General features: G+C 37.3%; 10 protein-coding genes and 1 long non-coding RNA gene across 13 annotated transcripts; 4 read left to right on the forward strand and 7 right to left on the reverse strand.

The window, feature by feature from the left end:
- The first annotated feature begins 5878 nt into the window (after window positions 1-5878).
- Window positions 5879-7183, forward strand: LOC110858948 (uncharacterized protein F54H12.2-like). The gene has a single exon (XM_022107827.1). The coding sequence runs from the start codon at window positions 5879-5881 to the stop codon at window positions 7181-7183; it is 1305 nt and encodes a 434-aa protein (XP_021963519.1).
- Window positions 7184-9637: 2454 nt separating this feature from the next.
- On the reverse strand, window positions 9638-11808 carry LOC110858949 (prolyl 4-hydroxylase subunit alpha-2). The gene is made up of 9 exons (XM_022107828.1): window positions 11798-11808; window positions 11525-11744; window positions 11247-11444; window positions 10942-11124; window positions 10431-10682; window positions 10191-10355; window positions 10056-10115; window positions 9776-9911; window positions 9638-9651 (listed from the first exon to the last, which is right to left on the reverse strand). Exons 1-9 carry the CDS (start codon window positions 11806-11808, stop codon window positions 9638-9640), a joined length of 1239 nt encoding a protein of 412 aa, XP_021963520.1.
- A 7489-nt stretch (window positions 11809-19297) lies between these two features.
- LOC118438617 lies at window positions 19298-20563 on the reverse strand. Its single transcript, XR_004836948.1, has 4 exons — window positions 20159-20563; window positions 19930-20098; window positions 19596-19850; window positions 19298-19507 (listed from the first exon to the last, which is right to left on the reverse strand). It is a non-coding gene; the product is annotated as an uncharacterized LOC118438617 (long non-coding RNA).
- A 1015-nt stretch (window positions 20564-21578) lies between these two features.
- On the reverse strand, window positions 21579-22533 carry LOC118438579. 2 transcript variants are annotated; one of them, XR_004836925.1, is made up of 4 exons: window positions 22393-22533; window positions 22261-22324; window positions 22063-22160; window positions 21579-21985 (listed from the first exon to the last, which is right to left on the reverse strand). XR_004836925.1 is itself a non-coding variant. In XM_035859076.1 (4 exons), exons 1-4 carry the CDS (start codon window positions 22442-22444, stop codon window positions 21767-21769), a joined length of 456 nt encoding a protein of 151 aa, XP_035714969.1. In that variant the 5' UTR covers window positions 22445-22533; the 3' UTR covers window positions 21579-21766. The 2 variants fall into 2 exon arrangements, 1 of the variants encoding a protein (XP_035714969.1); XM_035859076.1 differs by having other exon boundaries at window positions 22063-22183.
- Window positions 22534-25325: 2792 nt separating this feature from the next.
- Window positions 25326-27537, forward strand: LOC110858950 (phthiocerol/phenolphthiocerol synthesis polyketide synthase type I PpsA-like). The gene is made up of 4 exons (XM_022107830.1): window positions 25326-25519; window positions 25591-25750; window positions 26040-26496; window positions 26573-27537. The coding sequence occupies exons 1-4, from the start codon at window positions 25326-25328 to the stop codon at window positions 27535-27537; spliced, it is 1776 nt and encodes a 591-aa protein (XP_021963522.1).
- Window positions 27538-35898: 8361 nt separating this feature from the next.
- On the reverse strand, window positions 35899-36990 carry LOC118438597. The gene is made up of 2 exons (XM_035859083.1): window positions 36684-36990; window positions 35899-36323 (listed from the first exon to the last, which is right to left on the reverse strand). Exons 1-2 carry the CDS (start codon window positions 36719-36721, stop codon window positions 35948-35950), a joined length of 414 nt encoding a protein of 137 aa, XP_035714976.1. The 5' UTR covers window positions 36722-36990; the 3' UTR covers window positions 35899-35947.
- Window positions 36991-37686: 696 nt separating this feature from the next.
- On the reverse strand, window positions 37687-39850 carry LOC110858951 (putative diacyglycerol O-acyltransferase Rv1760). Its single transcript, XM_022107831.2, has 4 exons — window positions 39525-39850; window positions 38965-39460; window positions 38695-38896; window positions 37687-38629 (listed from the first exon to the last, which is right to left on the reverse strand). Exons 1-4 carry the CDS (start codon window positions 39819-39821, stop codon window positions 38191-38193), a joined length of 1434 nt encoding a protein of 477 aa, XP_021963523.2. The 5' UTR covers window positions 39822-39850; the 3' UTR covers window positions 37687-38190.
- Window positions 39851-41408: 1558 nt separating this feature from the next.
- On the forward strand, window positions 41409-45420 carry LOC110858952 (ABC transporter G family member 23). Of its 2 annotated transcripts, XM_035859180.1 has the most exons (14): window positions 41409-41577; window positions 41659-41688; window positions 41758-41884; window positions 41941-42092; window positions 42152-42259; window positions 42321-42414; window positions 42743-43119; window positions 43180-43402; window positions 43506-43683; window positions 43746-43867; window positions 43943-44010; window positions 44290-44552; window positions 44866-44952; window positions 45007-45420. In XM_035859180.1, the coding sequence occupies exons 1-14, from the start codon at window positions 41477-41479 to the stop codon at window positions 45225-45227; spliced, it is 2151 nt and encodes a 716-aa protein (XP_035715073.1). In that variant the 5' UTR covers window positions 41409-41476; the 3' UTR covers window positions 45228-45420. The 2 variants fall into 2 exon arrangements, with proteins under 2 accessions (XP_035715073.1, XP_035715074.1); XM_035859181.1 differs by lacking the exon at window positions 44866-44952.
- A 33-nt stretch (window positions 45421-45453) lies between these two features.
- On the reverse strand, window positions 45454-49635 carry LOC110858953 (dehydrogenase/reductase SDR family member 7). The gene is made up of 9 exons (XM_022107833.2): window positions 48307-49635; window positions 47693-48081; window positions 47384-47443; window positions 47080-47175; window positions 46894-47003; window positions 46411-46659; window positions 46135-46254; window positions 45879-46051; window positions 45454-45613 (listed from the first exon to the last, which is right to left on the reverse strand). Exons 2-9 carry the CDS (start codon window positions 47808-47810, stop codon window positions 45568-45570), a joined length of 972 nt encoding a protein of 323 aa, XP_021963525.1. The 5' UTR covers window positions 47811-48081; window positions 48307-49635; the 3' UTR covers window positions 45454-45567.
- A 455-nt stretch (window positions 49636-50090) lies between these two features.
- On the forward strand, window positions 50091-51306 carry LOC110859015. Its single transcript, XM_022107889.2, has 3 exons — window positions 50091-50288; window positions 50373-50598; window positions 50986-51306. The coding sequence occupies exons 1-3, from the start codon at window positions 50214-50216 to the stop codon at window positions 51180-51182; spliced, it is 498 nt and encodes a 165-aa protein (XP_021963581.1). The 5' UTR covers window positions 50091-50213; the 3' UTR covers window positions 51183-51306.
- A 15555-nt stretch (window positions 51307-66861) lies between these two features.
- On the reverse strand, window positions 66862-67830 carry LOC110859018. The gene is made up of 2 exons (XM_022107890.2): window positions 67724-67830; window positions 66862-67440 (listed from the first exon to the last, which is right to left on the reverse strand). Exon 2 carries the CDS (start codon window positions 67438-67440, stop codon window positions 66973-66975), a length of 468 nt encoding a protein of 155 aa, XP_021963582.1. The 5' UTR covers window positions 67724-67830; the 3' UTR covers window positions 66862-66972.
- Window positions 67831-69409: the final 1579 nt, after the last annotated feature.

Genomic DNA, 69409 nt, shown 5'->3' on the forward strand with positions numbered 1-69409 from the left:
CTAATGTTATATTTTACCCGCATTTTTATAAACCTACAAAAAATCCGTATTTCTGTATACCACACCCACTTCTCGACTACAAAAATAAAAATCAATGCAACTTGAAGTGATCCGTTCAAATAAAATATTGAACTTAAATGCCTCAACAAAATAAAAGCACCATTTCCATCCGTGGTCCTAAGGTCTTTTCCCTCTCTTTCAATTTGTGCCGACTCAAGTCTGAAATCGTCATATTTTATGCGGTTTGTATGAGTAGAAATCCCACTTTCTAACAAGACACTATGCAAAGCCATGGCTTTTCTGGCCAGGGCGAATTTGAAACTTGCAAACGACATTTTAACATGACCAAACGGAAATTGTTGGCATTTATAAGAATCATGTTGTCCCTTGACTTTCTGTAAATCCATATTTATTTGCAACCTTTCCATGAAAACTGGGACAAAACTTCTAATCCGGCTGTCAAAGTATCCTAGCTTTGAGAGATTTTGCCATTGAATGAACATATGATCAAAGACATATTTCGTATTCCGGATGATTTGGAAGGATAAAGTCTTCCGTCCCGTTATTCCAAATCTTTTCAGTTCCATAAAAAATACGGGATTAGTTTCGTTAAGGGAAATTGGCAGGTTAATATTTGCCGAATAGACGACCACTTTTTGCGAAGAATTTATAAACTGACCGACATTCTCGTAGCGGAATGGTTTCGCAGGTGCGATAATATTTGTAGTAATGCAACCCTCGTACACCCCAGAGATCAGCAGGGTGAGCGCAACGAATGTGACATGACCCCGCGAAAAGTTCCGGATGGGTTCCCGTAGCAAAAGAGAGAAGAGGTAAGAGGACGATGATAACCAAGTTGTAACATAGTTGAAGAACGACAAAGGTTTGTTTTTGCCAGGATTTCCAGTAGAGCTAGAAATCAAAAGGAAAACTAGAAACATCCCGCTCCATACACTTGAATCGAATGGGGTAAACCAGACCCTCAGCGATGTCTGGAAGCGGACGTATGGTCTGCAATACTTGACGAATGCTTGAACCTCATCGTCCCAACGGGTTCTCGAGGAAAACCCGAATCTATCCATGCCCGTAATTACATCGCGATTTCGGCATTAACTGAAACCAGGTACGGAGTAAAGTTAAGAGTTCTAGCTAGAAAAACGACTTCCTCTACGTACCTATGACACAAATTAATAGATGTGTCCTGATATCGGGCACGTATTCCATCCATTCAAGCATGACAGCTGGGAAGGTCCTTCGTACCAGGGAGTTTTATGGTAACGGGAAATCCTCTATGGTTAGTATCCGGAGGAAATAGCGGGGTAGAGTAGAGGTGACCGAAAACAAAATGTTGGTTTAGAATGGGTTCGAATTGTTGGAGTTGTCTCACGTAAGAGTAACGAATTGGGAGGTCTTCTAGTTTTACAAAATCATTAGCGTAAGAATTCATTTGTAGTGGCATGAGGTATACCGAAAACGAGTGTATTAGGCAGTCGTAACACGTTACGCTTGGTATCAGGTTATCTCGAATTACCAAAACAAATATGAAATCTGGTCTAAGAATGAGATGGGCCAGGGAAGGGACGAATCCACCCATTCTTATTTCGTAGTCAAAATATATTGCATTCTCACTCTTCGTAACAATTATACTTTTGGAAAGGAGGGCGATCCCCAGGTTGCTATTGTATCTAGACACTAAAGGCCAGTATGTAAACGAAGATGATTGCACTATCCATAATGCTCTGTTAAAAATTACTAATGAATTTCGGCTAGTAGGATGGGAACCTTTGCTAATTAATTAATCTTCAATTTTTTCGACACTGATACCCTGATTAACCCTGATGTGCAGAATGCACCCATCGATATCTCGTCGTGAGGTTACAACTAGCGCAAATAAAAATTGCCAGATGCAAATTATATATAGTTTGTGGTAAGTTTGGAAGTATTTATGATGCATGGTGATACTTGAGAGATAAAACTTCAGGTATGTACAACGAAGTACGGCTAATTATCGAACAAGATTAAATAAAATATGGATCATATGAAACTGAAACGAAACTGAAACTGAAACTGTGACGAAAGGTTAAAAAATACAATCATCTTCTATAAATCAACGATCTCGTACAAGAAGTCGGGTTAAAACATGTTCTGATATTCTAAAATACTCTGGAAGGATTTTACAACAGTACTTAAAAGTATCGATTAATACCACAATAGCATAGCGTGTCATTAGATGTAGAAATTAATAAATTATTCAAGAAGTAAGAAAAACAATTTGCTGATGGATTTGTATCAGTTCCATCATTATGACCAAAAATTTAAACAAGTGTTATGGCCATATTCAATTTAAAACCAGTCCGGTCAAAATCGGAGATAACCACCTAACACTTACGCATTACAAGTGCATATCAGAATCAATCAGCAATCCTTGAATGTTTGAAAACGGGGTAAAATTCGAAAAATACCAGCATTTTGAAAAATTCTATGGTAGGAAAAAGCCTATGGTGTTTATTCCCCATATACCCACAACATGGGTAGGAAAAATCCTATGGTGTCTTTTCCCCACATACCCGACAACCCGAGTAGGAAATCCTTGCATATTTAAATTCATGTGCCGATACAATTTTGCGGTGGGAAGTTTCAAAATTACCCCAAAATCACAAATTACCCCAAAAAATCTCAAGTTACCCCAAAAATCTCAAATTACCCAAAATCTCAAAGTACCCCAAAAATCTCAAATTACGCCAAAAAGCTCAACATACCCCAAAAATCTCAAATTACCCCCAAAATCTCAATTGTCGCAAATATCTCAAAACCTCATCACTCTACTGTGTACCAAAACATTTATGGTGAAAATTTCAAAAGAAGAAACCAATTCTTGCTGAAATGTGAATTGGCCGATTTGCCAAAACTCGTTATGGAAAAACTTCAAAACCTTGCCAATTATCCAATTTTCAACCGATTTTCGATTTTCTAAATGTTTCGGAAACCTCTGACCGTGGGGCAAATTATACGTTCCCAAATTTTGAAAATTTTGACCCCACCCACTCTAATTCAGGTCACAAGGTCATAAAAACGAGGTAAATATTTATGTACTCCCTGGCGACCCCAAAAAATATTTTGATTACACAACTGCCACTTATTGTCTTGGTTACCCGTTGGCCGTCTAGGTCATTGCAAAAACTTTCAAGACCACACCCCCAGAGGGTGTGGCTTTCTGCGCTTTCGACCAGTTTTTGATAAAGTGGGTCTTGTGACATATCATTTTTGTCAGAAAAGTCAGGGCACTCTATTCGAGATATAAAAGTTTAAAAAACCACTCCCCCAGTGGGTGTGGCTTTCGGCGCTTTTGGCTAGTTTTAGAGAAAGTGGGTCGTGTGACATATCATTTTTCTCAGCTTGGCGAGGAGATTACGACTGAATAAGAAAAATTTTGCGACCACACCCCTCAGTGGGCGTGGTCTCGGCGCATTTCCAATTTAATCGAAACCATGTCATGTGATATGTCATTTTGCTGAGCTCGACGGGGAGATCCAGATTAATGTATTAGAAAATTTAAACCACACCCCCAGTGGGTGTGACCCTCTGCGTCTTTTCGATTTTATCCAAAACATGGGTTGTAACACATCATTTTTCTCAGTTCTACGAAGGGATCATCATTGAATAATTATAATTTGAAACCACACCCCCAGTGGGCGTGGTCATTTTTGACTTTTCGAACTAAATTAAACCATGTCATGTGATATATCATTTTCCAATATCGATGAGAGGATCTCAACCGAATTATTGAAATTTAGGAACCTCATCCCCAGTGGGTGTGGTTAATAGCGAATTTTCGAATTTTCCTAACAAGGGACACTCACGACCTGTCGTTCGTGTCCAGGGTAGCCACTATGTTTTTTAGAATCTGCTAGGACCCTAAATGAAGGATCCATTCTTATTTCCGTGTAAAACTCATATTTGGCGCCGTGGCTTGGCGCCAAACTTAAAAATCTGCGTTTTCGACCAATTTCAAACCCCCATAACTTTTGCATTTTCGGGGGGATTTTCAAAATTTTATGCTTAAAATGATCACAAAGGTATAAATTAAGGGTATGAATATATAATTTGCCCCACGGTCAGAGGTTTCCGAAACATTTAGAAAATCGAAAATCGGTTGAAAATTGGATAATTGGCAGGGTTTTGAAGTTTTTCCATAACGAGTTTTGGCTAATCGGCCAATTCACCTCTCAGCAAAGCTAGGATAGTAAAGGTTTCTTCATTTAAAATTTCAACCATAGTTTGGTTGAGCCTAGGTATTTTTGCCTTGGACATGGTCCTACTCGTGATGTGTTCATACTATATAATCGAAGGTAGAAATTCAAACAACACCATATGCAAACCTCAAGATAATTACGAAAATCAAGAGAGAGCTAAAATAATGAAACAGTATGAAAACAAAACATCGCTATGGTTTCGTCAATTTAAAAACAATCATACGTTGGGCTATAAAACACCATACATAAATTTGGCGAGCTTCACACGAGTTTAGTCAACACAGTTGAAATTACTTCATCATGACTTCGTTTTACGTTCACATTGAGAGCAACTCCTCTTTTTTTCACTTTCAGGATAATACAATATCAAGCTTCAGAAATTGGTTAAGTTCACCAATAATTTTAGAGCCCAACTCGTACGAAGTTGCATTGGTAGAATGTGCTTACCCTTCATCACCTATTCGTTTTGCAAAGGGTGATGAACTGTACAAAGTGAAAAGAACAAGTAATAACGTTACTAATAACGTAAACGACAACTTAACATTTCATAACATGGCTGCTCCACTTGTCAACTTAAATTATAATACGTATGCCGAGAATAAAACTGACGATCTATGGATAACAGTTTGCAACAATAGAAACATTGAAACATTTGACGAATTACTTGAAGCAATGACAACGGAACACTTTGTGTTTAAACAATATAATGGATATACTCTTTTATCCACATGGACATTTGAAGACGACATACGCTATGATTTTGAATTTAATGATGAAATGGCCAACTTGCTCGGTTTTTCTCATAAAATTAAAACCACCTTCAGCTTAAGTGCAGAATATAAATTTAACTTTAAATCAAATAACACGAAATACTATATTTATTGTGACATTGTAGAAAACCAGCATGTGGGTGACACCACAGCCCCAATCCTAAGGTCTTTTGTAAATCCTTATACTGATGTTGATAAAATAATTGCAAAAACATTCAACGACTTACAATATGTCTCAGTGTCAAAACCGTCAATGGACTATATTCATATGTATATAAGGAACGAGTTTGGTAAACCACCACCATTCTCCTTTGGGAGTTTTAGTGCTACACTCCATTTTAGAAGAAAATGATTCTAAAATGTATTCAGAAAACGTATATGATGATTATTACCAAGCATATGAACCTCAGATTGGAGGCTCATTGGCTTACAAGGCGAGTTACTATCGACAAAAGGGTGCTGGTATTGGTGGTGTATTTGGCGTAATAGCTAGACGTTTAATACCATTTGTTAAATCATTGCTGCCTCACGTTGTGCCTCCATTAAAATCAGCAGTTAAAAATATTGCACTTGATGTCATAAATAACAGACAATCATTCAAAGATTCTTTACGCTCGAATGCAATGACTGCCTTAAAAGAGACTGGAACTAATTTACTTAACCAGTCTGGCGGAAGGATTAGACGAAGAAGGATAGTTCGAAAACGTCAGACGACCACTCGCAAATCGAGAAAACGTGAAATAAAACGAAAGCCAAAACGTAAACCTGTCAAACGTTTAAAATCAAAAACGAAGAAGAAAAAGAAGAGGACCAGACGAAAGCTCATTTCCAAACCATCCTTATTTGACTGAGAAAATGGCAAAATCAAAGCAAATCATGAACTTTATTCGGTCAGAGACCGATCTATTCTCTGAACCGGGCTACGACTTGACTCTTTCTAGCTCTCACCGAGTCGATTATCATCCAATAACAAACATTTCAGATCGGTCCACTCCTCTAACGTTTATTATTCAAGGAAATGACTCACAATACATTGACTTTTCTGAAACCCAACTCTATATTCGATGCAAGATTGTGGATAGCAAGGGTGCAGAGAGAGACACTCAAAATACTACTGCCCCTGTTAACAATTTCCTACATTCAATGTTTAGTCAAGTTGCAATTTATTTTAATGATACCCAAATCACCTCACCAACTTCATTATACCCCTACAAGGCATACTTGGAGACTCCTTTGTCTTTCGGCAAAGAATATACCAAGACTCAAGCAATGGCTGCACTTTATCACAAGGAAGCCGATCCAACTACGGCCGATGAAGGGTGGAAGACTCGAGAGAAATTGGCAAACAATAGCAAAGTGTTTGAATTGTGCGGAAAACTGAAGACGGACATATTTAACCAAAACAGATTTTGCATTCCAGGAGTTGACATAAAAATTGAGCTCTACCGAGCACCAGACGACTTTTGTCTACTTAGCAAGACCCCAACAAGCGGAAATGCACAAGATGCAGCACAACTTCACATTATCGAAGCCAAAATCGTTGTTCAAAAACATACTCTACTTCCGTCAATTACGATGGGTCATTTAAGATTGATGGAAAAGGGGCAACCTGCATGTTACCCAATGCGAAGAGGAGATATGAAATCATTTTCCCTGTCAGCCGGAACACTACAATATACAAACGAGAGTCTAATTACGGGACTCTTGCCAGACCGTCTAGTGGTTGGCATTATCTCGAGCAAGGCTGTACACGGGCATTACAATGAAAATCCATTTAACTTTATTCAAGCAGACATATCAAGCATTACTGTAACGGTGAACTCGGAGCAAGTAACATTCCAAACGTTCGAACTTGACTTTGATAATAAGAAAAGTATTGAAGCCTACTTTAGCATCTTTTCGGGATTGGGTCTATCAAATCTTGACACTGGATTAGAGCTAACATTTGACAATTTTAAAACTGGAAAGACGCTCTATGTTTTTGACTTGAGGCATCAACATGATGGATTCGCTATACCCAGACACGGCAGTGTGAAAATAGAAATAAAGCTACGAAATGCGACAACGACTGCATTAACAGTTCTTTGTCATTGTGATTATCAATCAGTCTTGTATGTTGACAAGAATCGTCATATTTACTTTAAGGACTACTCCATGTAGGATGAACACGGATCAGATTTATCGATTTCTAGTGGGACTCTTTTGTAAAAGCAATATCCCTTTGACGTTTGCGCGTGCGATGAGTTGGATGAACTTGTTTTAGAAAATTATCCTATTGCAATTGTAATTAATAACCCACCAACGTCTCACCCAGGCGAACACTGGACTTGTATGTATATTGAAAATAGGACATTGCCAATCAACTTTTTCTGTAGTTATGGAGTAGGAATTGATGAATATGACCGTAATTTTCATGATTTTATCCAACGTCATGAAACTGGTGTAGTGCAAACTTGTATACAATTACAATCTCCAAACAGTAACGTATGCGGACACTATGCAATTTGGTTTCTGTGGAAACGAGTAAATGGTTTTAGTGTAAGAAATGTATATTGTAATTTTTCAAAAGATTATTCTAAAAATGATAGATTTGTGAAAGAATTTATAAGTAACAAGATTCATTTATTAAGTAAAAAATGTTGTAACAAGAAAATACATCAAAATTCAATAAACTTTGTATGAAATTAAAATGGGTTCCACTTTTGCATTTTCCTTGTCAATTGGTTCATCTTGCAATCAGGCTTCTTCTTTTTAATCCAAGCAGCCCTCTTTCCCTGTCTTCTTTTAAGGCCACTTCCCTTCTGCTTGGCAAGAAATTGGTTGACCGAATTTGGAAATAGATCCATTGGCGGTTTCTTGGTCTTTATAAACATCAACAAACTCAACATGGATGGATCAGATTTTAGACTGGATTTTGGTGTGAAGCCATGGTATAGTCCAACAAGAAGAGTGTTCATCTTCGCTAAAGCGTAGCTCACACCATTTACATCGATTTTATCTGAAGTTATTTTTGCACTATTGTCTTTAAGAAACTCCAGAATTTTCCGTCCTCGCACAGTTGTATTCTTTAAAAGGACATCGAGAATACTACTTGCAACTTCGCGGGATGTTTTGCTTTGTGAAACTGATAACGCTGGTTCAGACGTTTCATTCTCCACATTCTTGACAAGTAACGGTTTTTTGTCATCCTGCTTCTTGTTATCAATCAGTTGACGATTTAAATTTTGCAAAAGCAGAATTTTGATTTCGTCAGGGATTGTAGAATTTCCAAAGATGTTGGTTTTCTCGGCTTTAAGTTTCTCCTCAAGATCCAATTCGACATCCTGCTGTGAATTCAATGCCATGATTTTCTTGTACCAACTCTCTGGTACTACCTTCATTTTTCTAGCCATTTTCCAACAAGTCCGCCAACTATTGTAGTTAAGATTGGAACCAGGACAGGAAGAAACCCTCCCTTTTGACGTAATATGGCTTCTGACTACCGAATGTCGTATTACGACTTTTGGTTATATCGAAAAGCCGTATTACGACATTTGGTTATATCGAAAAGCCGTAATACGGCTTCTGACTACCAGAAGCCGTATTGCGACTTTTAGTTATATCGAAAAGCCAAAATAGAGTTTTTCGTGGTTTTACCACATAGGTTGTTTGTACCAAAAATGCTAAAGAAACGAACTAGACGGACAGACGGGCAGACGAACGGACAGACGGACACGACGAGTTCAATTGAACTCGTCGTGTCCGTCTGTCCGTCCGTCCGTCTGTGTGTTCCAACAATATAAGCCTCAATTGATGCAATTTTAATCCTAATACTGCGTTAAGCGCCATTATTGAGTAACATTCGAAGACCTTTTTTAAATAACTTGTTCCACCCAAAAAGGATAAATGGACCTAAAAGGGGTCAACAGCACTGAGAAATCGGCAAATATTTTTGTTATAATTTTGGCCTATTGGAACCAACTCACGAAGGTCAAGTGTCAAAATTCTTCATCAATTTTACCCGTTCCTTCTGCACCGTTTGTGCAAAAAAGTTAAAATTGTGACAGAATTATGTATCAATTTAGTTCGTTTCTTTGGCACCTTAGGTAAAAAAAAGATAGTCGGGAGAAATAGAAACACAATTTTGCACCAATGATGCAAAACTAGACTGGACATGCAAATTTAATTTAATTTAGATTTATTTATATCATCAGTGCAGAAGAATTGGATTAAATAACTAATATAACTCAATAATATTGACTCGCTTGCACCAATAGTGCACAAAAATAGAACTTGTTATAGGAAGTTACGGGCGAGCTATTTCTAACGCATGCTGTGGTTTATTGTAAGCTATATTTGCAATAAATATTTTCATTTATATAATGATGCATTCATTTGATTATTGTTTACATATTTCCTCATCAAATTTAATCTATTTATTTAAATCGTGGTAGCAGTTTGTAAGGTCTTAGATAATTTTTCTAGTAATTTTTCGCCATCTCTTCAATTTGGGGCGTTAGATGAATAAATTTCGTTGCTATTACCTTCCGTCCATAGGCTAAAGGACATCCACCTGTTCAACAAATTATGAAAATATATATCGGGATTGCATCATACAAATAGTTAAATATCTATCTAATCCGATAATTCTAAAAAATGGGACAAAATACTCTCATTTAACAAGTACGTTGTCCTCACTTTTCTCTTCTTAGAAGTAACCGACGTAACCAGTTTACTTTTTTCAGAAGTAATACGACGATATGCCAAACGTACCATGGATACTCTCCATAACCGGAGATCCATCCTGTTTACTGAGATTGTTCCAAATCAAGGCAGCCCCTCGACTCGGCTGCACGGCCACGCCGAGATCAGGAAACACAGTTTTACCCCCCAAGGGAACATCGGTTAACTGCGTGCACAAAATTACCTTGTCTTCACATACGAATCTCTTGCTATCCATATTTCAATTTTAGGGGAAAATGAAGGAAACTTTAACAAAAAATCATAGAGTGGCTATGCGTTTTTCTGTATCAAACCACCCAGTCCAACTCACATATATCATTAAGGTTGCCAGTCTTTCGTACGAACTGGGCGTATCTTTGGTGGAATCTCCCTATAAGAAGTATACAATTATTTACCGATAATTATACATCAAAATTTATAGGACTTAGTAAAATAAAACATTTACCACATCAATATCATAATGCAGATCGAAGTGCGCTCCCAGGTAACAGTACTCAGAAATGTATAAATCTCCACTCATCCATTTCGTCAAAAAGTTATGATCAAGCAATGCTCCAACTTCTTCGTATAAAGGGCGTAGAAAGTCGCTGTACTCATCTGGGAGTTTAATCTACGTTTCATTAATTCAACATTAATTTTTTACTGGTGTCTTTAATTTATGAAGTTAATTAGTAATTGTATTTACCTGTATCGAAGTTCTTTTTGGACTAACGGAGTCAACGTTAGTATCGAAATCCTTGATGTTCGCTTGTTTCATTTCCCCTTTGGTCACATCGAGCAAAGTCGCAATGCGCTTTTCGCCGATCGCACCGTGAATTATACGCGCATTGGCGCGACGGTTTGTCGAAATTTGCTCGATTTTTAGGGGCGAAATGATAAAGTAGGGGTGAGTCTGAGACGTTTCGTACCAGCATTTCAACTTGGACAGTTCTGCAGTCTGTAAAGATAATTGATCTAAAATAATTAGTTTACGAAAATTAGTTGTTAAATTCGTTCGGTCTTCATTACCAGGGAATAGAATATCGTCATACTACTTATAAAAAGAGCAAAGTGCAGAAACTAAACGTGCTAAATGACCGAATTTTACCAATTTTTGTAAATTAACCCAATCCTGCATGTTGCTCAATTTAGTTGGTACGGCGTTATCAAATCTTTAAAAGTCTGAATAAATTCTGCACCTTAGTCCTACCACTGACACATAGGTTGTACATATTCAATTCTGGATATTTGTCAAGGAAACCATCTGCGGCGGATTGTCGGACTCTGTGGATTATTGCTGGCGGGAGCTCCAGCGGTTCCACATGTGTAACAATTTCCGCAAATAATCCGATACGGTCGATGTCTTCCTCGTTTGCTAGTTCCATCCACAACTTGTTGTGCTGTTTTAAATTAAATCTTAGTTAACCCCAAGCTCAATATCAGACCCTGTCAATCTTCTTAGAAATAAAAAAAACTTGATTTGGCACAAAATTAAGTTTAAAATCCTCCCGCGATTTATTACATCATCTATAGAATCGGCAAGAGTTCTCTCTATCTCCGCCTTAAGGTCAGATGACCCAGTTTTCTTAACTGCCAATGAAAGGAATTCAATATTAACGTCGAAGCGTTCCACAAGTCTCGCGGCGTCTGCTAAAATTAAAGTCTCATCCAATGATAGGGGCAAGTTGAAATTATATTCTGCCAGTTTTCCCGCGGCAAACTGGAAAAACGTAGTTAACAACGTACTACTTTTCTAAGATGAACCTTAAAGTGTGCACCTCTTCTGCCGTCATGTTATACGTCATCTGCAATCTCAGCATACCGTCTTCTGCAAACGTTGATGTGGAAACTGTCCGTCCATTGAGGAAACCAACCATCTTCAGAACGGCAAGTAACGTTAGCGGCTGCTAGTGAGTTTCCAATTCGAACCAGCAACTTGAACGAATAGAATGGATTTTCCTTAAATTCCTGAATTTTTTCTGAACCGCCCTCCAGTGTGGTGGGATACTCATCCAAGTACCTTATCAAAAATAATTTTAGCCTTGTCAATACTTAAATTTGATTATAAATTACCAGAAGGACATTTTATTTCCTTTTTCAGTAATTTGTAATTAAACTTGAGAATAATGAATGTGAAAAGTTAGGGTCAGTGCGGGTTAGTGTGGACACTTTTCAGCGAAGTAAGATGGTCTTCCAAATTAAAAATAGTTATATGTTAAAATTAATTATTTTGAAAAAACTGTATAATGGATTAACCATCACACCATATTTTACGAAAAGAAAATTATGAAAAATGTAATTAGAATGAATAGCTATTAATTTTTGAAAATAAAAAACAGGTGTCCACACTAACCCCACCGAATGGGGTTAGTGTGGACACTCTAACCTAATAACATGGAGAATCAACTGTCCACACTAACCCCATTTGAGAAAAAACTTTTTAAATTACTTTTTTTTAATTTATAAAATATGAGATGAAGGCGATTTTTGGATTTCTTCAAACTTATAACTTAGAAGCAGTATGGCTTGTAGTATGAGGTGATATTTTAATTTTTGGAAATATATGATGTTTACACATAAAAATATCCAGTGTCCACAATTGCCTCGTGTCCACACTAACCCCACCCTACCCTATATTTAAATTTAGCCCGACTTTCTAAATAACGCATTACTAACTAAATGAGTAGGTTCCGCTCAAAAATGAAAGTTAATTTATTAACGTCACCAGTTTAATCGCGTAAATATTACCGAACTATTACATCGCGACATGCAGATTTTTGGCAAGTTCCAGAATCACACGAGGCTACCAATCCCTTCAAAACTGGAACCATTTCATCCTCCAGGGCCCCCAACTTGTGTAGAAGTTTGGAATCAAGAGCGTAATTTCCGGGTGTATTTTCCAGACTCTTTGAATTTATTAGGGAGACTCGACACGAGAAAAATATATAAAATAATATTACCAGCAACATGTCAAATTATTCAACAAAAATCAATTGGAAACCAAGTTTGGCACGACCAAAATGGTGAAATATCTAAATTTAAATGCCATTGTGACAGCTGGAAAGTAAGAAATCTTAAGTATCAGACAATACCAATTGTTCCATTGTTTATCAAGGTTTCACTCTCAGTCGACTATTAATTTTTATTCCTGAACATAAAAGTAAACTTGCTTGTTCATAGAGTAAGAAAAATGCATACGATTACCAAAAATCAATAAAAATTTGCTCAACTTAATTCTAGGGCTTCCAATGAGACGACACGGACCCCGTCTGAGACTCAACTCATTTCCTGGCGAGATTAGTTGGAACTTAAAACAAAATGTCCTCTACTCTCAAATCCATTCTCATTTTCAAGTTTAATTGAAATTTTATTGCCTCACATATTCTGGTTGATGCTCAACTTGTGGAATTAGGGTTTACTCATGTGTTACGTATTTTATTTTAAATTTGTACCTTAATCTTTACACATTTCAATTACTCTATCTCATCCCAATTAAAATTTGCCGCCTCAACCTCCAAATTAATCTAAGAATCTCCCCAATAAAATTCTAAAACGAAAAATTTTATATCGACAAAGACTAAAAATGTCTAGAAACATCTCGACATGCCATTTTATTAAGGCCTCGTTTTCAAATGGTCAAACACCATCTTCCGTTTCCTCTCCAGATTACTGTTAGCCTGCCCCATTTCCCGTTCCATTGCCAACCTCTCCCTTTCCAGTGACTCCCTACTGCGCTCTAGCTCGGCACTGACTACTTTTTGCTTCCCCCTTTAGGGAGTCCATCTTACTCTTGTAATCCTTCACGGCGCGCTCCCACTCCTGAATTCTAGAAGTAGTCCGCTGCTGCTGCTCAAAAGTTCGTTTCTTGTCCTCCAACTGCTTATTTGCCTGGTCAACTTGCCTCTTAAATTCAGCAAAGGACCGTTCAAGCTCGGAGTTCCGGCTCTTACACAATTGTTCGTGGCTATTCCGGTGCTGCTCATAACTTCGGATGCGTTGATCGTGGCGGTTTTTGACTTGGGAGTTTTCAAATTCAAAATCCCGCTCGAGTCTGGCCTGTTCGTCATTCCACACTTTTTCGCGATGCTCGCTTTCTCGTCGTCTTTCTTCGGCTTGACGGGATTCGTCGTGCCGTTTTTGTTCCTGTTTCTGCCGCTCCGATTCTACACTTTGGTCAGATAGGGTAACATTTGCGCCATCTTTTTTTACAACGTCAAACTTTAGTCGATGGCCGACTGTTAATTCGCCAAGGGGTCTTTCCAGTGTCATTGGCGGTGTTTCTAAAGTCGCTGATGGTTTAAGGGCTGCTTCGTCACCCTGCGATATTTAGGACACCGATTGACATATTTCTAACTGGAATCCTTCTTCAATGTCCAGGTGTGGTACTCATCTATGCAGCCAGTGTGGAATAAATGTCCACATTTCGCGGTGGACACTTCCAAGTTTTTCTCGAACAAAGTTTTATGACACATTGAGCAAATGAGAGACATTTTGACTGGGCGTTGGCTGGCAGCACATTACTCCAAATATTCCACGCACAAGTTAATACAATTTTATGTTGAGTCACTTATCACAAAGCTGGGTTGAATACATGAAAGGAAACATATCATTTTCCTTATCATTTACTGTTAACCTGTCAGTTTGAAAGTAATTAAACTTTACAAGATAAAAACCACTGCGAACATTTGAGATTCTACAATATATTTATTTTACCTAACAACCCTCAATTACATCGGATACTCAAAGTTGTTATCAATTAAGATTATTTATGAAGAAGGCATTATTCTCCACAAAGTGAACATAAATCTAAATATATAATTTTCTAACTAAGAATTTAAACTATTTTATTTTTAAATTAAGATTAGTTTCATTTTAATACGCTTTACCTCTTATATAGTTTGCCGCAAAAGGGAGCAAAACAGTGTTAGGCCCTGTCATTAATTTTTAATTAGTACTGGTATTAATTTCAAACTGACAAGTCAACAGTAAATTATAAACAGACTAGCAGTTAAGCCCGTCGTAAAGTCGGGCAAAATATAAAGTTTTAAACTATCGCTCGAGATAAATATATCGAGTAAGCCCCATGCTATAATTTTCCGTAACATTCCAGCACTCTGATAGACTGTTGGTGTCTAAAGTTCAGACTCTAAACTCCACCCAGGGAGGTGGTTACATAATATGGTTACCGGTAATATAACGTGATTAATAGTTATATGACGTGGCTACGAGTTATATAACGTAGTTACCAATTATATAGAACCTATTGGTAAATAACTGCAATATTAACCAGTCTTAAAACGGGAGAAATTTCATGCATATTTACATGACTGACCGTCCAACTATATTAATACTTTTATGTTATTAAGTATTTTTCTAAAATTACCAATCAATGTTTCCATGGCTAGTACATATTTTTCTAATGTTACTAATTAAGTTTTCCATGGTTACGAATTAACTTTATCATAGTTACCAATTAATTGGTCTACTGGTTACCAATGAATTTTTCCATGCTTACAAATTAATTTTTTTAGGTTTACCAAGTCACTTTTCTATAGTTACCAAGCAACTTGTCTATGGTAACCAATAATTTTTTTTATGGTCATCGTATAATTTTGCTATGGTTATCAATCAATTTTTCTATGCTAACCAATTAATTTTTCAATGGTTACCAATTAATTAAGGTAACCAAGAATTTGAAATCGGGAGAATAGAAGAGCTGAAGGTACCGCATTGAAGCGTGTTTATAATGATTCCTTATTTTTCGGTATTATCTTGAGACTCGTGTAATTAGTTAGGTTTAGATATTGCTCCATTCACTGATTTTAGTTGTTTTTACAATTTTCTTGGCGTTGAATTCAAGAATATTGAACTGGTAAACCTCAGGTCCTCTCATGAAGTCGATGGCCTTTCTTCTTCTTGACAGAGTATGCTGAAATGGTAGTAGGTTACTTGAGTTCGTTGATCAGATCTGGTAACTTTATGAAGCATTGACTTGAATTTGCGTAGCAGAACTAGAATTTTGGTAGCAGAACTGGAATTTGCGTAGCAGAACTTGAATTTTCGTAGCAGAACTGGAATTTGCGTAGCAGAACTTGAATTTTCGTAGCAGAACTGGAATTTGCGTAGCAGAACTTGAATTTTCGTAGCAGAACTGGAATTTGCGTAGCAGAACTTGAATTTTCGTAGCAGAACTGGAATTTGCGTAGCAGAACTTGAATTTTCGTAGCAGAACTGGAATTTGCGTAGCAGAACTGGAATTTTCGTAGAAGAATTTGACTTGATTTGGTAATCCAGAATATTCGTAGCAGAATTTGACATGATTTTGTAACTCAAAATTTGACTTGAATTTACGGAGCAACACTTAAATTTTCGTAGCAGAGCTTGACTTGATTTGGTAAACTCAAAATATTCGTAACAGAACTTGAGTTTACGTAACAGAATTTGACTTAATTTCGGATTTATAGACTTGATTTCCTTGATTTGTAGTTCTTCATAGACTTGAAACATGAATTTCTATGTCTGGAGCTAACAGCCAGAAATTTAACTTACTTCTTATTTATAGAATGCTTGGTTTTCTTGATCGTTGGACTTGAATTGCTTTGTTAAGTTATGGTCATTTTCGTCGGGAATTTTTTATGCCGTTTTAGTTTTGGTTCTATAATGACGCTGTACATCGTTATTGTTTCCTAGTCTTGGGAATATTGACTCTGAACAAGATTATTTTTATCAGTATCTTCCCATTGTTTGGCATTATTGAACATACGTTTTCGACAATTTGCTATAACATGGCCTTCATACTGGCAATAGTAACAAATTATGTTGTTATAGCCGTCTCTTGAACGTACTGGATACTCCTCATCTCGCTGATCGCTATCGCTATCTTCAGAGTAATTTCTACCTGTTGAAGCAAATTTTTGTTCTTGCATAGTTTTCTTGATCTCGTCGAGGGAATCTTTTATCATTTATAGTTCGAATGATGTTGACGCCGACGTTTCGGCCCAGTTAACGCCAATTTCTTTCTTAATTACCATCTCTTCTTCATATGGTCCTCCTTTGACCTCGTATTCCTGAATTAGGTCAACCAGGTGATCGTAATTGCTGGGCGATCCTCTGCACTCTATGTATCTTCGTAAAGGAATGACGTAAAGGAATGACGAAGGAATGACGAGAATGTAAAATCATGTCAACCGATACCGTTTTTCTTAGGTGAGACAAAGCCGGAAAGATGGGCCCCGTCGCAAAAAGCAGATGCTCAAGTGGGGCCCGGCGAAGCCTAAGAATGCAATCGTTCTGAGGGCTGAAAAGGTCTCAGAAAGTTTCAGCCAAAACGATGCATCACATTGAAAAATGGTAATTGCCCTGGTTTCAATTTGATATTGTCCCCGTTTACCATTGAGAAATCGAGTACCAAGAAATGAGGGCATCAGAGTAAAACAAGGAACTGATTTTAACAATCACCTTTTATTCTTCTTGTGATCATCTTGCTAAAGAACTACCACCTGCAATTCATCAACCCGACAATGCAGTGCATAGATGGACAAATGCACTTTACTATTAAATAAAATTAAAATTAATTACAAATACTGCCTTAGAAACCAGTATTATACAAATTATTTATGCTTTGTACAAATAAACCCAATGTACACGTACATTGGAGTTTTTAATTTTTTAATTATCTTAGCACAACAGATAAATATTTTTACAAAAAACACTCTTAGGTGCGGAAAATAATATCGCAAATAAAAAATGAAAACTAATAATTCTATCAGTATATTTTATGAAGTTACTCATTACAGGATTAATTTGTCGCATTCGCCATAATTATAATGTCATTGTAACACATAATATAAGAAGTGGATGAAATATTGGAACGAATTATCTAGTCTTCCTGGAAGTTAGGCTTGTAGTTTGACCCTACTTTCTCTCTCTCTTCCACCATGATACCGCAGCGATACCGGAAAACTCACTTACCCTCCGATCGCATCCTTGCCTTGCTAGACTACAGGGGGAGATTTCTTCAGGATTTTCAAGTATATCATTATTTTGAGATGCATATAGCCTTACATTAGGGGTATATAAAACCATATATGTATTTATATGCGTATAGATGCACAATTTCCCCACTTTTCCCACAAACCCTAACCAGACATCCCCCTCATTTCAGAAAATTCCCATCTCTTTCTCCCAATCAAACTTTCTCCCCTGCCTCGCTCGCCAGTCATACCTTCCATCCTCGGAGAAATACTTTAAAATAAAATAATCAATTCCCCACCTGATATTTCCCCCTTCCTCGAGAATGTGGCGCTTTCTCTTAATTTCCTGCATACTTTACCGGCCGGTCACATCACAACATACCATCACTGCCATTAACTCCTCCAGCCGCGGCGCCCAGTGGGAGGCGCACTATTCTCATGGCTACGATTCAAACTCCCCACCATCCTCTCGTGATGATTCCACCACCGTAAAAATTAGTTTCAAACAGGTCTCCCCAAAATTCCTCCCGGGAGAATATAGAACTGATTTGTTCCTCAATTTCGTCCTCGTGCAAGAATGGATGGATTCAAGATTAAAACTGAATGGTGTAGAGACAGGTGACTTATTTTGCACGTATTTACCTAATTATTCGCAAAAACCTAACCTTTTTTTCTACAGGAAACCAAACGGTAATGAATATTGACTCAATCAAAACTGAAAATGCCAAAATTCACGTCTGGAAACCATCCCTTATCACCAATCCTATTAGCATCGGGTCAAATCTGGGCGACCAAACTTGGCTCTGGAGCGATGGGCGGGTAATCAAGCGCGCCAAATTTAAAAATTTTTAAACCTAAATTCAGTCCGTAATTATTTCTCCAGTTGTACCGAACCCAATATTTGAATCTCCACCTCATCAAAGCCGACCAGGAAGATTCGTCATCCTCCACATTCGAATATCTCGTCGATATTTTCTCCACCAAGGAATTCGACGATGAGGTCAAACTGGAATTTTCCGAGTGGAGGTCAATCAGTTTCAAAGTCGAAGAGGAGAAACCGACCTCTCAAATAAGAATAAGTGGCAGGAACGGCAACTATACGATGGGATACAGCATAGGGAAATGTGAGATTGTGGAGAAGCTCGGCGCCGACAATTTCTCCATGAAACGAAGCTGTTTGCGGTGGAATTTGAAATTAGACAGGCTGGAACCACCAGAGACGGGGTATTTTTCGGTTGAAACTAATCTGAATATTACATTAGTGATAGGAGTTTCACTAATTATTTTTAACCTACTCATTTTTTGTGTCCTTGCGTACAAGCCGGCAGGCGCGCATGCGCAAAATGCAGGGAATGCGGCACCAATAGCTGCCTAAATATTTTGTAATTTTTTCTGTATTTTTTAATTAATTAATAAGATTTGTTCCATCCCCGTAAGACCAGACTTATTGGTTTCGTGTAAAATTAATTTGAATTTTTCCCATGACAAGAAAATCGAATCACAAATTGGATATCAAATTCGCAATAGTTCAGAAACATATATATAAAAAATTATGTATTTTACTTTTATCAAATCTACAAAACGCAGCGTTATTCCGAATATCGATTTTAATTTTTAATATCTTAACATTTAAAATAATTAATAAAATTAACCTGTCGAATTATTTCGCAATTAACTAATACAACTTCAAAATTAAGACAAGAAAAATAAAAATTTAACGTATAGGCGCGTCCCCTCCGAGGTGTACCCACTCCATAAAATCCACCGATTGCAACCACTCCGGCGGGTCTTTCTCTAATTTAGACACAATCTAAATTTTGTAACAAAAATTAAATTTAAAATTGCATCAAGTCCACAAGATTCACCCAGTTTAGAAACTTAAACATAGAAAACCGTACCTGACAGATCTTCTTCTTCCACATTGCCACGTCAACTTCGCCATTTTGCAACTTGGCAAAAAAATCTTGTACCGCGCAATTCATAAAAAAGTGGAAACGGTCCGGGGGTGTGATACTGTGTAGCGGTCAAAGTAGCAAAGTAGCGTCTTGAACATGTCGGAATTTTCCGCAATCCGAATTTCGGAGTGGGGCATGTCAGGATTTTTTTCAAAAAGATGGCGCGCTGTCTCCATAATTTTTTCGAAGTAAAAACTCCTACCAAAAAATAAGACAACATATTTAAAAAAATTTGTATAACGGCACCATTTGCTAGCAATACTTATTTAATTCTTACCTCGACTCAGAGAAGATTTGCAATATTTCCACGACGTTTTCCACATGCGTTACGTCTGGAAAATACTGCCAGATCTTAGTCCCTGTGGGATATTGGCGCCAGAAGAAGACCAATTTCGCCTTTAGGTTGTGGTTGAGTGTCAGAATGATTGGCGATGGGGGAGCATTGTCTGCAAATAAGTCAAATAAAATAAAATAATAATTTAAATATTTCTTAAATTTTCACTAACCATTGACTGGTGCCATTTAACAGGTGGGAAACTTTGAGATTTTGTGCAAAATTCTCAAATTTATTTGCCACGAAATTTGATTTCGTCCTCTTCCTCTTGGCAGGATTAAACTTTTGAACTGAGCCTTTCCTGTCTTTTGCAGGTATTTATAATAATAAATGTCACTAAATAATTCGTAGACGTGATTTTTAAGAAGGATGTAACATTTTTAGAAAAGGTTTTGCCTTTCTCTCCTTCTGAGAAATCACTTAATCCAGGCAGGTAGAACCCATCTGCCTGGACAAACACTGGTTTCTTGGAGCGTTCTTGGCATTGTGGAAGAATACAATACTCTACCTGGTCCAGAGTAAATACAAATAAAATATACCTTTCATAAAACATGAAACAAATTTCATTCCCATTATTGTCTTCACCCTCTAACCTCTCCCTAATTATAGATTTGTCCAGTATTTTAAAGCACAATGTGATTCTGTATGAGAGTTATTTACATATATCGCTTTAAATTGTATGCAACTAGAAAGGACGGCCCAACGATTCCCCACAACACATACGGTCCTGGCATCCACCTCATTTAGAAAATACACCTTTCTCTCTCGCTAGTCGCGATCAAACTTTCTCATCAACTCGTCTCGCCATCTTATCATCTACAGAAACATTACAAAATACAATAACTGATTCCCGACATTGCTTAAAATGGCGAAAAGTTATCCATCTCGGAGTATATGTCGACATTTCTTAATTTTCTGCATCCCCCAGGTCGCATCACAATTTACAACAATCACTGGCACCGGAATTAAGTCTACGAGCCATTGCGCCACACCCTGTGCCTGGGTACTATTCAAATTCTCCGCCTTGCCCACACCTAATTACTGCAACCGAGGTGAAAATTAGTTTCAAACAGTTATCTCCCAAGTTCCTAAGGACAAAAAGTAGAGTAAATTTTTTCCTCAATTTCATCCTAATACAGCAATGGATTGATCCAGGATTAATAGTGGATTGTGTAGAGAAACATGAGATAATTTTCCGTTTATCTGGCGAAATTATTTGCAAAAAAACAATCTTATCATACAGGAAGCCCAGTAATGAACGTTGACTCTATCCAGAATGGTAGCGCCAAACCTTAGATCTGGAAACCATCCCTTATCACCAATACTATTAGCCGTGGGGCAAATATTGGTGACCACAACTTGCTATAGAGCGACGCCAGGGTAATTAATCGCGCCAGATTTTAAAATTGCTATATAAAATTCCAGCACCTCCTTGCGCCAAATTCTATTTAATAATTATATCCTATAAAAATAATTTGGTATAGGCATCACCCTCCACTGTTCTGCAAAAAAAACTTGGAGAATCTCTACAGCAAAACATTAAAGCAGACATGAGGACAACACGCAAAAAATAATTAGCGACAATTACCATATTTAAAATACATGCACGGTATGCTTTATTCCCTTTATAATAATAAAATATCTGCTGTACATGCTTATCTACTTAGTAAATCCATGACAAAGGCACAAATATTAGCATAAAGATATTACTTATTTAATAAATATGACCTTAATAATTATACATTTCACAGAAAATACCACAAATTTAATCCACTTCTTCTTACGGCATTCTATTAAACGGAATTGGGTTCGAAAGTTCAACTCGTTGCTTTTCTTCCAACATTTTTGCATAATTGTACACCACCAGGAGAAAAATTATAGTCGACACACTCCGAACGATCAGCGCTACTGAAATCCCTGTGAAAATTGTAGTCAGAAGGTCAAAAGCAAATAAACCGCAGTTGATGTAAAGCCAGGCTTTTGTGCATCCGAGATGCTCCTACAAACAAGTGTGAAGAAACAAAAGCAAAATTACATTTAATTGTTAATTTAATTAATTAATTAATTATAATTTACCTTTCTCCACCCGATCCACAACAGAGCCGTGATAGGTACCAAGATAACCGAGGTTATTCCAAGCACAAGGAAAAATATGTCGGATGAGTCACCCCAGTCTAAAATATGGGAATCATGAATACTTACCAATTTTTAAATACTTATTTAATTAAATTTTCTGAGTCTTAATAGAATTTTAATTATAATTAATTAACTTACAGGTGTCTCCATTCCAAGGATTGTATATATAGAAGATTATTCCCCATACGGCAACAATACAAATCTTCAATAAAGACGAGACTTAATCAGATTTGGAAAAAATAGTTAGAAAAATAATTGTGATTGTGATACCGTGTGAAAAATTTGCGACAGCCAATGCACCGTGTTTCGAATTATTGCACATCTTCAGAAATAAAATCTACGCTAAGCTACAATTTTAAAATTCTTAATAATTTCTTCAAGTCGAACAGATTCGTTCTGGCTCAGTTGGTTGGCTTAGACTGAAAAAAATCACACTCGCAAATTAATAAATCGTGTACGTAAACAAGTGCTGTTTGCAGAATTCTTTGCCACCACCGTCATACCCACTTCTGAGAAAAGTCTGGGATGCAGCAATCTGCAAACAAACACTAATTAGTTACCACTTATGTGTATACCCACTTGAGACGAACGATCAATGTTTACTTGTGACGTGCTCCATTCTAGAGCTCAGAGTGAATATCCTGTCTCGTCTCTTAAGAAATGTGAGCGACAGGTCGCGTCGTGTCTTAAAAACCAAGACAAATCTCGCCAATGGATATCTCTGGGCATGAAAAATGATTTTACATTCTACATGATCATACAGTAAGACTGCCATGGTTACCTCATGCATATTATTGAGTCTTTGACATGGACTGAAAAAAAAATTCAAAGATTTAATAACTATACAATGTTACGTTTAATTAATTAATTTAAACCAATTAAATATATAGTTAAAATAAATCGATACCACCCTTACCAGGTTTAATTAACCAAACTATGTAAGATGACCAGAAAGGTAGCTCTGTAGGTAGGAGCAACTACAAAGAATTTCAGGTACCTACCCGTCAAGTAAATAATTAACGAATTGCCTACGCTGATTTAAGAAATAATGATCTTGTCTTAACAAAACGGCCATGTAGTGGAACGAAGATAAGGAAAATGCTTACCGACAAATATTAATATATTTAGGTACGCATGCATTTAATGAAGTAAGCACCCCATATTTCACTTAATTTAAAGTTTAAATTTTAAACCCTGTCAGCAAAATATTTAAATCCTCTCAACACTACATTCCTATTGAAGAAAATACGGGTTCCCAAAAATTATTTTAATTCCTCTTAGTCAGAGAATTTAAGAAAAATTTTAGACTCCAAACTGGATCTGTAAATTAACCAATTTCTTGTTAAGGTAGTTGATGGTTTGGTTTCTAATTTTTATTGTCGCGTTACATTAATTTTAAGAGGAACTGGATACTTTCCAGTACGATTTATACGACACGATCTGTTCTCAACTGTGAATCGTGTTCCCGGAGATACTTTCCTCCTAACTTTCCTCGTAACTTTCCTTATTCACGATTTATGGTAAGTTATCTTCGTCGACATTTGCTTCTAATAAATTTTCCGCGTATATAAGCGTCCTCAACACAATTAATAATTTCAGTTTTTCTGTAATAGCACCCAAACAAAGCCCTTCCTAATTTACTTCAAGTAAAAAGATTTTAAATATTTTACCAAATTCGTAAACCTGATACCAAGTCTCATATTTCTCGTCGAATCTTATCGAAATGGGTGGAGATATTGGTGAGCTGTATAAATTTAACATTTGTAGTTAATTTTAACAAAAGTAGTATATTGCTAAACTTGGAATTTGGTTCTCAACATATTTATATTTCCATTTCGACAAAACCGTGTATTATTCATGAACAAAATTATCTGCATGATTTATTACGTTTCACACATTCTTGCTATTAGCCGAGTCTATTATCATGAAAGGAAATTTAAATTCTTCTACCCATTTCGAATTGCTAATTTCGAATTCCTAACCCAACCTCAAATTTTTTGTGGCCCCATAGGTAGTCAGATGTGGATAACGTACGCAGGGGACGACAATGAAGCCGTGGAAATGTGTCGGCCTGGGACGTTCTCTCCGGCGAAGCTTGACCACGAGAGCGCTTGGTGTCATAATATCCAGCGATGTATCAAACGCGATGAAGTAAGTGGTATTTCTTGCCCTGGTAGTTTACAACTTTGTCAATTCTTCTATAAATTAAATCAGTGACTTTCAACTTTCATAATTTTTCTCATTCAAACTTTGTGTGGATATTTTCCACAAATTATGCAAGAAAGACTAAACTTGAAGAGGCATTTTGGTAACTAAACTTATAATTGCAAACATATCATCTGATCAAAATCTAGAAAGGAATTAGTGCCATTTCTACTCATGATGACACTCGTTAGGGGTTCACCACTGATCCGGATGCCGCAATCTTTGCTTTTTACATAGAGTCACTATAATAATTTGTTCTTAAAGTTTTAAGAAATGCTCCAAAGTCATCCAATTTCTCCCTAATCATTCAGGGTTTAGAAAATCACGTGGTTCTTTGGAGTTTTTTCGATGGTTGCTGCCTCAAACCTTGGGGCGAAATGAAACTTCATTTTGTGGAATTTTTTATCAAATTAGAGAATCAAACCTTATTATTTGATTCAACTAAAACTTGTTTTGAATATCGTGCTGTTCAGGATAGTCTGTTCTCTGTTTTGATTTTCACCTATCGTTGTCCTTTAAATTTAAAAATAAAATTTATAAGTTATTTCAAATAACTTACAAATTTGCAAACTGTATGGACTTGATGGACTCTTAATGTAACTTAGTCGGATGAATGGACTCTTAGTGTAATATTAAAGTTAATTTTATTCAAATATCGGCTGCTTAAGTTAAAAATAAAAAATTGCAGCTAATGGCAATGCAAAGTGATTGCAATAAGTTCATGTTTAATAAACATCACACAAATGTTACAACAAATTTATCTAATAACTGCGGTCATAATTAAGATTAAATTTTAAATTAGGGATTTGTTGAAGGACGAATTTCAAGTTTGCCGTCGTATTAACACTCGGCATAAAACCACGGATGGCCGAAACTTGCAATTTCGCTCCCTGGCAAAACTTTACATTCAACGGATTCCTCAACTGAAATGCAGCGTGTTTCTGGATTGCAATTGCCTCGTTTTAAAAAATTGTGACTCAATCTTTCGCGAAAAAGGTATGCAATGGGTCGACACAGACGAATATCGGCGTGCCGCTGTCGTTGTCTGCTCAAAACCTGGAAATAAAACTGGACAAATGATTGATAAAATTGTTGAAATTGAAAATGATTTTACTCTTGGAAAGCACAGCATTGCTCAGATCGAGGGATCGTACGGAAAATTTATCCACTGCAAAGAGATAAATATTACCTGGTAAGTACATAGGTACAGACAAATTGTTTATATTTGTATATTTACATTCACTATGGATGTTAATCTTGCAGTAAATATCCTCAAGCCGTAAATGGGGATGATGTCAAGATGGTATACTTCATGCATAGTGGTCATCCAATGGAAGGAACATGTAAAAAATATGACACTTTCGAGTATGGATTGACACAAGTTTGGAATTCTCTTGTACCCGCTAAATCTTCTAAAGAACTTGTAATTACTTTATTTCGTTGCTACCTAATTAGTTATCTGACGCACTTTGGGCCTCGTTAAATTTTTAATGTGTTAGTCTGAAAGCAGGTGGACATATAAATCCAATCTCAATCGTTTTTGATTATAGACAAATTTTACAGTAAACATTTATCAAAATTTTGACAAAAAAATGGAAAAAATGTAGTGAATTAAGTGAGGCATAAAGTGTTACTCAATAACAAATTGTATATTAGCATCAATTACGTTTTAGATGCATATATATGTAACTAAATTACCGATAATTTAACAGTTGGATCCCATGTCTGAATACGAACTTTGTAATTCTATCGCAATTGTTGGAATGGCTTGCAAATATCCAGGTGCAAATAATATTGACGAGTTTTGGTCATTATTGGAAAACGGAATGGACGGAATTATACGCGTGCCAGAATGGAGGTGGACTAAAGATACTGCGATTGTTACGATGGATGACGTCCGCAAAACAGAAGCTGGATTTCTATCATTCCCTTTGGATATGTTTGATGCAAAATTCTTTAACACGAATCAAGCCGATTTGAAATACCTAGACCCACAGCAGCGAATTGCACTTAAAGTTGTCTGGGAATCCTTAGAGCATGCCGGCATTGACCCATCATCGTTAAAGAATACAATCACCGGAGTCTTTGGAGGATGGTGGAGAAGTGATTTTAAAGAACTTCTGCAATCCCAAGGAATTTCAAATGAGGACTTTTTGCGAATATACCTTGGTAACGCTCTGGGTCCTTTGACGGCTAGAATTTCTCACTTTTTTGAACTAATTGGTCCTTCAATTTCGAATGAAAGTGGTTGCTCTACGTCAGTCGCGGGAGTTGATATGGCTTGCGATAATTTGCGAAACGAAAGTTGCGATACTGCAAGTTGGAGTAAACCTCCTTCTAAACCCGTTTAGTCTTGATGGAGGAATCATGGAGGGTTTTCTTGCACCAGATGGACGATGTAAAACATTCGACGCTGCTGCAAATGGATTTGGACGTGCTGAAGGTGCAGGTGTCCTGATTTTGAAAAGGTTTCCTGATGCCATTTCCAATGGTGATAGGATTTGGGGACTAATCCGTGGATCTGCAATAGTTCAAGAAGGGACATCCCGAAGTATGGGGACACCAACTACAGCAGTTGAAGCAAAATCTATGCAACTTGCACTCGACCGTGCTGGAGTGGATCCTAGAGACGTCAAATTTATTGAGACTCATGGGACAGGCACACCCGTTGGAGATCCTGTCGAAGTTGCTGCAATTGCACAAGTCTATGGCGGACGGAACGAGGATAACCCATTGATCATAGGTTCTGTTAAAACAAATATTGGACACACGGAATCTGTTTGTGGAATCGCCAGCATTCAAAAAATAGTGCTGGCAATGAAATATAGCAAAATACCAAAACATCTTCACTTTAATCAACTCAATCCTAATATTGACATTGCATCAATACCCGCATTGATTCCTGTGGATCAGCTTCCGTGGAGAAAAAATTGTTACGGAAGGCCACGAATTGCCGGTATAAACTCTTTCGGAATTACTGGAGCTCAAGCACATGTCATTATCCAGGAACCTCCAGAAACACAAAACTATAACGTTTATGCCTCTCGAGACGCCAGGCAACTTAGCATGCTTACATTTTCGGCAAAGACGGAGACTTCTTTAATTGCACAGCTCAATGAATACACAAACTTTCTTAAAGATTGTACTCAAAATCTGGAAGATATTGAGTTTACATTTTACGTGGTCGTTCTCATTTTACTCATCGCCTGACGGCATTAGGAACTACCAAAGAGGAATTAATTTGTTTAATTCGAAATCTCGATAGCGCAACAATTTCGATTCCCAAGGTCACTCCAAAACTTTGCATTCTATTTACTGGACAAGGCTCTCAATACCCAGAAATGGGAAAACAACTCTATAGGAGCAACGTGGTATTCAGGTCTAATTTCGACAGAATTGAAGCGATTCTTAACGATAAATACGGATTGTCTATCAAGGAGGCGATTTATAATGAGAATGATAATTCGAAATACCTGTTAAAATCAACAACGGTAAGCCAGACCGCAATTTTTTCTGTAGAAATTTGCCTACTCCGTATGCGGGAATCGTGGGGTGAAAAATTTATTACAAATATTACAGATTGCAGATAACCTGATCCTGTTACCATCTATTCGCAAGAAGAATTCAGATTGGGGGACTATCTTATCGACCTTGGCTAAACTTTATACAGTCGGCATACCTATAAAATGGACTAACTTTCACCGTTTCTCTAATGCAAAGAAAGTTGATCTGCCCGGATACATATTTGAGGAGACATCTCACTGGCTTAACATTGGTGATGGAGGAACAACACCTTTCCATCCACTTCTTGGGTCCTACATTCCAAATGCATCAGAAAATGCAATTTCTGAATCAAGAGTGAACGTGAAGCGCGTGCCATTCTTAAAAGATCATCTAATCGGAGACAAAATAATTTTTCCATGTGCAGGATATATGGACATGTGCATGACTGCAGCATATGCCGATTCTCACTGTGAAGAAGGGTCATACACAAAACCAAGTGGTGCCCTTGCGTTGAACCATTTTGAAATATTGACACCGGTTTGTCTAAACGAAACACAGGATACAGAATTTCAGGTCAAATTAACTTCTTTACTTAATACCAAATAGTATTTTCCACTCAATTTATTCTGGGGTTATTCAACATTTATTATAGGTTGTGGTGTCAAGCAACAGGGAGGGGGACATTATATCTACAATTTATACCCGCTTACAATTAGAGCCTTCTAAGTATAAATGGGTACGGAATGCTGTAGCAAAATTTGATTCTAACCCACCACCACCTGATCCACGTTTAGAAAATTTTAAAGATATTCGCTCTAAAATTTCGGAAAAAATGAACACACATTTTGATTATGAAACAATAAAACAAGCCAGCGAGCTCAATTTAGGTCCTTCATGCCAAACAGTTTCCAGGCAAATATGGAAAAATCCCGATGACGACTCAGAATACCTGCTGACGTTTAAATGCCACGAGACTCGTATGAATTTTTAAATTACAGCCAATTTTGCCATTTTCCTAAATCAGTAAGTGGCCGACCTTGTAATGCCTAATAACATTGAAATTTCAAATCTGAAATACTTTTTCATTTTCCAACCTATTTTAAAAATTTGAACTGTTTTGAAAACCTCTGATACCAGGTCAAAATACGTATTGCCAGATTTTGAAATTTCGACCACACCCACTTATAATCAGGGTCACAAGGTCAGAAAAATGTCCTTGTTTCTCAACTAATTTGTATGATAAAATTACGATATTCGTTTGCATATTCTACTACTTCTTATCAATGGGTACTCAGGCCGTCCTTATCGGTCAATTGGTCATCAAAATATTATTAAAGGTCACAATGGGGGTGGTCAGGGGGAGGGGCAAATATTAAATTACATAAATATTAATATCTCACGTCATCTCTTATGAAATTAAACTCAGTCTGGACGTCATATTAGTCTGTGTGCTGCCTGAATTTATTGATAAGCGGTCACACCCCCCAGTGGGTGTGGTCCAGGGCGCTTTCGTAATGCTTTACAAAAAGCATGGCTTGTGACATATCATTTTTCTCAACTCAGCAAGCAGAATTCGACCGAATATCATAGGTTCGGATAACTTGAAAACCACACCCCCCAGTGGGTGTGGTCGATAGCGCTTTGTCATGCTTTATCCGAAACATAGCTTGTGACATATCATTTTTCTCAGCTAAACTAGGCGAACAGGACAGGTTCGGGTAATTTGAATACCACACCCCCCAGTGGGTGTGGAGCATGGCGCTTTCCTAATGCTATATCCAAAGTACGGAATGTTACATATCATTTTTCTCAGCTCATCATGGCGACCATGACAGTATACGAAAATCACCCTTGTGGTCACCGAAATATATTCCAAATCTTTGCAATTTTGACCTAATTGACCTATAATCTAGGTCACAAGGTCAGAAAATGAACTAATTTAATTAATTTATTAAATAACTGAATTCTTTGCAAAATTTTCAAATCTATTGTGACCGCTAAAGTGTCCGGAGTTTATGAACCGGTCACAAACCCAATGGGGGTGGTCGAGGGTGTGGCTTTCAGCGACTTTTATTCTGTTTTAGGTATATATGACATGCGACACAAAAAAATTTGCAGTGAGCAAAGGTCATCCCAATGACGACCTCAAATAATAAATAGCCACACCCCCAGGTGGGTGCGGTTTTCAGCGCTTTTTTTATTATCAAGTAAACCATGTCATGAGACCTGAATTATTTCTCGGGAGAGAAAGGCCATCCAGATGGTTAGCACGAACAACGAAAACCACACCCCCAGGTGGGTGTGGTCTATAATGCTCTCGACATTATTCAGGTAAACCACGTCATGCCATCAAATAATAAATGTTCAATGACATCGAAAATTAGGTGTTTATTCTGTTATTATTTTCCATATTAAAAGTAGTGAATCGCAGAATAATTAATGATTACATATTCATATATGAAAAGCTGACTACGCAGGAGTCGTACATCATAGAACCTTACCGAAGAAAAATATCGAAAATTTATTTGTTTGACTTTGGCACATATATAAAATTCTCCTGTTACTAAGAACTTGATCATGCATCAAATCATAAGCTCTAAAACACTACACCCATCAAGGGTGTGATTTTTCGTTGTTCGAGGTCAACTTCGAACTACCATTTCTCTCCTGAAAAGTAATTGGTATATAAAGACAAGATATATACTTTCATAATGAAGAAATCGCTGAAAACCACACCTATATGGGGGTGTGGTTTTTCAAAATTTGAGATGGTGATCGCGATGGGCTTTCTTCAATGACAAATAATTTGCGTAGCATGACATGGTGTTCATTGAAAATGTTAAGGCGCTGGGAACCACACCCATCTGGGGGTATGGTTTTTCAAAATCACACCCTCGACCACCCCCATTGGGTTTGTGACCGGTTCATAAACTCCGAACACTTTAGCGGTCACAACAGATTTGAAAATTTTGCAAAGAATTCAGTTATTTAATAAATTAATTAAATTAGTTCATTTTCTGACCTTGTGACCTAGATTATAGGTCAATTAGGTCAAAATTGCAAAGACTTGGAATATATTTCGGTGACCACAACTGTGATATTCGTGTACTGTCCTGTTCGCCTAGTTTAGCTGAGAAAAATGATATGTCACAAGCTATGGCTCCAGAGTCGTTTGGAAAAGATTACAGTTTTCCAGCTGATCTGTACTCATTAGGGTTGGTAATTTGGGAAGTTTGTCAACTCCTTAAGTCCAATGAAAAGAAGCGCCTATTTGACCGCCTAATAAATGATAAAGAAGAACACCTGGTTGTAGATCATCCAGAGATTCAAGGTGTCAGGCAGCTCATCATTGACTTAACAAAAAGAAAGGCAGATGATAGAATTCAAAGCATTGACGAGGTCAGTGGTATAGTTGAAGCATGGACTTTTAAAATAAATTTAGTTGCTCGAAATGGTGAAGAATTGCGGGAATGTTTAAAGAATCCGGTTCCTGGGTTAGAAATAACCCTTATCGAGTGTATGTATTCGGGAAAGTTTGAGATGAAGAGAGAAAATGTCACAATAATTGGTAAAGGAGAACAAACCATCATCAGAGGTGAATTTAATATTAGTGGAACTGGTTATAAAATTTCAAACCTCAAATTCCAGCAGGGCGAAGTATATAAAACAGGATTGCGTTACTTGAAAGTATATGGCAATAAAAATAAATTGCATGACATTTCTCTGTCTGGTGGATCATATGGAATTGTAGTAACTGGCGACCATAATCAATTCGAAGACATAAATATTTCTCACATGAACGATGGCATGAGAATTTCTGGTTCTTACAATGAAATTGATCGCGTAATACTTGAGACAATTTCAAGTAGATGTATAAGCTTTGAATTTTACTCACATCATAACACGATCTCCAATGTGACAGGAAACAACGTAGGATCAGGGATTCGTTCTAGTGGCCAGGATAACACATTTAAAAATTTTTCATTTACAAAGGGTAATGGATATCGAGGTGACGGAATTTTATTATCTCCTAACGCGCAGTCACAGGCCGCGGAACGTGTGAAGGCATTTGGGGGCTTGAACATTGTGGGATATCGGGGGGAGGGGCTTGTTAACATGGAAGGGATATGAGGTTTCAAAATTTCGATGGGGGCATTATCCCCACGCCCCCACGGTTCCGCGGCCCCTGCGCGCAGTACAACCGTTTAGAAAATTTCACTTGTGTCGGATTTAAAAAACTAGGTGCAGGTCTAGATATATCCGCGAACAACTGCACTGCATTATTTGGTAAGTGCGACTCGATAGGGTCCTCGATAGGGTCCTCGATAAGGTCCTCTCCAATTACGCCGAATTGGAAGATGTGGATGGTGGTGAAATAATTGAAATTGGTGATGAATGCAGAGAAGTTAAGTTGACCAGGTGTAAAGCGAAATTGCTAAAGGCGAATTCTAAGGTACGTCTTGTAGAATCAGAATTTGGTAGAATAGAGAATGACTTCGTGTCTGATGAAAATTCTAAATAGAATACTAGGTCACCATACATATTATGATTGTGTAATTTACTGAGTCAGGAATACATCATAGTTAATAATTAAGCCAAATGCGAAATAAAATACAAACATGTAAAACTTAAACGGTACACCATGGGAAGAAATTAAAGGGTGTAGAAATTGATTATAAAACTTGATTATTAAAATATTGAAACAATTTAAAAAAATTATTTCAGATAATTAAAGTTTTTGCTTTATTGATAATTTAATAAAGTAACCTAAACTTCGTTTCTTTATTTTTATGCGAACCTTTTGACAACATCCATACATCGTCTATTTTTCAATGCGTTTTAGCCAGAATCTCAATCCTCCTAGATCTTGGCAGTTTGAACCCGCCTACCCGCTGGATTATAATTTTATGCGCCTTTTTCAAATGTGAGGTAAGCAACGAATTTTTAGCAAAGCCTTTCCCACAACCGGCCTGCTCACAGAGGAAGGGCCTCTCACCCGTGTGAACTTGCCGGATGTGGCCCTGCAGGAAGGAATTGGTCGTGTAGCCCTTATCACAGTGGGGGCAGGGGAAACGGATCGGGGCGTCGTAGCCGGGCGTGTGGATCCGGTCGATGTGACGGGTCAACTCCTTCCTCTGCTTGAAGGCGTAGGTGCAGTGGGGGCACGGGAAGGGGCGCTCGTTAGTGTGGGTCCTGGCGTGATCTTGCATGGATCGTTTGTTGCTAAAACTGGCCGGACAAATCTGCAAGGGGGCGGAAAATTTTGAGGTTCTGTAGACATTAATCGAGATTCTGTAACTTACGTCACATTTGTGCGGCTTAGGATGAGTCGTATCCCCTGCGTGTGACATCATGTGAGACTTTAAGCCTGGTAGAGTCAGCAGGCGTGCGCCACTATTTTTAGGGAAAAAATTAAGGGATGGTTTACCGGTAGGGGGGTTACGAACTTAAAATTTAATTACCACTCCTCGCAAATGAAGGGATCAGCGCCGTGTTGCCTGATCTGGTGGGAGGTCAAACTCTTGGTGTCGACAAACTTCTCGCCGCACTGGTCACAGACAGGCCGCTTGGATTCGTCGTGACGTTTGAGGTGTTTGTTGAGGTGGGCGACGAGGCGGAACTGCTTTCCGCAGATGTGGCAAGTTTGTGACCTTGAGGGATCGTGGGTGGGGGCGACGCTTCTGAAGGGGAAGATTGAGGGCAAAATTGGTAAGAAAAAATATTTATAAAAAATTGTAGGGCAAAAAATGTACAAAATTATTACGAGCTTGCAAAATATTGGCGTGCAAAAAAGTGTACAAATACCGTGTCGCCGTAATTTTAAGCCATGTTGACGTTGACGTTGACGGAGTGGAGGTGGGAGGCTCGTTGGCGACGTCACTTAAGGGGTCCGTCATCTCGAGAACTTCGGGGGAGTAGACGGTACAATAGTCGAAGGAGATTTCGTCCAGCTCAACTTTGACCTCGGGGAGGTCTGTTTCCTCGACAAGTTGGACTTCTTCGTGCTCCATCTTCACATCTGTAGAATTTCGTATTACTAACAGGATGGAATTATTTGAGGAAAATAATTAAGTTAAGTGACACAAATGTTGGAGAAAGTAAATAATTTACGATTTTGTAAGATGGAAAAATCTGTTGACTTACCTGCGTTTAATCCGAGATTAATTTACTACCAAATAAATTAACTTACTCACTTTAAAATTCTCTTAATTATTAGTTAATTACTAACATGAGGAATTAAATATTTAATTGAAAGTGAAAGTAGAGTGTAATGTTTTGCGAACCAGGTGGGATTGAATTCGTGCCAAAACCGGGATCAGTGAGATTCAGGCTGCTCAAGTGAACAACGAGAAATGCATGAGGAACGCTATGCAGAAATAAGTATTTTTCAGGAAATTTATGAATTTTTAGGAAATGTGAAATTACGCATTTCCAGAAAATAATTAACCCACGCTATGAACTTGTTAAATGCCAGTATTATGTAATTTAAGACTTCATAATTCTTAAAGAAATAGGGAATGAATTTGTTTCATATTACGCAAAATTAGTAAGGTTAAAATTTTATGTCTGGTTAATTGCACCCATGTTTTATTACTGGCGGTGATTGCCAATTATTTTTGTGGTTTGTGGTATAGCAACTTAAGTGTGGAAGCGAGTTGAGCTAGGGAACGAGAAATTGGTTGACCTCGCACGCTGAAAAAGAGCATTTTTTCCTACTTTGAGGTCAAATTGCGAAACTCTAAGTGAATTTTATCGAAAATAAAATCTGGTCGATAACATCTTAACTTTCTAAATGGCATCCCTAGATTGCTATAGCCTATTAAATGCTGTCATTTTAAAGAATTCATAAATTTTTCCATATTTTTTATTAATAGTTTCACTCCCTCAATTACATAAACAAGTTCCGAAACTCATAAGAAAAAACATGGAAACCCTTGGTAAAATTTACGTTAAAATTTGTAATTGCAAGTAAGATGTTTACACACTTGAAAATTTAAACAAATTTGCAGAGTTAAATGAGTAAAATATTTACAAATACATAGTGAACAATTCCTTCATAATTTCAATCGTATCTGGCACAGAACGTCCCTTAGAAAGCCTTATAAACGAAAATAAACGCGGCCAAAATTATTTTGTATAACCAAACTAGTCCGAATACCACCCGCCCAAAGTACTCATACCCCTTAGAGAAACCGAACGATTTCTTAATGCTATCAAACCGTTTTGCATATTGCGGACCAAAGTTTTCCTTTCCAACCACCAAGAGGGTATTGAGTAAGAAAAACGTGGATAATTTTCTAGAAATTGGGTTTTTCAAGACATCAAACATCACGTGGTCCTTGGCGGCACTAATTATTTTTTCTGTAAAGGTCAAGGCCTTGTAAGTGTTGGTGGCTTGAATTTGGAGAATGTCCTTAAGTGTCCAGTACATCAGAATGTTTGGCGAGATGGAAGTAATTCCTTGAAGACCCTGGATTTTTTAGGAACAAATTGGGACAGAAAATGTCACAAATTAAGTATTATTCTTCTATTTTTTAAAGATTAACTTTATTTGAAACCTGAAACGTAACATCTGCCACGAAAATGGCATCCTTCTCGGCATGGAATAGACTCGGGATAGCGTACCGTTCAAATATCCCGCGGTAAACTTCCCGCGCTGATTTCAAATTGGGGCGAAGTGCGATGTTGTACTTATCTTCGATGCCTACCAAATATCCGAGGATTGCCCAGAGATGGTTGAAAGCGGAAAGGTCGTCCTCATTTGGGCAGGAAATTCCGAGCCGTTCAGGAAAAAGGATGGGAAAGCCGATAAAGGCGAATTGGATGAGGGCTAGGATTTGCTGGTTGAATGGTACCGCGTTGAAAATTTTCTCGTTAGATGGCGCAATACCGCGCTGGCTTGGCGGGATGTTTGAATTGTTAAGATCCTTCTTTGCGGCGGCCCACGCGGCGGTGGGGGCATAGTCGGAAAATTCACTCGCGTCGGATAGGATTTCTCCGCGGGAGATTTTTTTTGAAGCGGCGCAGGCAAGAGCGGAATGCAGGGCGCGGACTCTGTTTAAACTGTAAGTATCGATACGATTAGTAAAAAGAGTCGAGTTTTTTTTTAAAAATATTATGAAATTTGGGCAAACCTTTTATAAATATCGGTAATATTTCCATCTGATCCAGACTCCCAGAAGGGATCGGTATACCACGTGATTATCTCGGTAATGGTTGAGGTGTACCGCTTAGTGGCGCTTGCCGGGGTGGAAAAGTTTCCAGAAAGGAGCAAGATGTCGATGCCATCGGTATAAGGACTACTTGCGAGACCGAACATGTGTGAGATGGAAATTGAGGGGAGGTTATTTCTAGCGAATTGTTGACCTCTTCGCGCTAAGTTGAAATCTAGCCAAGCGGGAGGTTTGCGATCTGGGTCGATCTTAGCGGGAGGGATGGTACGGGCGCCTTTCAAATCTAGGAAGAATTCTTCTATGTTTAATTCCGAAGGACTGAAATTAAAATAATGTATTAGGAAATTTTTTTAAATGTTTAGATATTTGTGAGTTCTGGAAATATTGACAGAATACAGACCAGTTTAACAAATAGTACACTAAAATATCTAGTGATACAGCCGTTACCGATATGACTACCGAAATGGTAAAAATTTACCACAGCAACAGTGGTAGATTTTGGTGGTGGTGACGTTATTATAACAGCGATGGTAGCGCATGCCAAAATCTACCTTGTGGTAGATTTCTACCATTTCGGTAGAGTCATATCTAGTTACCGCAGATAACAAGCCATATTAAAAAAATTGTGAGTAAACTGACTACCGTAAGTTAGATGGATAATGCATCAAAAAATCTTACCAAACGGAATTTGTTTTCTTAGCGAAGACTTCTCCCATTTTTATTTTTTTCGACGTTGAAGCGGTCTGACACTAATTATAATGGAGAACAACCTTTATATATCACAAAGAAGGTGCTCAGAGTAGAAAACCAAATCTACGTGATTCGTTAAGGTTGCCGTGGAACCCATTCAAAAGTGAAGCGATGAGAAACATCTTCATTAAAAACATCTCTATAAATTTTTTAGTAATAATTTAAGTCATTAAACTCGTATTATCATAATCACATGGCATATCACTTAAGATAAGAAGCAGCTATATTTTTTTACTTACACAATGGGAAATCTTTTGAACCGGTGGATACCAAATATGATACGAATCGGCATGAATGTATCAACTTATATATTTACCGGATCGGTCTATCTGTCTGTCTGTCCCAGACGCATCCCTTCAATGTATTAATCACTCCAACATATTAAATCAACCAGAAGTCACTAACGTGATTTGTTGTGTGAACTATGAAATTTCGGAAACGTGAGGTGGGTGTGTCACATTAAATTTTGATTTACGAATAGTTAAAGGGATATGCGCTATTTTTCCGCTAAAATATATTTTTAATTATATCCGAAGCAAATGATGGGATTGCACTTGGTCCCACGGGCACCCAGAGTAGCCTAGTTGTTAAAATTAGACACAATGTGTCGCACCACCACCCATTACGCTGTTTAATCATACTTTACACCATTAGGTAGAGGATGTTGCACAACCATGAAGGAATTCCGATGGAGTAAGTATTTCCCACTGGAATAAACCAACATGGATAACCTGCCTTTTATGTCGGTCTGTAATTACAAATTTAAATAAATAAAGAAATAAAGACTTAATCAGTGAATTTAATTGATGGAGAAATATGTACACCTCGGTAAAAATTCACAGCCTGTTAAATTATATGTACAATGCAGACACTAGGTATTGTAAGTTGACTTATCAAACATAGATAAATTTTATAACTATTTTTATTGCGTATTTTTATAACTCTTTTTTATCATGGCTAACAGAAGAGACTGTTCACAGAGGATCTACTTATAACCTCAATAGTGAGCTCGAGCACCTATAAATGCGTAGCTGAATAATTTATCTATGTAATCTGAACTTACTCAAATACAGGCAAAGTGGGAAACTGCGTCATATTTAATGGATTTAATAAAAACTGGGAAATACATAAATTTACAAAAACAACATGCTTAGTTTCGGCATCGCAATCAAAGTAGAAAACAAGTTTATTATAGAACAATACTAAAATATGAACGATAATTAGTTATTCTTACAGTATTTGCGGGTTAATATAGTTTTAATTACACAAATGCTTACATCTGGAAGAAAGTTTAACAGTTTGATACTCAAATGTATTTTTTTAATCGTTGAAAATTATTCAGGATGATTTTATTGATGGAATTTTGCGCCAGGATTTTGTTGTAGGACCTTGAATAAAAACCAAGCCGGCTTGAAGTTGCTTATATTTTTAGGAATTATTTAATCTGACCAAGTTTGTTAATCTCGTCAGTGATGTCGTTAATGACTCCTTCCAACTCCTCTTTGTCCGAGAATAGCGTTTTATCCGCGGTTACAGAGATTCCCATTTTCCCCTTGTAGCTAAGATTAGTGATCATGAGGGAGCAGGATGTTTGCAGCAGCCCAACAATGGGCAGCACCCGCTCGACAGGATTCCCAAAAAATTCACATCCATCCTCTTCAAAAATAGCGATGTTAGAATGCACCAAGGTCACCGCGGCGGGAAATACTACTTCCTTTTTTAAAATGCTGGCAACTAGGGCGTTCCCGCTAAAAACAGCGGCAGCCCCGACGAGCAGGGTGGAGTTGAAAAAGTGACGAAATTGGTTGGAGATTTGGAGAAGTCTTTCCTCCCTTGAGGCCTCTAAGAGGGGCATGCGCATTGGGACCACGATTCTGCAAGAAATACAAATATTAACTCAATTAATTTAAATAACTACTCATTTTATAAATACTCCTACATATTATTCGTTAAAGTTCCTGGATGACTGGAAATATTTGGGAGAACATAGAGTGCCGTCGCGTCTCGGTTTGCCCCTCTTTTCCTCATAATTTCTCTCATTACCCCAGCAATTCCGGCGGACATGAGGGACGTCACATTGGTCCGAGTTCTGGCCGAAATTTGCTTCAGGTCCGTCATATCCAGTGCGACGAGGTTATGACCTATTTTTGAAAATTATTTCAAAAAATCTTTAACGATTTAAAAAAATATTTAAAAAAACCGCACTTACATCGGACTATTTCCCCACTCCGGTCAGGTACCTGAATCGTGAGGGGATTCGAATCAATCCCTTTCAGCAAAAGGTACGCAAATTCCGTCGGAGTGATGAAGATTAGTTGGAGGAAATTCAAAAATCTTCGCGGCCAAGATGGTGGTTTTTTCTTGTGGAATTTTCCCTTAATATTTTCCAATACGGTGTGACCCCCCTTATTGTCGCAGAAGTCGCTCAAAACTGAGATGCAGGCCAACCCGTCGCCAAGGGAGTGGTGGAGGCGCAAAATCAGGGCAGACTTGGTGCCATTTTCATAATTTGGCAGTGACACGAATTCCCACAAGGGGGCGTCTTTTCGGTACGGTTTTTCAGGGAGGGTGTCCAAGTAGTGGGTGATTTTTTCTGGGTCGGATTCCTCATTGATGGTGAGATGGCGGGAAAGTTGGAAGGTTGGGGATTTCTTCCAGAAGATGGTTCCCATCCAGCGGTGTAAAGTGCAGGATAGTTCGGGATACTAAAAAAAGGATTAAATTTATTTACGGCGGGAAGTTCAAAAATTTAAAATAATAAATACTTACTTTTTCTACGATTGACTCCAACCTGCCAATTACTTGATTTATGTCGTGCTTATTTTTTAAATAGAGCGCCAAACAGATCGAGCATGTCGGCCTTCGGTACATGTCATCCCAAGAAAAGACACTGCTCGAGACATTTAGGTGACGGTAGAGATCTGTCTTGTACGAGGCCAGGGATAAGATGAGTTTTCTGTACAGTATTAGTGGAAATATGACAAGGAGGATAACAAGTGGGAGAATGAAGGTCGATGTAAAAATTGATGCAAGGAACAGCATCAAATTTCTGAGGAGGGATTTCATTCTAAGTTTTCACGCGAATATTTAAGAAGTTGTGAGATGCACATGGGTTGAATTCCAACTAGAGAAATTCCCAAGGTATCGGGATTATGTTTGCGTACAGAGGGATGTGTACCAGGTTAGTGGATTGAATTTTTATTAGTTAGATTCACTCGTTTTTTAAACCAGTTTTGTTAACTGATATCTATTTAACATTTGGATAAAGGAGGAAATGAAATGAACTCACGGCTTTGTTACAGGATATTCTTTGTGTATTCTTGGCCAGGTTTTATTTATGGACGTAATTCTACTCGAGCGGTGGGACGATTGAGTTTATGTTTATAGGAAGATGCTTAGCATAGTTAGCTTTGTCTATAAATTGATTTTGTGCTGGACTGTGCAAGAAATTGCAGAAGTGAAAAAGAAATTGCTTAAAATTGCACGAAATACTAGAGCAGAAACCTATGTATAGTTAAATTGTGGAAAATTAATATTATGTGCCATCAGGCTCGATGCGATCAGGCCGAAGTTTTTATCCGGGGTCATGTAAAAATTCTGAACTTCTTGATATGACATTAGAATCTAATGTCATATCAAGAAGTTAAGAATTTTACAGTTCAGATACCTGTTCAGATACACTTAATCTAATGATTAGATTAAGTGTACATTTTTCCATTAAGTGCATCGTTCATAAGTTAAGAAAACTTATCATATTTAAGTACCATTATCATTTCGGATCTGTAAATTCTTCTTACACGTTCCACCAATGGCTTAAATGTGTAAACATGACTTGAAGAAATCCAAGATCTAAGGTAAGATAGGTGCATTTAAAAGTATGAAGCATGCCCCCCTCGCCCCTTAACATTACCTCGCCTACGCTGATGATAACTCGTTAATCGACTTATTCATTGATTGCCGAAAACTATTCAAAATGTTATTTATTATTGTAATAAATAACATTTAAATAGTTTAAATACGTGTTGTCGTGGAAGCGTAATTCTTAAGTAAGTATTACTTACTTAGAAGTTCTTAAGTAGATTTTTATGTATCATGCGAATATTTGTGTAGTACCTAAAGAAATTTAATGCCAATCTCTAAAGTAATCATATAATATTCCATGAACATTATATTTACTTACGCACTAATTACCTACATACAATGTCTCAGAGATTACGTCTGGAAGTAGAACTGGTCAATAAATACTTTCCTTTAACCTGCAAATGTAAAATGTTTGCTACAAAGGCTGAGAAATTGATGTGATCTTACTTGATTTGTTTCTGTGGGAACTGGAAAGTTCGTGGAGGAAAGTCGTAAAAAGTACGTGACTTGTATTCAGTACTTCTTATGGGAGTACAACCTTCAAGAGTTAGTGTATGGTTTGCGATATCCAATTAAGAAGTTGATATGTAAATAAATGTGCGATATCAATTGCGAAAATCGTGAAAATTATAAATTATGATGTGAATTTTCTTATACTAATATTTATTTTAATTTATTAAATAAATTACTTACTTTTACATGAAGTATGGGTGCGAACGTAACTTTATATATTCTCACAGATCTTTGCGAATTTCGTCTCTCGACACGTCTAATTGATTGCGGAGTTCATGGAACTAATCACTTAAATTTTGACTTGAAATTGAGTTTTTTTTAATTATTTAAAACATTTTTCTGGAAGGATGACCCCCTGCGCGGTCCGGGTTTCGAACGGGTGTAAAAGTTATTCTGCAGGAGAACCCGTCCTGAAAGATATGTTTATGCAGGTCGAACATGGAAAGATGTAAGGGGAACTTTTAGTTTAAATGGATTTTTTTTAATTAAAAATTTCATTAATTTGACATTTTCTGAAATCTTAATGTAGTTATGGACTCTTAGGCGAGAGCGGTTGTGGGTTAGTCGAGATTCCACCTGTTTTTCTTTTACCGTGAATATTTATGATCGTTTAGAATTTATCGTGTAGAAAGACGACACTTTTGAAATGTATCATGGGTCAAATTGCCCTGGATTCGGGCCATATTTCCGTCCTAGAAAGGGATGCCTGTAGATCGAGAGAGGAACTTCTTACCTCGATTGGACACATGCCCCAGGTTGGTCTAAAAAATTAATTACATTGAGGACTTAAATTTAATCGTTACTTTTTTAGGAAGTTGCCCTGTATCCGTTAAGAATTAGGGAAATATTCGAATACTTTGGAACACTTCAAGGCCTTAGTAAGATCGAGGTAGGGGTCAGAATTCGGGAATTGAGTACCGTTCTGAATTTGGAGGATGGGAATCTCTCCGTCAAAACGTTAAGGTGGAGTCATTTTATTAGTTTTTCAATTTTTGGCGCTTTCTAAAAATATTTGAAAATAGCGGCGGACAGCTTCGTCGTGTCTCGCTTGCTGTCGCGTTGTTAAATCGCCCCAGACTTTTGATCCTGGACGAGCCTACGACGGGAATTGATCCCTTGTTAAGATTGGGGTAAGGTTGTGGCGGAGTTTTCAAATTGTGGAAAAGTGATATACTTTATGGGAAATTATAGTATTTGGGACTATATTGGTGGTCTGGTAGTCACGTTGGGAACAACGGTCATTGTCACGACGCATTATGCTGAAGAGGCGAGGAAATGTGATAAGGTTTTCCAATATACAGATATAAAAGATACACTTTAAATAATTTTATTACCAGCGGTGACGATATCTGATTCTATGGTAGAAATCTACTACTGTGGCGGTATTAGATTTTCGTGGTGGTGGCGCTATTTTTCCGGCTGCGGTTATATCTGTACTACCAAACCGGTAACAATAGCGCCACCACCCCGAAAATCTAATACCGCCGCAGTACTTGATTTCTACCATTTTCGGTTGAGTCATATATCGTTACCGCTGGTAATAAACGACTTAGGGTACAATTTCCCCATCTTAATAAGGTATTATAAACAAATTTACCAATGATCATGTCCAGATCGGCATAATGCGGAGGGGTCGCTTAATTTGCGAAGATAATCCCAACAATCTCCTGGAGTCGTACGGCACTCCGATTTTAGAAGTCGTGCTGAAATCCCTTGCCAGAATGGACGAGGAGAAAAAATTACAGTCCATCGATAATCATTCTACACTAGCTAAAATATCAAGATACAAGTATCCCTTGGCAGGACTGGAATCCGATAAGTGTAGCCCATTATCTTTCCGTTTTAAGGAAAAAGACGAAACTGAAGCCTCGCTAGAAAATATTTTTATTGAGAAGGCGGAAACTCCAAAGAAGTCAAAAATTGTTGAGGAGTTTGAAAAAGTTAGAATTCTAACGAAACGGAATTATCTTCTTCACCTGCGCACACCGGAGTAAGTACACACTGCGCATCTACACAGGAAGCAATATTTTATAAGAAATTACGATTACAGGGTTTTGGCTACATTCTTGCTCCTGCCGGTTATCCAGGTCATAGCAATCTTTTACATTTTTGGCAGAGATCCTGTCGGAATGAGGTTGGCTGTGTATAACCAAGAAAGAAATTGTTTCGGTGGAAAGAATAATATGAATTATAGTCTATTGGGGGATAATTGGACGATATGGGGTTGTGCTTTTCTTAAGGAACTTGAAGAAGGGGCGGGAAAATTTAATTTGGTAAGCGGATTTCTTAGAAAACCAGTAACAGAATGAGATGCGATTCAATTTTAAATGTCCAAAAGTTTTTCCTAATGAAATTAAATTGTTGTATCCTTACTAGAAATATTATAGGTCAGGCACCTCAGCTTTGGCTGCTGTCGAAACTGGTGGAGCAATAGGGGCTGTTGAAATTCCCGCAAATTTCACAGTCAGTACTAGGCACAGATTTGTTTTTGACAGATTCACCCCAGAAATTGATTTGCGGCAGAGTACGATTAAAGTTCGGATGGATATGACGAGTAAAAAATTACTAACTTTATTAACTATTACTGAAATTGTGACATGAATTATTATTTCTTAGATACGATAAACACCAATTTCGTGATCAGCATGATTCAACTAAGTTATATGAGATTCCTTCAAGGGATCGTTAATGAGACAAGAATAGAAATTAATCCTAACCTTCTCAAATTACCATTTACTGTAAGTCTTAAGATGATTTTATCAGATGACAAAACAATTTAATCAACTAAAAAATTTCGTCAAATTTATTTACAGTTCAACAGAAAACTGGATCCACACGAATTTACATTTCAAGAATATATCCTTCCAGCCAATGTAATTTTGTAAGTGCAAAGTTTGAATTTTTGATAAAAAATAGGACGATAGCAATGAGATGAGATTGGGTCAGTTTACTAAAGGCGAGTCGAGATTTTGGGAACGATTTCTGGCCTTAATTATTAGGATGACGTAATCGTCCAGATTTTTTAAAGTGGGGGCCCATCTCCCAAACTACTGTTCGAGACCCCTCACTCCAACTTTCCTATCTTATCTTATTACCAGATAAAATAAGATGATAACCACAATACGACACAAAAAACTTATCTTTAAATGTTTACCAACAGGACAACCTTTTTTCTCTCAATGTCTGCCGGCATTTTCCTCTCGACGGAGAAAGAACAAGGGACGTTGGCCCGTTCGCTGGCGGCAGGAGTGAAAATGCGGCAAGTCTACATTTCCTATTTTATTTCTGAAACGTCCATGACTATTTTGCAAGTCGGGGCCATATTTGCGGTTCAATTCGCCCTGGTCGGATACGGGGTTAGGGGAAATTTAGGAACGTGCTTTGTCATGGCGCTACTATCCAGTGTTGTCACGATGTCGTTAGGTATGCAAAAATACTTTAGTTTAAATAATTTTATTACCAGCGGTGACGAAATATGAGTCTACCGGAAATGGTAGAAATTCATTACCACGGCGGTTGTAGATTATCATCGTGGAGGCGCTATTGTTACGGCTGCGGTAATATGTTTACTACCAAAGCGGTAACAAATTGTTACTAAAAATAGCACCACCACCACCAAAATCTACCACCGCTGCGGTAATGAATTTTTACCATTTTCGGTAGACTCATATATCGTCACCGCTGGTAATAAACGACTCAGCAAATTATTTAGGGTGTGCTAAATTTCCTTTAATAGCAATGCTGGCCGCCTCTATTTTTTCAAAGTTAAGGGAAACGATTGTTACCATAATATTTTTCATCTTGATATGCGGCATACCTTCAGGTAATTTGGAAATAATGTTTTTTGAAGCTTATATTTTAATTTATTTCAATTTAGGATCCTTCTGGCCGCTGGAAGCTGTCAATGCACACTTCCGCTGGATGTTCTACTATTTGAATCCAATCTCACTGCCGATGGTGGCGATGAGACGAGTGTTCAATAATGGGTGGGGTTTGGGGCATTTAGTTGTGAGGGTGGCTTTCTTAACGCCGATTGCTTGGTTGGTTCTTATTTCGTGTGGATATTGTGTTGTCGGTAGGATACAGAGGGTTAAGTAGAGGCCAATTTCTTGAAAATGATGGGACAATGGGCGGCACATCTTTTAAAATTGACTTACCTTTTGATTTTTGATTAATTTAATTAAAAAAATTTGTATATGGATGGTAAATATGAGGTAATATTTCAATACTTATTCAACCCGAGAATATTTTGGGATTTCTCGTGAGAATAAATCAGTCGATGATAACCCTGCTCTGGTATTATTTTACCGATAATTATCTCTAATTGTTTTTTCTCATTATTTATTTTATTATTTATTTTAACTACATCATACTTTTAGAGAAGATAAGTATGTTCATACAAAATTAAAAGGTGACATCGCTTTTCTTCCCGCTCCGCTTATTTTTCGTCCAGCAGCATAAATTTCATCGTGTAGGCGGTTAATCTATAAAAGGAAAAATAATTTAGTTAATTTAAAACACCAATAGGCATTACGACTCAAACTAATTTTTGAAAAATATTTATGGTTGGAACAAAAATTAATTTTAATTCTACCGCTTTTACTATGACAAATTTATCGCTTCACTAGAAGCTCGGAGTCTAAATCCCGCGAACGCCGCTATATTTTACATTTTAATCTAGCGATTGAATGATTCAATTTGAATCTGAAACATTGGCCGTTGTCATATTTTTACCGCGATTTTTCTCACTTTGAAAACAAGAAAGGTTGGTAGGCCGCCAGATACATGAATGGCAAATTTGGTAGCGGCCCCATCCACGATTCCTCCAACTTATTTGCAATCGAGGCCAGGCAAATTTCGCCACATCGCGCGGTAGTCATAGCGTTTCTTGTTAATGTGGACATCATTGTGAGCTTGAAGCGCTGAAAAAATTTTCATATTTTTAGGAATTTTACTAAGATTTAAAAAAAAAACTAAATAAATGTTTGAATTATTTAAAACTTACCGCGCCAGTCCCGGTCAGAGTATCGTTGTAGATATTCGTCTCAACTGGCCCCGGACAGAGCAGGGTGCCGTGAATTCGTTCCATTTTCCTCAACTCGTGCCTCAAGCTGTCAAAGTACCCCTGGAAATAGAATCTTAATTTGTAAATAATTTACAGTTGATGAATGTTTCGTAAAATGGACATATCGAAATTATTGCATATTCTTAATTTTTGCAAAAACTAATAGATCGCCAGGATTCGAACCCGGGAACAAGCTAATTTAACATGTTTGCTTACGTGCAGCGCGAATTTTGTTGGCGTATAAGGTGTGAGGTATGGAAAGCCCATTTTCCCCGCCAAACTTGACACCACCGCCAAATGACCTTGACGGCCCCGCTCATTTTTGAAATAGTTGAGTACGATCCGGTTCAAATTTACGAGGGAGAACACGTTCAAGTCGAAGAGGGCTTTATCCGTGGAAATTGGCGCCTCCTCCCAGAGCGCGAATTGACCCATGGCGGCCGCGTTTGAAATCAGGATATCGAGCTAGAAAGTTGCCATCAATTAGAAAACGTATTTCTCAATTAAAATTATGCTTAAAATTTTCATCCTGAAGGTTAAATTTTTTGCAAGTTATGCCCAACTTTTGCACACCATAGTTTACAAAACTACCTAAAAATGCTTACCAATTATAAAAAAACTTTTAGTATAAAATAATTCCAGAAAAATTAACGCCACCTAAATTTTCGCAAATTTCTCCCAATCATTCAAATTACCCACCTTTCCAAAAGTTTTCACAACTTTTTCCAACGCTTTGGCATGACTGTCGTAATCCACCATGTCGAACGGCAAGACGAGAATGGCATCCTGTTTCGTGGAATTGTTCAACGCTGTGCAAAAATTATGATAAAATACCATACAAAAAATTAGGTGTACATAATTTGCCAAAATATTTAGCATAATTACCCAAACACTCCCTCTTCACCCTCTCCAACTCCTCATTCCTCCTCGCGGACAAAATTATCTTCACATTTTTCACCTTCACCAACTCCTTGGCAATACCTGGACAAAAAATCAATTTTAGAATTTTACACTTACAAAATTTGACAAAATTATAAATCTGTATCTTGCATAAATCTTAAATAAAAAGTTTTTTGTATTACTAAATTCATGAATGATAGCCTTATAAGAAGATTTTGAAAAAAATTTACAGACAAAAAAGCGTCACCAAAAAATTCAATTGTTTTCCGAAATAAAAAAAACTGCTCACCTTCCCCAATTCCTGACGATGCTCCCGTCACCCAGACAACCTTCCCTTCAAAACGGGTCGCTAGAAATTAAAAACATTTCCTCAAATTTCATACCCTTGGCGTACTCACGTCAAATTTATGACTTTCTATGCTTCATGTTAATAAAATTTGTGCAAATTCTAGTCAAAACTTGAAAATCCAAAATTTACTGAAATAAATTGGCGTTCGAATTCGTACGGTATAAATTGCGATACTACAAATTATGAAACATGACTCCCACACAGTTCATATTTCACGCCAAATATTCCCCATAATTAATTCCCCCATACCGATATCCTTCCCAAACTTGATGTGCAAATAGGTCCAAATATCACAATCCGAGATGAACAAAATCCCCACACATATCGCCAAAAAGGCGAGAAAAACAGCCACAATTAACTCCAGCATTTCTCGACAAACAAATATTTTAACACGACCATACCCAAGAACGATTCACGCCAAACTGAGACCAACCTCGACGTGCAGAACTGTAGTGGGGGGATAGTTTCTTGTGGAAATCTACGTCTATATTTCTGTCAGTGGGACAGCCAGGGTTTGATAGACATGTCCTGTTAAATTATATGTCAGCCCAGTTCTGTTCTCTAGGGTATCCCTGCAATGCTGGAGCTTAGCATTGGAAGGATGACGGTTTGTAGTCATACAGGGGGATGTGTGGTAGCTGAGGATATTTAACGTTAATCTTTATGGTAGTCATGTATAGTATTACATGCATACCTGTTCACATTCATTCAAATTGTACGAAATAAATAATGAGTGAGTGAATAATTCATTAAATAAATGAAGATTGGGTAAATAATTTAAATTGAAGTTTACAATGAATGAATAAAAATTTTTGAACAGGTATGATTACATTATATTTATTTATGGAGCAATTAATACCTACCATATCCTAATCTTGATAAAAACCTCAGCGCTGTTTAACTTTAGTCGGGTTCTTACATACAGATATGTATATACAATGTCTGGAAGTAAACAGGCTAATAAGTAGATAATTGTGTTTAACCTGCAAATTTAAAATCTTTACAGGAATGAAAAAGGCTGAGAATTGATAGATCTTAACTTGTTGACGTGGGAATTGGAAAATTCATGGAGGAAAGTCATACTTACGTTGGCAAGCCCGTACTCCTTGTGAGTAACAGATTGATGACTTTAACCTTCAAGAGTTAGTACCGCTACGTATGTGGTTTATATCTAATTAACTAGATGATATGTAAATAAATGTGCCATATCAATTTAAAAAATCATGAAGATTATGAATTATGATGCGAGCTTACCTATACTAGTATTTTAATTCATTAAATAAACTACTTACTTTTACATCAAATATAGGCGAAAATTGGAGGAAATATAAATCCACATTCTCACGGCTCCTTACTAATTTCCTCTCTCTACAAGTTTAATTGATTACGGAGTGAAATGAAGTAATCTCTTAAAATAACTTCAGATCGATCGATCTGATTTTATATTTTTCGAAATGCCATTTTCATTAGTGAATTACAAATGTTGTTTCTGTTGCATATATTTACATATTTTATTACCATGGGGTGATTTATAGTAGAAGTTCGACCGCACTAACCGAAGTGGTCCGATCAGGCGCCCGGATAATTGCTCTGCTTGCCCTCCTCTACTTTCGGAGCAAACCAATAATTCGACCAATGAATTGAAGGGTGAAATCAAATCGATTCAGCCACTTTATCATTCCTCGCGTGTTCTGGTCAAACCAGGTTTCGCTATGAAATAACGTCGACACGTAAATTATCTTGGAGGGGAGAAAGAAAAACTTTTGGCACCGCTAATTCCCCAAAAAATAAAGCCGCGCACTCCTTTATAGTCCGGTAAGGGATAGGTTATGATGGCTTCGGAGTGAAATAAGTTTTTATTTATTTAGTGCTTTGTAAACGTCAGTTATTTGCGCGGAATGAAGTTGCCGTGGAAATTTCATCGGAACGAAAAGTTAGCTCAGAATTAAATTTGTTTGAAATGAGATAATTTCCCGCAAATTCCATGAGTCAGTTTACAGGTCATAAATGAATAAAATTTGTACGTTTGTTCCTAATTTTGTGTTGCCTGGCAACAAAATTTTGGGTGTTCGCCGTTTTTGCTCTTCTTCACGTGAAATAATGTGCAAACATTTCACGCAAATTTCATGCGAAATCGTATAAATCTTAACTCGAGTGATAATACCGCGCTATTTTCACCGTTGACGTGTGAACCGTTTTGTAAAATTGGAATGAACTTTTCATTCCAAGATTATTTTACGTGAAAAAGACGACGTGTAAACAGCACTTTTGCAGGCACATACATGGCGACTAAATAGGTGTGCGTTCTATTAATTTGACGCTTGTGGAAAAATCGTATGATTTTATGCATTATGTAATTGCATATTCTATCCTGCAATGAATTTTCAGGACCGGAAATGCAAACGACTTCTGAAATGACAAAATGTGCAGAATAGACTCTCCATTAACTTGCATCACCAGCTATTTATCACAACATTGGCACCAGAAGATCAACAGCAGCAGATTTATTCATTTTCATCCCTCGAGCTATACATATGTATAAATTAAGATATGTATAATACCGTCCCACTTGTTGACCAAGGACGATCAACATTATCCAGACTGATGCAGTAGAACGACGCTCCAGGCATGATGAGTTTTTTATTCCAATTCATGAGCTGAATTGAGTATATCTATCCACGTAGTCAACTCACAACTACTCAGTCGACCTTCACTCCACTCCACCAAGTTCAAGAACAACACGAGCAAAATAAATACGTGTCAAAAAATTATGGTTGACGAAACTGAATTTTTGGAGGGGAGTGTCTTAATTCCAAAGACGTTTCCAGATTTAGATTGGGCTTGGGTAATTTAATTTATTATTCTGACAAAGGAATTAGTCTTGAATTTAATTTGCAGTTAATTTTGTTTTTTTTTTCTTCATGAATAGTTTAACTCTGTCCCAAGGTGGTACTGGACCTACTGGAGTAAAGTGGACTTAATCCGCTCTGCCGCCTTCATGAAGCAGAAATCCGTAGGTGAAGTTACCAGTGAAGATATTGCGAATCCGAATAATTGTATGGATATGGAATCGAATCTGCTGCATGGATTTGGGTTGAAGGATGTCCCGTTCAAGTTGGTTTTTGATGAGGAGAAGACAATGGTTTTTGGAGAAGGTGGAACTTTTAATGGGCTCAAGATAATTTTATTACCGGCGGTGACGGTAGATGATTCTATGGTAGAAATCTACTACCGCGGCGGTGGAAATCTACTACCGCGGCGGTGGAAATCTACTACCGCGGCGGTGGAAATCTACTACCGCGGCGGTGGTAGATTATCGTGGTGGTGGCGCTATTGTTACCGCGGAGGTCATACGTGTACTACCAAAGCGGTAATAATAGCGCCACCACCGCGATTATCAACCGTGGCGGTATTGGATTTATACCATTTTCGGTAGACTCATATATTGTTACCGCTGGTAATAATCGATTTTGCTAATTTTTTAGAGAGTACTTTTTAATTAAAATTTAATTATGTGGTTTCTGAATTAATTTGATAATTAGACAAACATCACGTCGTATTTTCTGACAATGCGACTTTTGCTGTCGGAGTGACCACTTGGAAGGACGGGGAGACATCATGGGTCTGTTGGAATACGAAGCAAAATATTGATGACGATTTGAAGGAGAAGGTTTTGGAAGTGGTGACTGGTCTCGGATTTAAAGCGGAGATGGCGGTAGAGACAGTTTTCAAGGAATGATAACATTTTTAAGGTTGGATTTATCCATTCGATTTGGGAAGTAGAGATTACAATGATTTACGATGAATATATTTATTTATAAAGAAGTAAAGTTTTCGGAGTAAATAAATAAATTCGGCGGTAATTCAAATTGTGAGTAGAGTTAATTTATTTGAGCTTACAATTAGTTGTACCTATTTATTTTTATTATGCGATTTTTTTATTACTTTGTGATGAAAGAGATAGTGGATAGGCGTGAGGAGGCTTTGAGTTTTTAACGAGTTCGTGTTTCTCCAGTACAAAAATTGTGAGGGTGTAAATTTCACAAAAAAATTCGGTCAATATTCTGTTAATTTTTTAGTAGCTGTAACTTTTAGTTGGCTCCGGTGTCTAGAGATTTGGATGATTTGTACAGCGTTTAAGGTCGTACTGAATATATTTTCTCATTTTATGGAATTTTATGGATTTACTTGAATAATGCGTTAATCTTATTAGTTGAGAAACAAGGACATTTTTCTGACCTTGTGACCTTGATTATATGTGGGTGTGGTAGAAATTTCAAAATCTGGCAATACGTATTTTGACCTGGTATCAGAGGTTTTCAAAACAGTTCAAATTTTTAAAATAGGTTGGAAAATGAAAAAGTATTTCAGATTTGAAATTTCAATGTTATTAGGCATTACAAGGTCGGCCACGTAACCTTTTACCAAGAATTGGCTGTAATTTAAAAATTCATACCATAATACTAACGAGGCCCATGTATATGATGATAACGGAAGACTTGTGGCATCACTGACAGGAATAGAATATATGGAAACTACCCTTCCAAGTATTATGGCTTTAATCAACTCTCAAAGAATGCCGTATCCTACGATGGCTGAATATATTTGGAATGAAAACATCGGGCCAGAGGAGAGGCGGCTCTCTGACGAGGAAAGGAAGACAATATGTTTAAACGAGATTATCTATGAAGGCAACACCTGTTTGTAATGAGTTTACAGAAAACGAGGAAAAATACTTTAACAATTTGCAGATATTAGCTGGCTGGTATATGTTAAAGGCTCTGACAGAACTTGGGATAAATAACGTTCCCATAATTATTTGGCCAAACGTCACAGAAACACTTAAGGTTCTTCCGGAATTCAGCAAATTTCTGCGTTACATACTACTGGAAATGTTAAGTGATGGCTACTTCCAGCTTCCTCCGGGACAAAATCCGGATAATGATGTCCTCAGTTTTATTCAGTCCAAGAAGATTCCAGAATTTCATCAAATTGGTGCTTCTATTGCAGATTCGGAAAAGATTGCTATTAACACATGCCCGGAATTGTGGGATTCGGATATTCGTGCAACGAAGAAATTGTGGAATAATCTCGCCAACATTCTGAAAGGCCATGGCTCAGCACTTGGTTTGCTCTTTGATAATACTGAACGAGAAGGAGAAAAAAATCTAGCAGAAGTTAATTATTTAGACACATTGATAGCATTAAAACGAAAGGCTCTGCACGCAATCGAATATACACTATTAAGAAGCTTGTCTGAACTTGGAACAAAATCAGTCATCAGAATTCTAGAAGTAGGAGCAGGCGTAGGCAGCAGTACAATGGAATCAATTAAACACATGATGGAAATTGGTGGATCATGTTTTCATTATACCTATACTGACTTGTCTCCAGGATTCTTACAAAACGGGGAAACATTGTTTAAAACAACAGACATTGAAGCAAATTTCGCAATCCTTGATATTAATGAGGATCCGTTGGAGCAGGGATTCATACCGCATCATTATGATATCATCATTGCCTCGTGGGTCCTTCATGCTACCAAAGATTTAGAGAAGTCCGTCTCTAATTTAAAGATGCTTCTTAAACCTCACGGATATCTGCTTCTGGATGAACTTCACTCTTAAAACTAATAACCTCATATGGGGTACAATTCAATCCGTGGAGGAGTAAAAACAGGCACGACGCTGTACAGGGTAAGCAGCCCAAAAACTGAAAAGGTTACCAACTTTACTCTGGTCAAGTAAGCGTCCAACACAATCCCAAGTTACGCTTTACCCTGCAATTTATCAGCTTTTTTAACTCGGACTAGGTTATTTTTACTTTTTTATGCGTTAGTGTCAAAAATAGAATACATACATATATTCGAAATTTGTATTGATATTTATTATCAGCAAACATGGCACAAAAACTTACATCATAATTTACAATTTGAAGTTAATACAATACAATTATAAATGATTTCAAAATTAGAAAGTCTAGGAATTACTTGACAAGCGAACATTATTCTATGAAAAGTAAATATGATGAAAATCAATAACATATCAGACAACACAATCGTTATAAAAGAATTATAACATAATTACCAAGTTAAAGAGGATACATATATGGAGCCAGAATTAATTTTCTTAATTACGCTGGTCAGCCGGGTCCGATGTCCTATGCTTGGGATGATGCTTCCAAGTCCAACTTGGATAGTTCCAATAGATCTTCATCGCTAACGTGATTATCTGAAAAATGTACAATTAAATTAATAAATAATTAAGGAAACAAAAATTTAGTTGCAATAGAATTTTAAATTTATAAATGAAACCTTACCTTGGAATGTTTTATTCTGTGAGTCCTATCTGAGTTAATACACTTTCTACTTCGGTATTACTCATGATGAGTATATTTTTTTAAAATTGGTTTGCTATTATAATTATTTCCTCCAACCGTTCAATTTAGCAGCAGCAGGGAGGAAGAGAAAACTTAACTGAGCGGCATGGTCTCGCTTCACTTGTCAAACCTCCCGCTCAACATTTACCTCGGGTTGGGTAACTGGCAACCCTTAGTTAGATTGCGATAACCTGCTAACGAGTAAAACTGGGGTCTCAACCACGGTCAGGGTTACTTCTTATGCAGTGCTGAGCAGGGTTAAAGATTTTACTCCGCCACGGATTGATTTTACCCCAAGCAGATTTAACCAATATTTAACACAAAAATGTGTTGAGCCGAATTTTTACAGTGTTGTACAGCCGTCTAGGGATATTAAACTCCGGTTTGGTGGCTTGGAAGGTTTTTGGAAGTTCGAAGATGCTTCACGGCGTCAATGGAATTGTGAACTTTCTGTCGAAGGATGGCGGAACCTACTTTGTTGTTCGGGATTTGAAGAAATTATAGAAGTTGATAGTTATGGCGGTGCAAACGCATTGATTTTGGCAAAATTAGGAGGTCATGTCGATAGCTTGTGTAAGAGTTCTGACCAAATATTGTTACCTGCCAGTCCAACTTGGTTATTGTTTGGTGACATTACAGAAAATTGTCTTAGTTATAAAATTCAAGAAAAACTTTCAATTCTTGGAAATGGTTGTAAAGTTATTCCTCGCAGTGATGTTGGATCAGACACTCAACTTAACATTTCCCAATTTGTTTCGCTCCACATGGAAGGTATCGCTGGAATTATTTTCATGTCGGGCATGGAGGCTGGACTGGGCTATAAGGATGTATGTGAACCTTTCTTGTATATCTGTAAACATTTGACTGAAAATCGGATAGCGAAATCTTTGAAATTGGTCACTATAACCAATGGATGCATGTCCGTTGGATCACTGGATGATGGTGTAAACATGCCAGAATACTCTCCCGTTGTGGCAATGGTGCAAGCCCTTGGAAATGAAAACAATGATTTTATATGCAAAGCATTGGATGTGGATAATGGTGCTAGTGTGGCAGATGAAATAATCTCAGAGTTGTTTCTCTGGGATAAAGAAACTATGGTTGCTTATAGGAGGGGCAAGCGGTGCGTCCCTCGCTTACGAAATTATAAAGTAAAAAACACGTCAACTGACATTCCCTGCGCCGAAAAAACTCGGTTAGTCATTCCACCGACATTTCGGTGGACCTCCATTTCGCCCCTTTAAAGATTGATGAGCTTATTGAAGGCCAAGTTGAGGTCGAAATTAAGGCTTACTCAATTAACTTTTTAGACGTTTTAATGGTGACTAAACCTGATTCTGTCTTCGATTCCATGAACAATTTTGGAATGGACTTTTCGGGGATTGTATCCAAAGTTGGGCCAGGATGTTCAATTTACAAAGTAGGTGACAAAGTTTTTGCCCTTCGACGAACCGGAGATGCCCTCCCAAGCCACTTTAATGCCCGCGAAGAATCGCTTTTGCCAATTCCTATGGGGATGACTTATAATGACGCTGTGACCTTCCCACTTGCATCCTTTACGGCGATATATTCAATGGTATATCTAGCTAAGGTCAAAAAGGATGACGTTGTGCTGATCCACACAGCATCTGGTGGTGTCGGTCTTTTTGCCATTCAATTGGCCAAACAGTTTGGCTGCACGATTATTGCCACTGCGGGAACAGAACGAAAACGGAACTACCTCAAAAGTTTGGGACTGAAATATGTATTTAATTCCAGAACAACTGAATACAAATCTACCATCCCGAGACGCACTAGGAGGGCAAGGGGTCAGTATTGTCTTAAACTCTTTAACCGGGCCGGGTTTTAAAGAAGCAACTTTATCTGTCTGCGAGAGTGGTGCTCGATTTATAGAAATGAGCAAAATGAACGTCTGGAGTAAACGAGAAGTTCAAGAGCTACGACCCGACATAAAATACGAAATTATCGATGTATCCGCACTACCAAACTCTGAGATAAAAACATTGACAGCTGACTTAAAATCACAGTTCCTGCGAGAGATTGAGAATAGAGAATTTGTCGCACTTCCATATACCTGTTTTGAATCAAGTCGCATTAAGGATGCATTGGAATACATAGAAAAAGCGAAACATATCGGAAAAGTTGTTGTCACAATGCCCGATCTAAGCAACATGAACAACGAGCCCAGGCTCAACATGTTCAGTGCTGTAGCTACATATATGATTACTGGTGGAATAGGTGGAATCGGGCTAAAAGTAGCAAAATGGATGATAAGTTCCGGTGCGACAAAATTGCTTTTGGTTGGTCGTAGCCCACCATCATCTGATTTGAGCCAACATATAAGCTCACTAGAGCTGAATGGAATCAAAATAACAGTTAGGCAATGTGACGTCGGTGACATGGATCAACTAAGCCAGCTAGTCAACGAAGTTCCAGGGGATTTCCCAATTCGAGGGATAATTCATGCTGCTGGAGTTTTGGATGATGGTACATTTGAAAATCAAACTTGGGACAAGTTTGAGAACGTGTATCGATCCAAGGTTAAAGGTGGATGGAATTTGCACAATATCAGCCTAAAATTAAAATATCCCCTGGAACATTTTGTGGTATTTTCTTCTGTAATTGCCACCTTCGCGTCACCAGCACAAAGTAACTATGCATCCGCCAATTATTACCTAGATTGCCTCATTCACTACAGAAATTCAATCGGATTACCAGGTCTAACAATAAATTGGGGCCAATGGGGTGAGGTCGGATTTGCGGCAAACATAAAGCATGCACTCATCAAACTAATTACCGTTCACCAAGGCCTCACTGCATTAGAATATGCTATGAAATCTCATAAGACACAAATCATTCCTTATGAAGCGGATATGCCAGGTATCAAGAAACTGTTACCATCTGCTGTTGGATTACTTGCAAACATTACAGACTCACCGACATTGGCCACCAGTGAAATTAACGGCGAACAATTTTGGATCCAGTACGACGCGGCATCAAACGGTGATGAGTGTAACGACATTTTACGGAAATACATCAAACAAATTATAAGAATAATGTTGAAAATTTGCGAACATGACAAAATTGACGACCACGCTAATTTTCAAGAATTGGGCATGGACTCGTTGCTGATGGTGGAAATGAAAAATGGATTACAGTCATCGGTCGGAAAAAGAGCTAAAATATCAATCAATGCAGTTAAAGATTGCAAAACCATTACAGAATTATCAGTCCGCTTAGTTGACCTGATATCAGGAAAGGACTCTATTCCTAATTTGACCCTGGCTGAGCTAAAAGATTTAGTATTTTCTGATTCAAAACTGCAAGAGACCATTCAGGTCGGACCAGCACTATCCTCCACATTGTGCCCACTACATAAAGTTTCGACAGTTTTTATCACTGGAGTAACCGGTACACTAGGTCCGTACATATTGCGAGATTTACGACACAAGTATCCTTCCATTAAAAAAGTATACTGCCTCATGAGACCCAACTCGTTTTTCTCTACTGACGACCGTTTCTACCGCAGCATCCATGACAAAAATCTACTTGGCCGTGAAGAGTTGACGAGTTGGGTAGAAACGATATCTGGGAATGTTGGAAAAGAATTAATGGGCATGAATCCCACCACATATTCTAAAATTTCTCAAGAAGTTGATGCAATCTTCAATCTAGCAGTTACAGCTTCTTTCCAAGAAAGATACAGTAATACTAAAAACATACACAGTAGCAGAATAATTAACGTACAAGGCTTCAAGAATGTTCTAGAATTTGCTGTCGCCGGGAAGTTGAAATACGTCTACCAAGTGTCTTCCCTTAGAGCCGAACACGAATTGGATGCCGATGGCATTTACAAGGAGACCTGGCCTAATTTGGAACAAATAGATCAATTTTCCAACTCTGCCTACATAATTTCCAAATTTATCTGTGACAATCTAGCAGAACAAGCTGTCTCACGTGGTGTTCCCTGTAAAGTCTTTCGAATGCCGAATATTGGTGGAAATATTTCCCTAGAGAACTTTCTAATGATGCGATTCCTGACCTATATGTACCTCGGGTTTATGACGGCCGACAGGGTTCCACTTTGCATGATGCCCGTCGATCTTTGTGCGGAATTCTCCCTAAAATTGTTTTTCATGGAGAATACCCCGTATGAGATGTTCAGCGTGATTAATCCTGAGCTAGGTATGTTTGATATTAATGGATCGTGATAGTTATATATCTAAGGAATTAAATTTGAAATTTTTTATAGGTGACGAACGGGAATTTGATGAACTTGCTAGAGACTTGGGGGTCAATGTTGAGGTAGTGGAACCAGAAGATTTTTTTGAGCGAGTCAATAAATTGCTCGGAAGAAACTCCGCTATGGATGAATATATCAAGCAAATAATAGAGTACGAGAGTGACCGTAGATGGGCTCTTGATGATCCCACGGCATTTTATGTTCCATTTGTTAGTGGGAAAAGGGATATAGCCAGGAGTAAAAAGCTGGCTCATTTTATTCCTAATATTTACCCTTCAAAGATTATCCCGTCGTTGGACATACTACGAAATGATCTGACTCTGGCAAAGAAAACTGGGATATTTGACAAGTATCAGATCAAATACAAAAATTAATTTCATCATAGTTACGTCTAAATGCATTTTCATTCAAATTGATATTACAAAAATTCAGTATAATCAAGATCACTAAAACTTCTTATTACTTATTAAATTGAAGGTTCCAAGAAAAACACCAATTCTGACCTTTGTGGTCAACTTTTCTCCACACCTACTAGTTATTTGTCGATAGTTCCAAGAGCAATTATTGGATTTAGACTATTTTTGATCGATTGTGACCAATTTTATCAGAATCTGAGTAGATAGTCTGGGGACCTACCATTGTTAGCAATTATTATTTCTTTGTTAGTTTTTAAATATGTTGAATAATCTGGGGTATGATTTAAATTACAGTGTCGGACAGATGTCTACGTCCACATAGTCGCGTCAATTTCATTTTCAAATTGTCACTGAACTACTGAACCAATTTTCATCATTGATATATCAAATTCTCACAAATTTAACGTAATTTCATAGCACATTATTAGTTTTCCGCTAAAAAATTTATTTTAGGCCAGAGATGTATTTTAATTCAAAATGAAAACAATTGGATGGACAAAAGTCAACGTCCAGTCAGAGAAAACATACAAAAAAAACTGTAATTTATAAGGAATGTTATAACAATTAATTTTTAATATTTGGTTGGGCCTCCGTTCGCTTTAAGGACGGATTCAAGGCGTCGAGTCATAGAGTTTACCAAATTCTTGGTCACATCTTCAGAAATGGTTTCCCAAACTTCAAGAATTCTGGATTTTAGGCCCGGAATTCCTGAAAAAGATTGTTTTCTTATTTCTCTTTCAATGTGGTCCCACAGATGCTCAATGGGATTCAAGTCTGGAGATTGGGGAGGCCATTCTAGCTTCGAAATTTTTTTTTCTTGAAGTATTCCATGGTGGACTTGGCAGAGTGTTTCGGATCGTTGTCTTGTTGGAAGACAAATCGTCGTCCAAGTCCAAGTTTTCGAACAGATTCCTGGATATTACGGTCAAGTATTCCCTGGTACTTGTATTGGTCCATAATTCCGTCAACAAATTCCATTTTTCCTGCCCCACTTGAAGCCATGCATCCCCACACCATTACCGACCCGCCGCCGTGCTTAACTGTGGGGTTGAGATTTTTTGGATTCAATGCTTCTTTTGGATATCTCCACACTCTACGACGCCCATCTGACCCAAAGACATTGAACTTTGACTCGTCAGTCCATAAAATACTGTCCCAGAATGTTTGTGGCTTGGAAATGTGGTCTCAAGCAAACTTCACTCGTTTGGTTGCATTCCTCGGTACAATAAGAGGCTTCTGGACTGCTCTGTGGGATTTCAAATTTCCCTTGTTCAGTGTTCTTTGGATGGTCCTAGGACTAACTTGTTTATCGAACATCTCCTTGATCTCGGTAGATAGCTTTGGAGCACTAAGTGAGGGTGTAACGTTGACTTTGTTGAGCACGTGGCGTACTTCTCGGTGAGCCAAAATCGGTTTTCGACCACTTCTGACCTTGTTTTGGACTGAAACATTAGCTCTAAAGTTCTTAATGATTGTCTGGATGGTTGTCCTTGCTAATTTATACTTGGTCCCTATTTGTCTCTGCGACAGCCCCCCTTTTTGTCCACCCTTTCAGTCCTGAATGACAAGATCTCGAATAGCGATAGGAATTTCCTTGCGTGTCGACGCCATCATATTTTTCTGGAAGAAAATTATTTAAAAATTAATGCGGCATATGTTATTGATAGATTTATTAAGTTACCTGATTTTATAAATTGGAGAGATTTTTGTTGTTGACAATTAAAGTGAAGTGGACGTAGACTTTTGTCCGCTCAAATTTCATCCTCTCTCGCTCTGCACTATGATTCTCAGTTTTCCCAGAATTTTCAGAAATAACTCATATGTTTTATGAAATTACGTTAAATTTGTGAGAATTAGATATATCAATGATGAAAATTGGTTCAGTAGTTCAGTGACAATTTGAAAATGAAATTGACGCGACTATGTGGACGTAGAGATCTGTCCGACACTGTAGGATCATTAGATAAGTATTCAAAATGCTAAATTTTTTAAATAATAATAGGAATTAAATAATTAGACAAGGTCTTAATTACTCTAATGGCCACTACTTCTGATAACACACAAATCAATTTTTCTTTACAACTTCGTAAAATGTTATAGCCGTTATGGCATTAGCTAGTATGTTTCACTGACAACTTTGGGCAGGTCAAAGAAAAGAATCGTCTACATATTTGACTGTCGAAATAAGTATTGAATTGTCTAACAAAATAATAAAGATAACCATTAGCCCCAATTGACATGTTTGTCCATCCGTCTAAGGCATTTCGGAGACCAAGCAAACTTTACATACAACCCAAAAATTTAGAATATTTACACAATACTGCTGTGGCATTGCACGAAATTCTTACCTTTCAATATCAGCAGTTCGCCATTTCTGATTACCGAGGCTTACCGTAGCCAATAAAAATATAACTCTTGTTTTTGCCATTTTAATTTATTGCACGTAATATTTTTTTCCACATTAAATATATTGCGCATAAAATGTTATAATTGGTATTAAGTTAATTTTTCCCAGTTCCTTTATCTCATTCGGGACAAACCCTATGTAAAACATCGACGTCCGCCACAACACAGACTTGTGGCACGAGGTCATCCGAGCGTATAATCCAGGAACGGAGGGCGACCGTCTCTCCCGACAAAATTGGGTCGATGACGATGGAGAACTTGGTCGTGTGAACGATTCCCGGTTCGGTCGAGCTGTCGTCGAGTTTGGTTTCCAGGATTGTCACGCAGTAATTAGGATCCGGGCAAATTTCGATCTTAAGGGTCAAAGACGGCGCAGGGGACACTTTTCACGGAGAAAACTCAATAATTAACAAGCAATCTATAAATTTCAGAATTTCTACCCAGGGTGAAGTCTTTTTCGACCAGGTAACTTTGTCCAGGAATCAGTCCGCATCGACCACTACAACCAGAAATCCGAATCTCCACTAGAGTTGCGGGACCTTAAATAATTTTACAAATTATATAAAATTCTATTTATTTTTCAAATAATTTAAAATTTTCCCACCTCCACATCTGTAAAGGGGCGCGACCACGCCAAATTCGGGGTTATCGTTTCCCTTTCGGTCGAGGGAAGCAACCCGAATGGCCGACGCCGTGACGGCGGTGGCTGTTAGGGCAACGAGCACGAGTGCCTTAAGCATAGCGATGATTATTTCTGGTTATTCAGGTAGAAGCTAACGGCGGATCATGGATCTGTGAGGACGAGACGGGCCGTATTTATGCTGGGCAGGACTACTCGTATCTTCAAGTGGAACAATGAGCGATTGCCGTCATCAAATTTCCAGAACAAGTGTCATAATTCCAGTCGACCGAAATGACACGGGTATGCGGTGCCATAGCTGAAAAAATGATCTGATGCAATCAATGGCAATAATTAATATTTTTTTATAAAACGAGTTCAAGTGCTTGAGGGAGCTGAGTCACTTGTAGAGTCTGAGTAATCGATCAATCAGTCAATAAGTGGATGCCAAACCAAGTCAAGTATCGTAAAAAGAATTAATTTGTATGGTGCAATCACGACACGAAATTTCAGTATTTACCACTTCAAATAAGATAATGTAGCAAGCAATTAACCTTTCGTACAACTTGTACCGTACAAGGTACCCCATTCGCAAATCATACATTCCTCTGCATGATTGGTTACGTCAACTGGAGGAAAATACATATTTTTGATTAGAAACATGTAGAATAAGATCAAGTTCTGGATGAGTAATGTCCACGGTTTCGATGTCATTGCTCAGTATAATTCTCACTGACAAAAGAAATGGTCCAACCACCTCAATCTCTAGTATGCCATTCGATTAAAAAGTGGCATTTTAAAATTTATTTTAAATTGTATTGCATTTAAAATTTTTTAATTTTAATTTTTTTCACAAGAAGAATTAAGTTATATACATAATTACCCAATTATAAAAAATGGTTAAAAACTCGAATTTTCAAAAAATTTAAAAATAGGTTTTTAAATTGTAAAGGAAGCAATTCTAAGCATTCTTATTTTTAGTTTTTTTAATTCGAAAACCTAAACCGGGAGCTATACAACAGTATCAAATAGTAAATTTTGACAGCCAATTAGAATGCAGGGAAGCTACGGAAAATTTCTGGTTTTTTGAAATTATAATATAGACATGAAGTATTAAAGAATAATGTCTTACATTTAACTCTCACAGATAATTAACTTTGTTTATCACATAAGTTTACCCAATAACAGAACGTGGTCACATATCGAATCAATTTATTTATACCAATTTTTACCACAATTTTTAGATTCCTTCCATACCAATTTTACCCTTTTTCCCCTGTTCACTAAACCAATCTACTGCCTCAGTGATACTAATCTTGCCATCCTTATTTGTATCCGCTTCCGCCAAAAAGTTGTCGTACGCAACAATCGCAAATTGCGGGTTATGAGCCAGCAAACATTTCACCAGGGAGTTGAATTCCTTTTCCTCGATAAATCCATTTCCGTCGACATCCGCCCCGCTGACGAGGATCTTCATGAGTTCCGCGTTGTCGTCTAGTGACGCCATTACTTTCGTCATGATGTCCAGCGGAACGAAACCATGGTATGGTCCGTTCCACATTTTCTTGTACTCCACCAACTGCTCCGGGGTGCAAAAGAAGCCCAAATTTTGAAACATGTCACCCAAATTGGACGCGCTAATGGTTCATCGATCGTTATTGTAGCTGGCCGTTTTCTCAAAGGCTGCTTTGACCTCAGCCCCATCGAACTTTTGCTGGAGATATGCCATCTAAAAAGTATTAATAAAAAAAAGTTATTTTTAAATAATTCAAGATTATATAATCAAAATGGCATAATGCGCGCTTTTAATTGATCTGAAATTTTAATCATTTTATTTAAACTAATACATAAATTTTATCGTATTTATGTATGTGGTAAAAATTCTGAAATCACAAAATGATTTTATTCATAAAAAATTGAGCTCAAAATATTTTCTTTATTTTAGTAAATGTTCCTTTAGTTTTTTTTCTTTTTCAATACGAAAATTGTGTCAATAACAATATGGTAAGTAAATTTAATTTTTAATTAATTAGTAAAATTTGTAATTTAATTACCGCTACAATTAATTCACACTGCCAGTCCTCAAAAATCTTGCGTAGAATCTCGCCGGTCCAACATCAACTTGTGAGATCTTGACGAAAAAATGCAAACACTTGCATCGACCTTGGCATTTATTGCATAATAAAAGCTAAGTTTAGCTTGCTCCAGGCCTCATTAATCCGGATGTTGCTAATCCGTAGATTACACAAACCTGCCAAATTCTCTAGATTGAATGGCGATCTTTTACCCCTAAAAAATACATTTTTCTACAAAAATAAATAAATTATACAATTCAACTTTTTTCAGACAAACGACCATCTAATGAGCTTATGAACACGCCATATTTGTAATCATTCCAAATCGCATTTTTCTTTTGACAGATATCTCGTCTCATGCAATGTTAAACGAGGTGAGGCGAGTTGAGACAAATGTTAATCTTCCATCTCATTTCACCTCACCAGAATAAATACCAAAACGATTTTATAGTTGTTAAATATTGGACAAAATTACCAAAAATAAAGAAAAAATTCTTTAAATTATTTACTGGGGTGCGCCGACGATTTTTCTCGGGTTCGAAAAGCTTCAATTTTTTGCTCAGCGTACTGGTGTAAAACCAGCGATTCACCCATGGCACGAAATTTCCAAAGATTTACCGTATTCAATTGATAATAAAAAAATAGCGCCAATTGTAAAATTTTAAATAAACCGCATAATTTCTTGGCTTTGCAGTAATATAAACTCCTATAAAATTTACGCCGTTAAACAATAATTATAACCCACATATTAAAATGTAAAAATATTTAGCAAATATGACCTTAGAAATAATGTATTTCACAGAAAATAGCGCAAATTTTATCCACTTCTTCTCACGGCATTCTAAATATTAACTTGAATTGGATCAACTCGTTGCTTTTCTTCCAACATTTTCGCATAATTGTACACCACCAGCATAAAAATTACAGTTACCACACTACGAATAACCAGCGCTATAGAAAATCCGGTAGAACTTGTCGTAAGAAGATCCACAGCAAATAAACCGTAGTTGATGTAAAGCCAGGCTTTTGTGCATCCGAGATTCTCCTGCAAACAAATGTGAGGGAACAAAAGCAAAATTAAATTTTAATTGTTAATTAATTAATTAATCAATTAATTTTAATTAACCTTTCTCCACCCTACCCACAACAGGGCCGTGACCGGTACCAAGATAACTGACATTATTCCAAACACAAGGTACAATTTGTCTGATGAGATACCCCAGTCTAAAATTCCAAGTTAATTTTTTTGACTTCTGATACAAATTATGATTAATTATGTAATTAACTTACATGTGTCTCCATTCCAAGGATTGTAAGCATAGAAGATTATTCCCCATACGGCAATAATACAAATCTTTAATAAACATGAGATAGTTAATCAAATTATGTCAAAAAATATGAAAAAAACCATATAAAATTGTTCTGATTGTGATACCGTGTAAAAAATTGCGACCGCCAAAGCCCCGTGTTTAGGATTTGTGTCCATCTTCAACAATAATGCTCAACTCAGGCTATAATAAAAATAGTAATTTCTTAAAGTCGAACAGATACACTTTTGGCGCACTTGCGTCCTGCAAATCTTTGGATTCCAATGACCAAAACCAGCCTCGCAAATAATTTGTAAATACATAACCAAACGACCATAAAATAACGAGTTCTTTGTAAACATCATCATCCCCATTGACCCCACTATGTCGAAATTGTTGAGATACAATAAACTGCTAAAAAATACTAATGACAAAATTATTCAGAATTAGTACGCAGTTAATTTCTATCTAGCGAAGATCCCGATGCATCACTTTGTATTTAAGAGATACAAATAGTTTAAGACCAAATAATAAAACTGACCTGTTTATTCATGAAGATTATTGAATTTTTGCCACGAACAGAAATAAAATGATTGCAAACATTGAATAGCGATACAAATCACAGGGATAGGTTTAGCTAAATTATTTACATTTTTAGTTTCCATCCCGAACCAAAGGCTTTTCTTAGCCGTGTCGTATGCCCGCGTCTTTTTGCCACAATTTTATCCATTTGGATGTACCAATTTGCTCAAAAACTTCTGCAGGATTTTCACACAGTTGTTACTAACAGAATAAGTTAATTTTCAAAATTTACGAAGGTGCCTCCGTTACGAAGAAACACTGAATCCAAAGATTCCCAATCCAAAGGAGATAATTATAATAATGAACCACATCCAGAGAAGTGCTGTTAATTTTATCGGAATCAAAATCAAATCAAAATCAATATATCGTCGGCTTAATTTTAAAACAAGTCAAGTGCAAAAGATGCTTAATTTTAAAACAAGTCAAGTGCAAAAGATGCTTAATTTTAAAACAAGTCAAGTGCAAAAGATGCTTAATTTTAAAACAAGTCAAGTGCAAAAGATGCTTAATTTTAAAACAAGTCAAGTGCAAAAGATGCTTAATTTTAAAACAAGTCAAGTGCAGCCATTTTACATTGTATTTGCGTGCACTTGACTTGTTTTAAAATTAAGCATCTTTTGCACTTGACTTGTTTTAAAATTAAGCATCTTTTGCACTTGACTTGTTTTAAAATTAAGCCGACGATATGTAGATTCGTCTAGAATAAAACATGAATGCAACATGCAACATACACAATAAGAATAAGTCAGTCGAGCATCCAGCAGCGGGGGCAGAATGTCAATTTCGTATTATTTGAAGTCAGGATCTGATCAAATCGAAATCAGATCAAGACGGCCATCATAGTAGCCCGTCAAATCGTCGATTATGGTTTGGCCACAATGAAATAAAAATTAAATCAAATTCCATCGATTGTTCAGTACCCGTGGCACTCTGCTACTATATACAGATTATAAATTAGATTAACTTTTATATTAGCACAATTATATTTCAATCTGTTTGTCTCTGTCACATTATGTTTGAATTTTGAAAAACTACATATGTATATTGAACGTCTTTTCGCGTATAAAAAAATATATGGAGTAACAAGGATTCACGTCTTACATATCGTCGTACTAATTTTAAAATGAGTTAAGCGCATTCTTTGCTTAACTTTAAAATGAGTTAAGTGCCTTGTTTGCTTAATATTAAAATGAATTAACTGCATTCTTTGCTTAATTTTAAAATGAGTTAAGTGCATTGTTTGCCTAATTTTAAAATGAGTTAAGTGCATTCTTTGCTTAATTTTAAAATGAGCTAAGTGCACGTGATTTCAATGTTAAATTCCTGCACTTAGCTCACTTAAAAACTCATCAAAGAATGCACTTAGCACATTTTAAAATTAGTACGACGATATATCTCTCAGAAATAATTAACTTTATTTATCATATAATTTTACAAATTACAGATTGTGGTCACATACCAAATCAATCCTTAACTCAATTTTTAGATTCTTTCTGTCAAAATTTAACCCTTTTTTACCTGTTTACTAAACCAATCTACTGCCTCAGTGATACTAATCTTCCCATCTTTATTTGTATCCGCTTCCGCCAAAAAGTTGTCGTACGCAATAATCGGAAATTGCGGGTTATGAGCCAGCAAACATTTCACCAGGGAGTTGAATTCCTTTTCATCGATAAATCCATTTCCGTCGACATCCGCCCAACTAACGAGGACCCTCATGAGTTCCGCGTTGTCTTCCAGAGACGCCATAATTTTCGTCATGATGTCCAGCGGAACGAAACCATGGTACGGCCCGTTCCACATTTTCTTGTACTCGTCCAACTGCTCCGGGGTGCAAAAGGCGCCCAAATTTTCAAACATGACACCCAAATCGGCCGCGCTAATTTTACGTGTAGCCTTATTGTAGCTGGCCGTTTTCTCAAAAGCTGCTTCGCCCTCAGCCCCGTCGAACTTTTGCTGGAGATATGACATCTAAAAAATGGTGGTAAAATATTTCGTTACTTATTTTTAAATAATTCAAGATTATAATCAAACATGGCGCAATGTGCGCTTTTAATTGATCTGAAATTTAAAATATTTTAATTGAAATAATGCAGAATTTTTTATCCTATTTCTGCCGTAAAATTGAGCTCAAAATATTTTCGTTATTTTAGTAAATGTTACAGTTTTCAATACGAAAATTCTGTCAAGTTCCAATATTTTAAGTATGTAAATTTAATTTTTAACTAATTAATAAAATTTAAATTCTAATTACCGATACAATTAATTCACACTACCAGTCCTCAAAAATCTTGCGTAGAACCTGTCTGGTCCAACGACAACTTGTGAGATCCTGACGAAAAAATGCAAAGACCTTGGCATTTAATGCATAACAAAAGCTAAGTTTAGCTTGTTCCAGGCCTCATTAATCCGGATGTTTCTAATGCGTAGATTACACAAACCTGCCAAATTCTTTAGACTAAGTGGTTGTGCTCAATCCCTAAAAAAATACATTTTTCTGCACAAATAAACAAATTGAACAATTAGCCTTCTTTCAAACAAATGAATCATTACGAGCTTATCAACACGCCATATTTGCTATCATTTCAAACCGCATTTCTCTTTTTCTTTTTTTTCCATCCCCGTCCACTTGATGGATGTGTATATGAAAGGTAGAGTATGTCAGCAGACACTCCAATGTTAAATAAAAATGCTCGTGTGGCGAAACCTTGCAAGATAGGAGGATAATGTAAAAGAACTTTATGACCGTCTACCAAATCTAGGTATAGGGCACGCATACCGTTTTTTGAAATTTTTAAACGGTTTTGAAATATGCACCAAAACGTTTTGTTTTACAAAATAACACTAAATACAACCGTAAATGATTTAGGCCAAAGATTGAGAAAAACTAGCGACAGGGTTATATCCACAGGTGGAATAGCTACAAATTTAAGTCGGAAATTTTTTTCATATCATGCCTCCCTTTGGCGCGAAAATTCAAAATGTCGATTTTCAGGTCGTTTCATTCTGCCTGGAGAAACATGTCGAAACTTTGACTTTTTTTCGAAACCGTCGACGGATTCGGATTCCTGAGAGGTGTGGGAAGGGCCCTTCTCAGGACCTTCTTTTCGAAATACGGCTTCCCTGAGGCACCAAGTTCGAATCTTTCAAAAGTTTTGCAATTTCAGTTGCTAATTTCTAATCAATTCTACAGCCAAGCTGTTATATTTTAGCGACTAAAACAAAGAGGGGCCGTCTTGGAGACAGTCAAACTTAGATTTCTCCTACTTACAACTTTTTCGAAATCTACCTGGTTGTTTAGCTATGGCGGGATATGTCAAATTCAAGTTTTCTGCATAATCATGTAATACTACGTATTTTGTGTTAAAAAATAGTTTTTTTCCGCGGTTTTACCGCATAACTTGTTACAGATATCTCGTCTCATCCAATGTTAAATGAGGTGAGGCGAGATGAGACACATCTTAATCTTCCGTCTCATTCCTCCTCACCGGAATAAATTGACAATAATTTAGGCAATACGGCCTGCAGCGAAACTCAATACGCATGGAGTACCGTATGGAGTACCCTGAATCCATAGATTCACAAATTTAACAATTTTATGCAGAAAATATTAAATAGTGACTACAATAGGTGTTAATCGCATTATAATTTTTGCAATTTATCTCATCTAAATAGATTAGTGCTTTTAAAATGCTTTATTTTCCGATTACAAATTATACACTCCAATTTTCCTATGGGGTCAAATCAGAAACATTAATATAAATTCCGTTCAGATTTTCTCCCAAAATTTCTATGAATCCTGTTCTTGCAAAGTGACCCCTGAATTCTCAAAATCTGTCAAACTGTCCACCACTTCCTCCTCCTCTGCCGGGATATGCTGGCAGACAGGATAGTAGACATGACCTAGTGACCCATCACACGGGTCGGCCCACAGACCACC

The sequence above is a fragment of the Folsomia candida genome, unplaced genomic scaffold, assembly GCF_002217175.1.
Source record: "Folsomia candida strain VU population unplaced genomic scaffold, ASM221717v1 Fcan01_Sc023, whole genome shotgun sequence".
Lineage (NCBI taxonomy): Eukaryota > Metazoa > Arthropoda > Collembola > Entomobryomorpha > Isotomidae > Folsomia > Folsomia candida.

Bases quoted from the DNA above. Each gene is read 5' to 3' on its own strand.
- LOC110858948 (XM_022107827.1), top strand. From the start codon at position 5,879: ATGGCAAAATCAAAGCAAATCATGAACTTTATTCGGTCAGAGACCGAT.
- LOC110858949 (XM_022107828.1), bottom strand. The intron at 11,445-11,524 runs GTATAACATGAC...ACGTTTTTCCAG, and splicing joins ATGCTGAGATTGCAGATGAC to TTTGCCGCGGGAAAACTGGC. The intron at 11,125-11,246 runs GTAATAAATCGC...AATTTAAAACAG, and splicing joins TTGCCGATTCTATAGATGAT to CACAACAAGTTGTGGATGGA.
- LOC118438579 (XM_035859076.1), bottom strand. From the start codon at position 22,444: ATGTGCAATAATTCGAAACACGGTGCATTGGCTGTCGCAAATTTTTCA. The intron at 22,184-22,260 runs GTAAGTTAATTA...AAAATTGGTAAG, and splicing joins TCCTTGGAATGGAGACACCT to TATTCATGATTCCCATATTT. The intron at 21,986-22,062 runs GTAAATTATAAT...ACTTGTTTGTAG, and splicing joins TGTGGATCGGGTGGAGAAAG to GAGCATCTCGGATGCACAAA.
- LOC110858950 (XM_022107830.1), top strand. From the start codon at position 25,326: ATGCAATGGGTCGACACAGACGAATATCGGCGTGCCGCTGTCGTTGTC. The intron at 25,520-25,590 runs GTAAGTACATAG...TTAATCTTGCAG, and splicing joins AAAGAGATAAATATTACCTG to TAAATATCCTCAAGCCGTAA. The intron at 26,497-26,572 runs GTAACGCTCTGG...TTCGAATGAAAG, and splicing joins CTTTTTGCGAATATACCTTG to TGGTTGCTCTACGTCAGTCG.
- LOC118438597 (XM_035859083.1), bottom strand. From the start codon at position 36,721: ATGGGAGAAGTCTTCGCTAAGAAAACAAATTCCGTTTG. The intron at 36,324-36,683 runs GTAAGATTTTTT...TTTTAATTTCAG, and splicing joins AAGAAAACAAATTCCGTTTG to TCCTTCGGAATTAAACATAG.
- LOC110858951 (XM_022107831.2), bottom strand. From the start codon at position 39,821: ATGAAATCCCTCCTCAGAAATTTGATGCTGTTCCTTGCATCAATTTTT. The intron at 39,461-39,524 runs GTAAGTATTTAT...TCCTTTTTTTAG, and splicing joins TGGAGTCAATCGTAGAAAAA to TATCCCGAACTATCCTGCAC. The intron at 38,630-38,694 runs GTAGGAGTATTT...TATTTCTTGCAG, and splicing joins GGAACTTTAACGAATAATAT to AATCGTGGTCCCAATGCGCA.
- LOC110858952 (XM_035859180.1), top strand. From the start codon at position 41,477: ATGACCCCCTGCGCGGTCCGGGTTTCGAACGGGTGTAAAAGTTATTCT. The intron at 42,093-42,151 runs GTGGAGTCATTT...ATTTGAAAATAG, and splicing joins CTCTCCGTCAAAACGTTAAG to CGGCGGACAGCTTCGTCGTG. The intron at 44,953-45,006 runs GTAATTTGGAAA...ATTTCAATTTAG, and splicing joins GATATGCGGCATACCTTCAG to GATCCTTCTGGCCGCTGGAA.
- LOC110858953 (XM_022107833.2), bottom strand. From the start codon at position 47,810: ATGCTGGAGTTAATTGTGGCTGTTTTTCTCGCCTTTTTGGCGATATGT. The intron at 47,176-47,383 runs GTGAGCAGTTTT...TTTTTTGTCCAG, and splicing joins ATCGTCAGGAATTGGGGAAG to GTATTGCCAAGGAGTTGGTG. The intron at 47,004-47,079 runs GTAATTATGCTA...ATTTTTGCACAG, and splicing joins GGTGAAGAGGGAGTGTTTGG to CGTTGAACAATTCCACGAAA.
- LOC110859015 (XM_022107889.2), top strand. From the start codon at position 50,214: ATGGTTGACGAAACTGAATTTTTGGAGGGGAGTGTCTTAATTCCAAAG. The intron at 50,289-50,372 runs GTAATTTAATTT...CTTCATGAATAG, and splicing joins CAGATTTAGATTGGGCTTGG to TTTAACTCTGTCCCAAGGTG. The intron at 50,599-50,985 runs GTGGAACTTTTA...TTTGATAATTAG, and splicing joins GACAATGGTTTTTGGAGAAG to ACAAACATCACGTCGTATTT.
- LOC110859018 (XM_022107890.2), bottom strand. From the start codon at position 67,440: ATGTCATATCTCCAGCAAAAGTTCGACGGGGCTGAGGGCGAAGCAGCT.